The sequence below is a fragment of the Amblyomma maculatum genome, chromosome 1, assembly GCF_055883805.1.
Source record: "Amblyomma maculatum isolate TAMU_Amacu chromosome 1, ASM5588380v1, whole genome shotgun sequence".
NCBI lineage: Eukaryota > Metazoa > Arthropoda > Arachnida > Ixodida > Ixodidae > Amblyomma > Amblyomma maculatum.
This window is the reverse complement of record NC_139344.1, coordinates 45,184,284-45,256,372: the sequence shown is the minus strand read 5'-3', so window position 1 is coordinate 45,256,372 and position 72,089 is coordinate 45,184,284. Positions and strand designations below refer to the sequence as shown.

The window sequence follows — 72,089 nt, the reverse complement described above, 5'->3', positions numbered from 1 at the left end:
CACTCAGCCGTACATCTTCGTACACACAGGGCATTATAGAGCTATCCGTGAAATGGACACCGTCATGTCGGAAACCGAAAATGTGATCTACATTCTGATGGGGATCGCGAACTGTACATTTAATCTTCTACCCTACAATGTTTGCTGTCCAACCGTCGACTCCGTCCGTCAGGCTTGCAAACAGTTCCACAAACCCGAACGCTACGTTATTGCTACCCATTTTGACAGCCTTTACAACATCGTTGCTACGTCCTTGTACCAAGACGCGCCAGCAATCCACTAACCATCGCATCGAGTGAATTCCACCCGGATAGTACGCAGAGAACTGTGCCTTCTCATTCTGAACATCAGCCTCTCGATCCGAATTCTACACCACGGCATCGCACATGCGGGCCCATTTCCTCTGCTCGAATGCACACGTTCTGCTGTCACACCTCAGCCCCATCTTGGTAACTCTGCTGTCCCGCTCTCGGCTACTTCACATCCGGACGCTACTTTTGAAGCTTCTGAAATGACCGCGGCAAATCTGCCACCCGACCACACCAGGGCCCTCCTCGCTCTTTAGGTTTTCTACAACAATATATTCTACCTCGGTGCACGTCCCTTGGGTCCACCTTGAGCTGTGACCCATCGTATCAATACAGGCGAAGGCAGGTCTATTCACCTAAGGCCCCATTGGGTCTCTCTTCCAGAGCTCCAGCTAGATAGACAGATATACTGACCAACAGTATTATCGAGACCCGTTTAGCGCCCCGTAACAATACGGTCAAATAATTTTTGTATTTATAATATTTGACCACCACCCTCATATTATGTTTCAGTTGTCTTGCCACCAACTGATTTCACTTGCAATTGGTCCTAGGCCACCATCCAAGCCTCGCCTTCTCGTCCTATTTCAAGTGACTTTGGTTAAGCCCCTAACTCAAGGCTCTAACAGGATTGTGTAGGTATCTAGTTGTCGCTATATGAAGGCTCTCTTTTGTTGCGATTGCGAGAGCACCATTCCGGAAGTTCACAGCATGGCGAGACGCCTGATATTTGTCCCGCCCCCTCCCCCCCCCCCCCCCTCCACACACACACTCTGTGCCCCGGAAATACTATGCCTAGCAAGCTCGTAGGTCACTTGTATGCCTGCTTGTCCCCCTTCGCCCCCTTCCACGTATGTTATGTCCGCTTGTACCCCCCCCCCCCCCCCTACCCATCGCCGTTCTGGAGGTTTAGAGACGAGAAAAATCTTAACACGGCTCTCGAATGGCCTCTCGCCGGACACTACGTTGGTTGTCGGAGCCAATGCGTACATCTCTCTCTTTTTTTTTTATAACTCGAATCCACTTAAACGCGAACTGAAAAAAAAAAACGCAAATGTTTGTTACCCGCACGAACCATAGCGCTATCCAACGTGCTATATCATATGCGTTATAATTTAGTTACAGAAACTCAACACCACAATTTAGTGGCAAAAACCTTGAAATAATTTAATCGATACCAATGTGTAAACTATGGGTTTCGGCCTTTTCGATGTGAAGCTTTGTATTTTAAGCAAGTTTTGTTCAAAGACTTATTTCGATAGTTGTTTTTGATATTTGTTCATGAAAATAATGCTTTAAAATTATTATGTCCAGAATGCAGCAGAAAGTCAGTTATAATATTTTGGTGTGAGCAATCGGGGGTCCTGCTGCGTTTCCACACAAGTAAGTAAAGGTGTGGAGTAGGCTTCTGCCGCAAGCACCTATAGACTGTCTTTCAATTGCTTATACTTCGGCAGTGCAGATGTAAACTAGCAAGGACGTATGAAATCTAGAATTTATCCCCCCTCGCTGCAGTAATCTGAATTAATGAGTGGTAGCGAAATGGTACGTGTGCATATAGACTCAAAATTGCATATAACAGCTGGTATTGTGGTTTCTTCTCCACCTATTATACTATTTCGCTTGTAATTATTAATTGAGAAAACTACTTCCAACTAGCCTATCTTAATGCTGTAACATTAATTGTAGCGAACCGTATTTGCTTTATCGGCTACGGGACTAATGATCTCATCGTTATCGTCCTCTTCTGGGTTCAGACCTTCCGCCATTGTCGGCATGTCCTTCGCAATCGGCGAGAAATTCGAGCTGGGATAGATAGAAAAAGAAACAATAGCCCGCTCGAAAGAGAAACTTATGAGTTTCAAACCGACAAATTAGTAAGACTCCCACGAATGTATCTCATCCATTCTTATCCCTACATAAGCGGGATCTGGCTCGTTCTTTATGTGACATAGAACTTGGCGCAGGTTTTCCAGGAGTTACTGGGCACCTTTCGTCTAGATAGCTTTTGCACTAGAAGAGCATTGCATTAGCTATTCCTAACAGCCAAAGTTCTGCATAGTTTAAGGTTCTTGATTTGGTGCATTTTCAAGAGACCCACCTCGTATCATGGCTTCATTCATGCTGTTGCTCGCCGTTTATCAGAATCAATTCCAAGTGCTCGGATACTTTTTTTCGTCATGCTACGTTCTCGTCCAGTTCCGACAGGTGCTTGTTTTCATTTATTTATATTTTGCCAATGCCGCAGGTTTTCTGCGACTTCCCGCGAAAAGGCGATGCAGATTGAGACGGAGGCCGCCAAGCATGGGAAGAACTGATGCTCTGTGGGAGAGTGCCGAAGTAAAACTGCTCCGCCGGCATCACTGCTGCGACTGTAGATACAAAGATAGCCAACCGCCCCTGACACCAAGAAAATCATAAAGATTTTTGTCGTGGTGATCAATATGAAATAGTAATGTAATCATGGAGATAATCGATTACAAACCAAAAGAGAAAAACGTCACTTGCGCCTATGGGACCTGAACGGTAGGGTATTAGTCACTTTCGCACTGTGGTATGCCGTTGACTCTAGATACCTGTAGCAGCCAGAAATGTGTCTATGACGTCTTTATTGGAAGTGTCACACTTAGGTTTGGCATAATCGTTCGGTGGTTTGTACGAAAGATCGTATTCCATTGTGAACCCTGTTCATTTCCTGGCCCATACAATAAGGCGGTAGGAATTGCGCGTCGTGTTGAGTGTAGTGGGAGAGAATAACCACGATAAACCTTTGCCTTCATGCTGACGCAAAACCACAAGTATTTCGCACATGGCACAGCTTTAACGTCTGAAATACGATGCACAACAGATCTTGCTTGATATGGCACTTTAGCTATTTGAAGTGTTCATATTCATTATATCTCTCTAGCGCCTCATCTCTCTGCATTGTTTGCTGAAATTACACAACGGGGGTTGCAATTCTGACAGTATTGATGTCATAGTTAACATAAGAGGGCTTTCACACATCTGTAATACTCACACGCAGATTTCACATAAGACGCATGCAGTATGACGAGACTCATCATGTTCATCGCTGGAGTCTAGGGCGATGCTGGTGAGCATTATCAATGTTGGCTACGCGTAACACCTTCGAAAGCAGGAGGGGAGACAGCCTCTGCCGTATGTCCGCCGCATTCGGCTTTGCCACAATGGCTTTCAGAAGAAAGCATTGTGGCTTTCTTCTAACGAGTGTATATTTTATTTCTCTGGCGTTTCGCTAACACTGGCTTATTATCAAAACGCTTTTTTGAAGTTTCCTTCTCCAGATGCCTGCCTAAATGACAATTTTCTTAAAGCTTCTTTGAAGCCCCTGAATATGAAGCACGTAAAAAAAAAAAAAAAAAAAAAGCAACCTTCTTTTCCCGTTTTAATAAAAAAAAACACTATATTTATGATAAACGTCTGCCCTATACCAGCGTATGCCATCTAGTCAAATACTTTAAACCTAACAGTAGCATTTCCCCTCTGATTTAAGTCAGAATGTTGGATAGCTTTCTTTCTCACCAGAGGTACCTCTTACCTTTAATACAGTATTTATTTTCGTGTACATTTTCTTCTCGGGTATCCGGTTAGTTTTGCAAGTTAATTGTTCAGGCAGTGTTTCCCACCCACCTACATATACGAACGGCCTTTCAATTTAACAATTCCGCCTGCCATATGCCAGTAAAATGGATGACAATGAAATATTCAACAAAATCGTCCCCTAAAGTTAGTAATAATTTCAGCAACGAGGGCTCAATTACTTGGTTCATGTTCGCCTGAGCGAACGTTCAGTCATTATTTCCGGCTCCGGTACTGTCGCCATAAAATATACACAGTGCAGTGAGCCCGCTTGCTCATACTTTGCGTTCCAGGCGAATACACAACACTGCGAGGAGGTTATTGAACATTGTTGCCAAGAATATATCAAATTTTGTGTCCAGAGCCACAAATAAAGAGAAGCTTCATTAAAAAGCACCGCAGTGGGGGCCCTGTGCAAATTTATCACCCCATCTATGCTATTCGCGACAGCGCGCGTTCTCCGTGGGTCACAGCGGGTAAGCTTCACCCATCACGTCCTTTGGCTGCGGCGCATATTGTCGTTGAGCGTAGACAGACGCACAAACTCACCGGATGGGGACCACCCCGCCGGCCGCCAACTCCCGCTGCGCCTTTTGTGCTCCAGCCATACTCACCCTGCACAGCCTGCCCCCTCTCCCTCGCTCGTTAATGCTTGAGTGCCGTCGAGGCCTCTTCCAAAGCGTCAATTCAACACGTGAAACCCGAAAACTGAAGTGGGGCGTTCGTTCTGCAATCATGCACCACTTGTAATGGGACCCTCGAGGCTGTGCGTATTTAGTCTCCGTTATTGCTGGTGGCTCAGCGTTTGTGAGTGCGATTTGGGTGCGTGCGTTACTGGCACTTCTGCATTCATCTATTATTGCTCTGCCTTGAATATTTTTCGTCTCAGGATCTCTTTGTCAGCTAGAATGGCTGAGGCTTATTTTAGGCTCCCCCGGATTGATTGATTGATTGATTGATTGATTGATTGATTGATTGATTGATTGATTGATTGATTGATTGATTGATTGATTGATTGATTGATTGATTGATTGATTGATTGATTGATTGATTGATTGATTGATTGATTGATTGATTGATTGATTGATTGATTGATTGACAGATACCGTGCATAGCGAGAAGCATACAACGTTACTGTGAAACGAGGTGCGTTCACCAGTGGAGGTTTCCGCTGCGTGTCGAACAAGTGAAGTGCTCTGTCATGAAATTTTCGGAAAAGCTGCAATATTTAATAATCGCCTTCCCAGAAGCAGTCTTTTCCAGCACAAGTGTCGTCGAAGGCATGTGTACTGGAGAGGCGTATAAGGTGTAGCGAAGCAATGCCTCACATCACACGACTGCGACAATAAATCCAACATTATACAACCTTAGGATAAGGTTCTCGGCTTCTGTACACGGTTAATCTCAATCTTTGACTGAGTATAATTACGATCCAGAAGCCCAGAAAGCTGTGGCGTACACGTCATGAATACTGGCCTTTCTTGCTGAAAAACAAATTACAGAAATTTAATTCGGGTTTCTTTAATCGTTTTTCTTTCTTTTTTTTTTTTTTTGCTTACCTACAGCAAGAACATTACTACGCCACTGCACGTGTCTATGTCGTTAATATCAGTGACTTAACGCTCTACCGTGTAGCACCACCGCCAGTTCTTTTGCAGGGGGAAGCACATCGACACGACAGCCGGTCGGTGCCTTTGTTCTCACTTCTTGGACCAAGGCTTGGGTTTGATGAATCCATCTGGCCACTGCGGTTGCGTGGGCGAGTTATTATGATCGCGTGATTGAGAACGACTAACCGAAATCCGAACGCGAAATTCGACACGCGCTCTCTCTCAAGCCAAGGTGGCATTCTGCCTCCCGGGCTCCGCGGCATGGACCAAGGCCATGGGACTGGTGAAACCGTCGCGCGTAGCTGGTGGCAGTGCAGTGAGAATTCTGGCTCGTGATTGCAAGAAGCCGTAACATCCTCTATCCGAGCTCAACGATCTGGTCTGGGGAGGTCTACATTCTGCACCGATCCAGTGCGAGGATGTGCCCGAAGGAGCCCACGGGCGGCTTTCAGAATGCTCTAAATTAAGCTCCCAATATGCATGCCTCTGAATTCTCTTCCCAGTACTCACGTAATTATGCACATAACTTTCTTTGAAGTCTTCCCTTTCGTAAACTTCTACCGGTTCTTCCAAGCATGCTACTTCTCCACGTAATCTGTTTGGAGCGAGACCTGAGGTGGTCGACCGGAGAGAGGGGCAAGACCAGAGCTCCACATCTATCAGTGTGATGAAGTGTTTACATCGCACTCATCGGAAATTTCACGATTACATAGCAAAAAAAAAAAAGAACAATCCATAATATAGGAATTAAAAGCGTCTGTTCTTTCTCTCTGTGACGCCATTCCAGTAAACCATAATAAACAGGTACTTCGGCAGTTAGTTTATTACTGCCGTCTTATTGCAGGGGCGCTTAAACTGAGTGCGTTGATTTTATTTAGTCTTTATGGCGTCAATATTAAGATTCAACTAACTCTTACATCTGTAGTTTCTTCAGAGCGAGATCAACTGTATACCCCTCATCTGGTTTCTGGCACACACCTCCGCCGCGAGAATTGTTTTATGCGGAGTAGCGTTCCAACAAGCTAATGGGGTATTAAAATACTTTATTTTCGTAGTTACGGATTTTAAATTACCTCACCTCTTCAATAATTATGAGTCGCCCGAGAAAAGCATTGCTCTAGGCTAGCTGGTATGGTCTCATCTCGAACATACTGCAATGCCGAGTATTCACAGACTGGACTCAAGTGTGACTGTCAAGTTCTAATTCTTCCACACAGTCTTGTAATGTCTATACAATGTGCATTTCTATGGTAAAGTGGCTGAGAGCACGTGGGTGGAGCGTGGGACTCCGGCTGAAATAACTATACACACATGTCCTTCAGATTTTTTTCTTTGCGATCTTTCAAATGAAATTATATCTATTACCGATACAAATAACTTTCGCAAATCTTTAGCTTGCATTGTATAAGGACAACTAGTTTCGCGTTTACTAATACAATTATTGTTGATTTCATAGCTAATATTGTATATATAGGATCTATTATTTATGTACCCGCGTTTTACATTGTTTTCTCTGTATTTCTTTTTGCCCACTCCACTCTGAAATGCCTGTACGGCCCTGAGGGTATGAGGGTAAAGACAAATAAATAAATAAATAAATAAATAAATAAATAAATAAATAAATAAATAAATAAACTTTTTCCAAAATTTTCGCACAAACTTATGCGCGGATTGTAATCCGACGCACCACGCGCTTCGTGCACTTCGCGTGAAAAACCTCTTCGCAACCGCCTACTGTGAAGGCACGAAGCGGAGCGGCTGAAAAGAAAGGCCTTCACTGAGGCGGCGTTGGGGCCGAGGGAACAAAATATAGGTATAATTTTAGGTACTATCCAGGCAGGCAGGCAGCGGGGACCGCGGTAGGCGTTTTGTTCGCTCTCCAACGGCGTTCCGGGCTAGCGCCTGCTCCCCCCTTTTCTGCCTATGCGTCCCCGCTCTGTAGGGAGCCGCGAGCTGCGTCCGGTCACTGCTGATCTGGCTCATACCGCTCGAACGGCGTCCATTCGCTTGAGCTCGCATGTTTGTGCTCTGCGGTCGTGCGCAAACGCGCTTTAATGGGCTGATTCAGCGAAAACGCGGCAACGCGTGCGCGCTCGCTCTCCTGCCTTCAGCGCCGCGTGATGACTGGCGATTGAGTTATGTCTATCCCCTTCGCAGTCAGCGTCCAGGTCCGTGGCGTCAGAGAAACAATCGTGTCATGGCTGAGTGAGTAGTCATTGTAGACTTGTTTCGTATCGGAATTAGAACTTCGAATTTGTGCTCAACTGTTGGGCGTTCCTTCTGTGTTAAAGAAGTGACAGCTGCAAGACTTACAGACCAACACCGATCTGTGACGTAAGCGCGATGCGGTGGCGCTTCTGTCGCCAGGCTGGGCGGTTGGGGGTGAAAACTAGGCTTAGCGCCCGTAGGAATACATGGACCCGATACATTTCGAAGCAATTTTCTAATTTCACGGTGCACCTATGATCTCGTTATTCGGTACAAAGCAACCACGAACATCCTAGAATAGATAACGAAAATATGAAATCTCATTAACGAGGCGAAGTATTTTTTAAACACCGCGAAACGTATGAAGGTGCGAGTTGGGATGGCGACCCATAGAAACACATGTAAACTCAACTTACCGCTACATTTTGTTTGAACATACTGTTGGTCCCCTCTTGGGACCGTTACAGGAGTGGATTTATAGACAAGGATGCAAGTTAACAACACAACAATACAAAAGCCAGCAATCAGGTTTAAAAACGAGAAATCAGCATTCATATGCAGAAACATTGAGTGAATAACAGAAGATGGAAGATAGCCAACTCTGGTGTTCAAAGCATTAGTTTAAACACGTCTCAAAGTATTCCTTAATACAATCATATGGGTACATGATCGAGTGCGAAAAAACATAAGACCATACAGACTGTGGATGGTCATCAAGTCTGGCTTGATGACAGAACTGACGAGGCTGCAAGCTCTATTAATTTTTCTAAAGAATTCTGCGCAGTTACAGATTTATCTAAGGCGTTTCATTCCCTTACTGCTCGGGAAAAATAATATGTGTTGTTAGCACAAGCGTATTCATTAAACGTAAACTCATGCTTGTGACGTGTTTCTCTATATAGAACGGTTGAAACTAATGTAAGTAGCAGGATCCATGTTGAATGCGTTATGAATTAATTGATATAAAAACTTCAGTCTATGGACTGTTACGCGACATGATAATGTGTCTAGGCCTACGCAGGAAAGCAGCTGCGTGGGAGAGTCAGTGCGCCGGTATCTGTGGTAGATAAAGCAAACCGCTTTTCGTTGAACTGATTCGAGCATGTGTACATTTTTTGCATATACGGAAACCAGACGACATTTGCATATTCTAAGCTTGGACGGATAAGGACCTTGTACGCGAGTAACTTGGTATATCTGAGGTTGCAAAGCGCAAGGCGCGTTTAAGGAAGTGTAAACTACTCATGGCTTTTTTGGTAATGTTTTGCACTTGGGGTTTGGAGCTGAGATCATCAGAAATAATCACACCAAGGTATTTCTTTTCAGTTACTATTTTAAGAACTTCGTTGCGTTGCCTGTGCCATAAGGGAAGCTAAGTATTGTTTTCTTATTTGTGACTGACATCACTACCGTCTTTTCCATATTGATGACCATTTGCCTGTATTACACCACTGTATGACGTTGCTTATAGCTGTGTTTAGCCTTTCTAGGTCTGCTTGAGTGACTCGGTTCAGCAGCGTTGAACCCTTGTCATTTTTTGGTGAACTTCTTGTATCACGCCCCGACATCATGTTGCATGGCGCACTACCTTTCCTTGCAAATACTGCAAGTCTGACGACTTGCGCGACCATTCACAGCACGATAAACTGACCGCGCACAGTTGCAGACGGCAATGCACCACCGGCGCTGTCGCTAGCAGACGCTCCAGAGCTGGAGGTGGCCGCGGTGGGTATCGCCAACTGCGCGGTCGTCTGCTGCAATGCGCGGCTCTCGTTCGGTCCGTATTGTCGTACGGCGTTTGACAACTGCCTTTTAAATGTAATTCTGTATAGGATGTATCACTTGAAGGACAGTATTATCAAGCTAATTTACTCCATGCGGCAGCATATCAGACTGTAAACAAAACTATGTGATTCGCTATGAGCATTTTGAGGGTGTCTGAATTCACAACATAGATTATTCGGGAAGTTTTAAAACTAGACGCCTCCGCAATGACGCAGCATACTTATTCAAAGCGCTGGCCAAAGTTTAACGACTGGCCACCACTTCTGGTGCTCTGCGAACCGAGAAAAATGTTGCAGTAAGTTACGCACCCCCATACGTTTCGCGGTGTTTTAAAAATACTTCGCCTCGGCCATGAGATTTCATAATTTCACGATCTCTTCTAGGATGTTCACGGCTACTCTGCACCGAATAAGGACATCATAGGTGTCTCATGGAATTAAAAAGCCGCTTAGAAATATTTCGGTCCCATGTATTTCTATGGGTACTAACCCTATTTTTCACCCCCAGCCGGCTGCGACGCCGCGAGCGCCCCCTTTGTTTGTAAACACGGTGTTGGTCTATTGCTGACAAGAGTGAGGCGGCTTTTACGCATCTTTTGTAAAATATGGAGGCGAAAAATTCGAAACTATACAGATATGTTTCAAGTTCCGCGAACGAAATGGCAGTCTGTATGCCGAATGTTCCAGCTAAATGTAAGCAACTTTTATGGAAGGCTGAGATCTAACAAATGGAAATCAACTGGCTGACATTCAGGGTCGTATCTTTACCTCGCAACAAAGTTACCCTTACCTAATTAGCACACCCTAATTCATGATGTTTTTAACTACTTGCTTTGCAAAAAAAATATATTAACGTCGGAGGTTACAGATCATGTTTAAAAATAGCAGATTAGATTGTTTACAACAAGCTGCCTCTCTTGTGACTTTTTTTTACTGGCCCGAAAAGCAAGCATGCCTCTGCTTTAGTGCCACTACACAACCTGTGGCCACTGCAAATGTGAAGCCGTGTCGAAAAAACCGTTCGTACTTCGTAAAATTTCGTACTGCGTAGGTTTCTCTTTTTTGGCCGATAAAAAACTAACCATATGGTATCTTACTACGAGCAATATATTGTTTTTTTGTGTGTGTGTGTGTGTGTTTTTTTTTCTCAACGCAAGCCACAACTTCCAAGCCGACACTTATAAAAGGCGTTTGCTAGTTATGCTTGAATAATTAGGTCACCTTTCACATAAAAGAATGCTGCACCAGGCCACACGGCGGCCAGCAGTAATCAGTAGGTTTCGCTCGCCTAGGAGAAGGTCTACATTAAAGGAAAAAAAATGACGCTACATTTAGCTAGAACTCGTACCACACACTACAAAGACAGCAGCACCAGGCCTCTGATTTATAAGTGGACTAGAGCAATGAGTGGAACTTTACTCTCCATCACTGTTCTCCCAATCGCCCGACAAATTAATAAGACGGCTAAAAACAATACATTTGAACGGGCCTAAGCTGTAGGCATCGGCTGTGAGACACGTCCCAGTGGACCGTTCCAAGTTAATTTTAGAGACTTGAAATTCTTATTTTTTGTGGCACCACAGGGACGAGGACATACCTCGTCCCTCGTCCCTGTGGTGTCACAAAAAGATGAATCTCAACTTACCCAGTTTTCTACTCTCGTTGAAATTCTTATATATATATATATATATATATATATATATATATATATATATATATATATATATATACTCCACCAAACAGCAGGGCATGCCATCCGCCAGCCCTTTTATCTTCGTTCTCAGTTCCGAACTTAATCTAATATTACTACACATCTAACTCGGCACACGGGTATGTGCTTACATAGTCTCCGTGTAAATGTGTCTAACGTATTATATCAGACAGGCCAACTCGTGTATAAGAGCAGAAACTTGTGCCGCTGATCCACCGTGGCGAGCGGAGGGTGACATTCAAAATACATTCTGTAAGGGTAATGCTCTAGTAGTCTGTAACTAGCCTGTGATGCCTCGACGTCTTGTTAATATCCCGATGAAATAATACCTACTACTACTGACAGGGAATTAGGTAGAGCAACGGCTGTAATATATAGACATATTTCTTTTAAGCGTATACTGTAAGTATGCTTTATTCCATCACGTGTCTGTGAAACAACGTTGAAGGTTCAGTGCATGTTAAAACACAGTCTCAATTTTTCGCAGCCATTACAAAAGTTTAGTTGGACTTCTACAATACTGTCTTTTTTTCCGACTTTTCACGTTGGTGTTGCGATACTAGCATTTGCACCTTTGGAAGATGCAACACTGTAACTCGAACTGAACAGTCCGGAAATATTGCCTTCAAGAGAATCCATGCAGAGTTATCCAGCAGCACTATTCCACTTTTCTCAACCCGGAAAAACGACAACACAATCACTAAGAAGCATGCACCAGTTTCCCTTCATCACAGTCGATTTCTTGGCAGCGCAGTTTTCACTTAGGCTTAATTGGAACTAGTTGCAAAATTTTGTTAATGTGGTTTGGCGACCACGAAAAACGCCCTCTCCTCCGGCAGTAGTTTCAAGAGTGCGCACTCGGTAACAACGCGTTTCCTTGTGGTTAAGCAAGAAATTCAGGACGGTGGCAGCCAAGTAGATTTCAATTATCTGCTCCGTGAAAAAATTGTTACGTTCGAACAAGCAAGAGGCTATGTTTTTATGTCATCTAGAATTTTTTTCTTTCCATTTTTTTCTGTAGTGGGCGTTTATTCTGAAACTGTGCTAAAATTAATCGATTAATGATGAGAAATATATTTGCTTTTTGCTCACTGCCTTAGTGTGAAACAGTGTGCACTCAGCGAAGAGTTCGTGATATGCGTGCAAGAAAGGAGTGACTAAACGCATTACTGATTCGTTTTCGAAGCAATTTATTTTGCCATTTCTATACAATACAACGTAAAACGATGCCAAGGAAAAGAACATTGCTGCGTCGCAGGAAGTCGCGTTTCGCAGGTTTGTATATACATAGTTCGAAGGGGCACTGGGAATAGGGCGAAGGTCGAAGACATAGCGACTGAAGGCTATACATAACGGGCTCTCTAGTTTGAAATGAAATCACTACGAGCAAGCTGGAGAGATCCGGGAATGTAGGAGTGAGGCTTCCTCTGGCTCACTGGCTCACCAGCGACGCCTCGAGTTACAGCGCGCTGCTGATAAGCTGGGAAACACTGCGCACGATTCCTTGGAGAGAGGCAGGAGGAGCAAGGTACAAGGTTCAAGTCTCTGCGTGCCGAGTCAGTCCCAACTCCGTACGCGTATTCACTTTGGCACTAAGCAAGCAATAAAACTGCATTTTCCCGAGAACTGAGAACTGTGAAGGGAGCCAGCTGAGTGGGTTCAAAGCAGAGATCCTTATAACATGTCGGCGGGAGCTGCGATGTAAAAAAAAGCTGCTCTTATATTTTTTTTCATATAGTTAGCAGAAATTCTAAATCTGTTAATCAGCAAAAAAAAGGAAAGTACATGTTCCCTCAGCAAGATGAGCTCAAACAATATCGTTCTTTTTATTTTTTTTTTTTTTCGGTGGCATACACTTTACTCATATTATCCTACAAGCATGCAAAATTCGTTTTATAGGCGCTTGAGCACCGCGTTAAGTTGCACTCCATGCAATCATGCACAGACCCAATGCAGACTTCGATCATGACACTGCTGCGCATAGTATTCTTTAATTGTTTGGGCTTCTTTTTTGTGTATGTGTTTCTTTTTTGACGAACAGCTGGCACAGAATGCATGCTCAACTCAGGTCGACTGCTTCTTCAAACGCGATTCGCCATTCTTCTGGCCACTTAAGGCACCACCCACGGGCCGACTGCTCCTCTCGAAGCAACCAGCCTGCTGAAATAAAAGAAGCTAACTACAGCATGAGAATACGTTCACTTTAAAAGTGAGCTGAGCGGAGCCAGATTTGCTGACCTCAAATGAAGCTAAAAACAGAGTGGAGTCAGATTTGCTGGCCTCGACCAAGATTAAAGATCAGCTACTGACCATTACGCGACGCTTCATTTGCTTAGCTTACGGCGACTTGATACTAAAGTCATATTCAGAGCCCACTTCGACACCAAAGTCGACATATTTTCGAAGAAATGCCAAGCTCTGAAATGGCGTGATGCGAAAGCCTGAGCATCAAAGCCTCGCGTCACGACCACGCAGCCGCGTGTCTCACTTGCAAAGCAACATAGAAACATTAATAGTTGGGTAACACCGTATCCATGGAGTGTCTAGTCAACAGTTTTGTAGTGTAATCTGCTGACCGGTTGCAGCGAGCACACTGATCACTAGACGCTAGATTTTATTGTACCGGCGTGCGGCTCCTGGTATCTCGAATTTTGTCTGTTCGGCAGCGGTTCTGAGTAGTACAGCCCGAATGCTGTCTGTGTCAGTAATGAAGAAGAAGATATCAAAAGCCTAACCTTTTATTCATATAAGAATCGCCCTCTAATTTATTCAATCCGCATTGCTTTCAAGAAAAAAAAAATAACCAGTGTGCCACAATCCCGCTTGCATGATGTGTCGAAAAACGAATTTTAAAACCTTCGCCACCGATTTTCCTCTAGCAAATGGAACCCATAGAACGCTGTTGTTGGCGCACCCGATCGAGCTCCAGTTGAGGTTAGAGCTTGCTTCACGTTCCTTCTATGGTTTCAAATACTGTTTCTGTAAGCAGTTCAGAAAGTTAAAAATGTTGACAAAGGGCTAAAAAATGAACGACTTCGCAACGAATTAATCAGTGCGGTTTAGAAAGTAGCTTTACTACGCTGCTGATTTCTGGTTCCTTCCGGCTGGGGCTCACAAGCGTTCGCGCGTAAAAAATAAATACGCTCAGAAATCCCCTCCCTCTTTACGCCTCCACCTAAATCAACTGGCCGTAGGGCTGGAAGAAAGTTTCAGTGCTTTTCTTTTTTTTTTTTTTTGCCATAACAGGCGCAACGGAGTAGTTTTCCGTAACCAGCATTTTTTCATAAAAATTGTGCAGAAACTTCTCGTCATATATAAAATCTAGGGTTGGGATATTTGATTTCAGATATTACAGATTTAATCCAGACATGGTTGTTCAGTAAGTGAATTTCAGAGCCACTGAACCATCAAAGCGATAATCCTCAACAGAATTACAAAATTGTTAGTCGCGTTTGGAATTGCTGCACCATAAATTGTAAAATCGCGTCGGCTACCTCGGACAGACTGCGTCAACATTTTTCCATCACTCGATACCTGAGATTGCTGCAAACGCAGACTCCTGAACACGACACAGCCTCGCTAAGAGCTCAGGGACCTGATTGAAAGAGAAGACAGCAGCGTCTGAGTATTTATTTTACGCGCGAAAATATGTTAAAACCATCTACGGCCAGAAGAAACAAGTAATCATTGCCATAGTCAGCACCACCACTTTAAGTCATTGGTGCATTCACCAACGTGCTTCATTTTGAACCCTTTGAATAATTAACAGAGCGGAATTGTCCGCTCACGGTCACATTCTTTGTCACTGAAGTGACCGTCACTTGTTTAGCGATTTAGTTTTTTTTTACTTGTGTGGTTAAAGTCATCGCCAGTGCAACTTGCATGCCTATCAGTCTGCAAAGGATCGCAAAGTTCACTCATAACGCCAGCTCAAAAAATCGGCTCATGTTGCTGTTGTCCCCCCCCCCCCCCCCCCCCCTTGTCTTCGTAAAACTTAAATCAAACTACGTTCTCCCTGTTCTCTTGCGTCTCATTTTCTGCTTCTTTCTCTTAAATAAGAGGAGGTAGTGTGGATGTTCCGACATGTCCGAGTGGTTGACCCGACCATGGAACCTATGCGAGTCCGCGTGAATGCGTGTTGTTCCGCTTCGGAGCTTGTTCACAAATTCTTCGTGAATTCCATTTTGGAGTGTTGTTCTCGTGCACATCGCGTAAAGTAGTCGCGGCAGCACAGTCTTCCAGTTACGCCCCCAGAACATGCAAGTGCACAAATCATATTTTTCCGCTGCCCAACTTTCACACACGGCTTTCTTTCTATTGTAGGAAACAATTCAACAACGAAGCTGCAGATGCCTCTCAATTGAGGCTTTCAAAGCCAATAGCATTGGCAGTTTCTGATGACGTCGTGATGAAGCTCCTTGCAATTGCTAGCACGGCATCGTATCGTAGGACGTTGAATATTACGTCACGATTAGAGAGCCTCCTTTGCGATGCATCTGCAACATCGTTTCTGAGCTGTATTAGAAACCCGAAAACCGTTCACACTTGCTCGACACTATTGCCTATCGTACCGACCGAAAATGATGCTCACCGCATGCCGCAGCTTCTAGCATTCCACCCACATATCCAAGTTGTATACAATCTACAGCACGCTACACGTTCAGAGCGCGTGCCGATGCGTGTCTACTGGTGCGCTGCGCTGCGTCGATGATGCCTAAGCGCTTTCCGAGGCCGTGACTGTTGGTGACGGCTTCAGCATGGCCGCTGACTGGAGCATGACCGCCTGCGAGTGCTCGCGGGCCTTGCGCCGCAGCTCAGACACGCTGCTCGTCGTGGTGACTTCGTCCGAGCCGCCGTTGCCGCTGGAGGCGCCACTGGCGCTCCGGCCTGCGGCGCCAGAGAGCGCCGGCGCGCCTGAAGGGATGATGGCGTTGCTGCCGCCGCCGTTGGCGCCGGCGGCCGCTGCGCTGGCGGCGGCCCCCAATTGGCTGAGGGCCGCTGCAGCGTGGTGACTGTCGGCGGAAGCTGAGTGATGGGGCGGTGCCGCCGCGTGCGAGGGCGCCTGGTGCGGCGAAGTGCCATGGCTCTTGGCGACGCAGCAGGCGCATAGGGGGTGCATGCCTGCGCGACAAAGAGGCGGCGGGTTGACGACAAGGACGTTTCACAGCACGTGCTGCAGGAACGTAATACTTGAACACTCTGCAGATTGATGGCAAATGCACATCCAGTACAGACTAAGGGTAAGACTTGTTTGGAAGTAATTCTACTGTCACGCGTTTTCTCACAGTACTTCAAAGAAATAAAAGATGCAAAATCATCAGGATGTTGTACTTTTGTTCGAACGCACTATGCCAAAAATTGAAGCAGCACTCTCGTCTTCTCTGCTGGATATTCTTCCCCCTGGCGTGGCGGGAGGTCTGCACCACGCGGACTCTCAAAGAGCCAGCACTACAGGCGAGGGTTACTCACACATTTGAACCGAGTCGGTGACAAAATGATGCCGAATACCATTCTGAATGTGCCTACACATCCACTTACAACAACTTCGGAATCCGCAGGAATTATACTGTCTGCCGCTTCAGTGAACAAACAGATCATCAGAATAGTGAATAGGTATTAGCGGAAACGTGCACCAGACCAGCTCGATTATATCTGTGCATGAGCCGTGGCCATGACATACGTCAGTGCTAGTACGTCCCCGCCGGGGTGGCGCAGTGGTTACGGCGCTCGGCTACTGTTTCCAAAGATACGGGAACGAATCCCGGCCTCGGCGGCCGCTTTTCGATGGAGGCGAAAAGCAAGGCGCCCGTGCTGTGTGATGTCAGTGCACGTTAAAGAACCCCAGGTGGCCGACATTTCCGGGGCCCTCCACTACGGCGTCTCTCATAGTCTGAGTCGCTTTGGGACGTTAAGCCCCACAAACCAACCAACCAACCAACCAACCAATCTTCGTGGTGTTAAAGCTTCCTCATGATTTTTTACCCGTCAAAGTTGCAATGTGGTCTATAGAGAAATCCATAGTTTCGAGCCATTAAGGATTTTTTACGAGCCGTGGTATCGCTGTACAAGAGTGTTTTTGCATTTGTCATATTCTTCTGGTTCCTCTAGAGCCTCTGGTTCAAGCCCAGATGCTCCAGGCACCGTTCTTAGAAGCATAACTGCGCAGTCACTGAGCCAACGTGGTGGGTTTGTATCGTGTTTAACTGGGTAGGCCCTCCAAGAACCTTGAGAAACAAGCGGTCGTGTTTTGCGGCGATTCTTTTACCAAATTCGTTATTCTTCTCCAGACCTGGTCACTGCAAACAGTGACGTGGGGTGGTAGCTAGTCAACATGCATGATCAATCTCAAGCCTTTTTGTCAAAGGCGGAGCGAACTAATGAGAACGAGGCAAAATGAACCAATTGTTAAAGAAGTTACAAAATATTGCCCCGTGTCCCTATATATATAGGATCGGCCGAAGCGGTAACAAGGGGCGCACATGGGGCCTTTGCCACGTGACGCTGCTGTCTCTGGACGCCGCCCCATGTGTAGCGAACTGTCAGGCACTCAGCTGTTCATCCCGCCTGGTCCGCAGTTTTGGTAAAAGGAAAAATTATATCCGCAAAAACTTGCTCTCTCATACGATTGAAACAGATGCAATCAAACGCTGTTTTCTTCAGAGTGCAAATCTGGGCTCAAGCACGCGTTTGAATGTTCTGCTCCTTTGGCAATACACAGTTTTCGCCATTAACACGGTTAATATAACACAAACGCGAGAACTATAATGCTAATCGAATAGTGTTCCCGAAGCGTTCATACCATGCTTGTCTACTACATGCAAAATTCTACAGTGGCCAAGGATGCGCGAGCGAATCCCGGCCGCGGCGGCCGCTTTTCGATGGAGGCGAAAAGCAAGGCGCTCGTGTGCGATGTCAGTGCACGTTAAAAAACCCCAGGTGGTCGAAATTTCTGGGGCCCTCCACTACGGCGTCTCTCATAGCCTGAGGCACTTTGAGACGTTAAACCCCACAAATCAAACCAAACCAAACACAGAAAAGCCTAATTTTGTGTCAGTGCGATCTTTAACGTTGACTGACCTTAACAGGCCAGCATAGCAACAGAATCACCTTCTAACGCTTCACCTTTCGGGGTAACCGTGACCGATGACACTTTTTAATCGCGTCTTCGCGGTTTTCGTACTTTTCACTTGGCATGGAAGCGGTGCTTGCGCTCGGGCACCGAATGCATTATACCCTTTTTTCCCACATTCTCATAGGTAACCACGGTTGTCTTGCGCAAGCTGCAAGTGTTCAGACAGTATGACCGATAATTTTCAGTGCAGTTAAATGGGTGGAGGGAATATACGTTGTTGAAGCAGCTTATGCCGCAGCAGCTCGGCATCCTCGAATGAGTTCGACATTTTAGCGCGGCGTATAAGATCGTGAACAATGTGCGGACTGCTGATATCTAAAAGAAAAAGACACGACGACACGTCAAATGTGCCCTCAATAAAATGCGGTGATACCGTTATATTTCTTCTAGCCTCTCAGTTAGCGCGGTCGCACCATTCTACTTGGAGAATGCGACATAAGAGTGAACTACTCGGGAACTGAACAGGCATTTTAATGAGGGCGTCAGTTACATGGGCACCGCTATTTAACTGAGTCTTTTGGTTAACAAGAGTAATACTACACAAGCAAGAATTTCCATAAGCAAGTACAGCAAGAAAGACACACTTATACCTCATTTTAAGTGGCATACTGAACCTCCTGAAATCGTCGTAATATTCCACTTACGCAGTAATTAAAAAAAAAAAACAGAAAATTCTTTGATCAGCGCTAGTCTTTCTAATGCCGGAACTTCCGACATACAAAGTCCTATAGCTTGTATATTCATGCCAGATCCCGAATTTGTCAACGAGCACGTTTATTGTCGGTGAGGCGTTTCAGAGTGAAATAATGCATTCAACGCCCACACGCACACGCAGGCATAACAAAAATAAACGACTCGATTCGCGCTTGCGTTACGCCGCATAGATTCTGATTTGCGCCAGATATTGGAGTGCCGACGGCCGCTTACCTTTAAAGGGGAAGGATGCCGCGGCAGCGGCTGCAGCGGCAGCGTGTCCCGCGGCGAACTGCGCCGACAGGTGCGACGGGAAGTACATGGGAGGCAGGGGAAAGCGCGGGTGCGGGCCCAGCAGCGAGTCCGAGGCTGAACAGCCACCGGCAGCTCCTCCTCCAGCTCCCGTGCCGTTGCCGGCGCCCACGCCGACGTTAGGAGGCCCGCCACCATGCCCGCCTAATCCACTGCGGAGACCACCGCGTACCTCTTCAATCAAATGGCAAAGAGCGCACACACTACGTATGTATACAGCTCAGGTGTTGCATACTACGCCTCACGTGTGGCCCCTCTGTGTAAGGTAGTCTAGTGGAAACGCACATTCATTTTCAGTATAGTGGTACTCGAATAACATATTCGAAGTCGGCGCAAATTGCAGCAAATGACAATTACGGCAAAGCTCCGCACTCAGCGGCGTGGGTGACGTTTCGACCTGCTACTTTTGAAATTTCATCTTTTTTTTTCTTCTTCTTTTCGTTCCAATTGAGATTGATTGTAATTTTCAGTTAGGAAAATGACACAGTTCTGATAAATTGTAGCTCTGTCGATTGTCGCCATCTTGATCTGATTTCTTCACCAGGCCTTCACTGCCGAATTGCGCTGCGAGCAGATCAATAAGTGAGATATTTCATTGGCTCTTCGTTCATTTTTTTTTTCATTGTAATTCAGTTTATTGCCTCCTTAATATCACGCTCTGAAATATTTCGATAAGCCCTATTAAGAAAGTTTTGAGTTTTATAAGCATGTAGTCCTCGTTATTCAATTTCAACAGTGAATTCGAATATTTCAATTCCTTCTCCAAGTACGTCTGTTTCTTCCGGCCTGTGATCTTACAGACGTTTGTGCAATTACGGAAAAAAAAATATTATTTTGTTAGTTCAGAAATCGCTGTGTGCATATACTCCGCACAAATGAAAACCTGGGAGGACGCGACCAAAACTCACTTTTGACACCCACGTGAAGAACTGTATAAGTGTGTCCAGAAGAACTACCGACCAGCCAAATAGCTAAGATGCCGGCACTCCGCCGATAGCATAGTTTCCTCAACACTTATCAGCATTGCTGTCTGCGTGCTGTGCCCTTTCACAGCCGAAGCGACTTTCGCGACCCAGGAGAGCGGACACTCACGAGTCAGCGGCGAAAGCCGAGAAGAGCGGGTGCTGGTGCATGCCTCGCAAGGGTAGCGACGCAGCGGCTGCCGCCGCGAACGATGAGAGGGCGTCCTTGAAGAACGGGTGCTGGTGGTGCTGCTGGTGGTCCATGACGGAGGAAGCCGACGAGACCACCACACCCAATGCAGCTGCCCTCGAGGCCGCGCTCAGAGGCGGAGGAAGCAGCGATAGTGGAGACCTGCCTGCAGCAGCTGCGGCAGCCAGGAGCGGCGAGCCCATGGCCTCGTGCGCCTTGGCCAGCGCCTCGAGCCGCGACTGGTCTGTCAGTCGCGACGGATCTAGCAGGGAGGGTGTCCCGCTGGTCATGGCGCCGACGCCGCCGGTCGTGGAGGAGGCTGCCGCCGCGCTGCCTGCAGAGTCGGACTGCGCCGACGCCTGCGACTCGTCGTCGTCCTCGTCGTGCACGGTCAAGGAGCCGCTGTTAACGAGAGATGGCGCATCGTTAGGCGCAGGCTATCTTTGACTACAGCTCTGAAGAGCAAAATGACACTTTTCTCCAAGAATAACTGAGTCCTGAAGGCGATATTGATGTGGCATAACGTGCCCGAGAACCTAAAAGGAGCTCACTCGCTAACCGCATGTTATGCTCTCTTGACCAGAAAGGTTTTATTGTTTACGTGCGTGCGCGTGTTACGCTTTTCAAAACACATGCGGAAACCTGTTGTCTTGTGGGCGTCCTTCTTCGTGAGATGCGCATCATCTATGTGCATGCATATCAGTACACCCATTGTCGTCGTCATTTCAAGTAGGCCGGCTGGTATAGCTTCTCTAGAACGCCATGAATGAAAGAGTGCCTTACTTTCGGCGCTTAGACTTCCTATGTTGCTTTCGCTCAATTTTCCAAAGGCACATCGTCTTTTCAGCTCTCTTCCTCGCCCTGCAGCTAAAGCTAATATATCACTGTGATTTGAAACCTCTCATCTCTTTGAAATAACCCTTAATTGTTTCGCTTTCTCTCTTTTTTTTTTTTTAGTCTCTCTCTTTCTTCCTCTGCATGCTTGACAATCAGCGGTGGAAAAGGGCAGGACAAAACATCTCCAGTTCCCACCTGCTGTGCACGCCCTGCTTCTCTGTCCGCTCTCCCGGCGAGAGGGGGCTTGGGGGCCCGTTGTCGGCCCCCGTGGCCATGTCGCTGCCTCCGCCGGCGTCCGCGGCTGCCGCAGAGCCCGAAGCAGTGCCGTCCGGACCGGTGGCAGAGCGGTCTTTCTCCTCGCGCTCCTTGCGCAGCCGCTCTGCCTTGCGCCACTTGGCTCGACGGTTCTGGAACCACACCTGCAAGAAAGCGTTTACTGCACTCGTGATGCCGGTGGTCACGCGAAGAAAGTACTTCGTTATGCTCTTTCCATAGCACCTGCTGCTATCCCCAACTAAGATTTGATTCATTTTTTTGGGGGGGTGCTTTCTCAGCGCGATTCTTCCCTAATATCCGTCCTTTTTTGGTATCTCTAATGTAGAAGGGAAGACATTTCTATGTAGATCTCGACCAGGTTCGTAGTCGCTCGTTGCATCGCACACTGTGCATCAATTGTATAGCGTAATGTTTCTAACATGACGCTTAATATTGAATTTGTGGAGATGAACAACAGACACACTCGTCATCGGGTCTCCACAAATAGATTTTGGCAGGACCCGTTGTGCCAGGTGGGAACGGGAAAGCGGACCGCCGGCATTCAATCCTGCTGCCACGTAGAACTAACTGCGCGTGCTTGGCAGGTGTGCTGAGTCTGTCGTCTTCTTCTTCGCCGAGACGACGATTCGCATGCCACAAATTCATGCTTGCCCCACCATCACTGAATCATTAGAACCGTATATTCGAGATCCCTGCTTCTTTGTGCCTAAGTGCGAATCTACACCAGCGTATGTAACAATATCAGAGATTTTATCCGAATATTCTTTAACACATCCCGATGAAATCCGTGCCGCAGATACTGAAATTTCACTCCATCAGTGGCCCATGCATGACCCTATGATGTGTACTTTAAGAATGCAATGGAATCGAGTAGATTGGACCGGTACTTTCGTTTCCTAACACTATCCAAAAACAATTTTGGATTGCGAGCGCGTCTTACCAGGCCTGATTGTGCTTTCAAAGCCATATCATAGGTACAGTGTGTTTAAAGAATTGTCAGTGGCGAAATTGGCAGGGGTTGCAATGGTTCCGCGTAGAGGCTTGTTCACTTTCCTCTGAACGCCAGCGAGCAAATTCACGCCCTATGCAGCGGTGTTTGAACCAAGCAGTGTAAGGCGTGCAGTCGCCACAAAGGCTATTTTTGCCTTTTTTTTTTTCCCCCTGACCCAACACCTTGATAATGGCGCTTCTGCACCAACTCTCAACCTCATTCACATAATCTGACTGTGTCCAGATAACCCACCCCTTACTCTGAAACTTAATGCCTCTTCTCGAATCCGGTCTAGCCAACCAAAATCTCTCTCTCTCTCTCTCTCTCTCTCTCTCTCTCTCTCTCTCTCTCTCTCTCTCTCTCTCTCTCTCTCTCTCTCTCCACTCTGGCTAGCAGATGAGGTTATCGCATGTATATATGGCCTCGGACTAACTGCTCCATGCTGATTTCGATGCTTTTGCTTCCTTCTACACTTTTACCCAATATAATCTCCTGCTGTTGACACTGGTACTATTCATAATTCCTCCCATTTATTGTCTCACTTCACGACTTTGGATGTGCTCTGCTCGCAAGCAGTAACTCTGAAACACTTCGTCGCTCGTCTCCTCCGTTGTTGGGACGTTCGGCAGAGACACGCCGCAGGCTAGACTTGTGTCCTCTCGGTTTCTCCTGACCCTTTCATTTCCTATTGTGCTCACGGGGGGGTGTACTCGGCATCAGCAGCAGCAGAAGCAGCAGTGTCTGCAGCCGAGCCTAGTCCAGTGTGCGGCATCCCCCGCAAGCCACGGCTTCAGCTGCGGCTTCGGGGCGGGCGGTTCGCGGCGGCGTGTGATTTACGCGCGCGTCGGTCGCGGGGGCTAAGTGAAACAAATGAGGCGGATTTTCTCGAGTGCGGCTTCTCTTTGCGACCGCGCCAAAACCCGGGTGGCGCGCGGCTTTCCCGCCATTGGACGGCCGACTCAATTAGCCCTCGCGTCGGCCGACCGAAGCGCCGGGCCCGAGCGCGCCAGGCTATGACCGTGCCGTCGCTCTGGACGGCTCCCGGGTCTATTATAAAGGAGAGCGCCCACTCCCTCCTTCCTCGCGCCTTTCTTCGCAGCTCCAAGGGAGGGAAGGGACGCGGGGAACGCCCGCTTTGTTTAGCCAAATGCTCGCTTCGCTGGATCTTCGTCCTGTCAGTTCTTTGTTGTTGTTTTTTTCTTTTTTTTTTTTTTTTTTGTTCTCCAACCTCTGTTTACGCTCTTACGCGGCTTGGTGCTGGAGTCTATATACTCCACATCGTGGCATCTGTGGCTTGGCCACGTGGTGGTTGCCTTTCAGGGAACGCAGAGCGATATGTCCTGCCGTTGACAGCATAGTGTAGAGTTCAGTACTTGTCGCGACGATTACGAAAGAGGACAGAGAGGGGAAGTTGCTGGCGTTTCGTTTTTCTTTCTTAATTATGTTGCCGCAGTAACTCGCTCGAAATGAGGTTGTGCTTGTCAGTGGGTCTTTTATCAATATCTTGAACGGAACTCACTGTATATGAAAGCATCAGACACCCTTTGTCATGAGCCACACCTTTTTTAAGAAAAGGTCCGGTAATATCACGTTAATGTATCTCTGGAGATATAATTGCGTGAAACGGCCAAGCCTATACAAGGAGCGAAATAGAAAATGGTAATAGTGAAAATTGCCATCTTGTATGCGGCTTAATGTGGTACACCGGGTTAAGTGGAGAAATATAGGAGAGGCCTTCGCCCTGCAGTGGGTATAATCAGGCTGATTATTATTATTATTATTATTATTATTATTATTATTATTATTATTATTATTATTATTATTATTATTATTATTATTATTATTATTATTATTATTATTATTATTATTATGTGGTACAAAAGTACTGCTCGCTCACGACAGCCAGTCTCCATCGTATTCTTGTCCAGGTTTAGTAGTTTATTACAGGTATGTGCAGATTTCTCTCTCTCACTCTTTCTCTCTCTCTCTCTTTCTTTGTTTCCTTTTTTTCTTTTTCTTTTTTTTTTTCTGAAGGGCAGCGGAGACGCTGCATTTTTTCGCTGTCTGAAGGTGTAGCCTGAAAGGGAGAATACACTAGCAAACCATTATGGTTTTTATGGCATTTTTCCGCAATTCACTTTCTCTAACATAATAAAGGGGACAAATTGGACTTTCAAGGTTCGCAGGCGTCATCTCAAATTCGAGGCTGCATAACCTAGCATAATATCGCTCAGCTGTCTGACCATATTCGGTGGGGTGCTTCAGTCTCACAGAGGTGGTCATATGAGAAAGGGGCCTCCCGCCCTACTGTTTTCGAGCGACAAGATATATGCTCAAAATTGAACAAGAACGTTGCGCGCCTCTCTGCGTAGGCTACTCTCTCGATCGGCTGCGGAAGGAAATGATTACCTATGGCTTATATTTGAAGCCTAGAAGCGAAACACTTAGATCTGCAGCGTTCTTTTTAACAGAAATCTCGACACGTCGATATTGTCAGGAATGCTCGAGCGTCGTGGCAGTTCTTGGGCCCTATAGCAAATTTGCGCAGTATGAGTCCCTTTCTAGTACAAAATTAATAACTACGGACTTTGAACGTCATTAAATAAATGAATGATCTCGTGCATTGTTTTGATTCTGTGCAACCGAATCTACGGCGGCCCTTCTCTCGGCGTTCATATATTGCGCCTTCTGTGAGCACTGTTCGCGCGTTGTCTGTTTCGACCATCTACTCTGCCTTTTTACTTGTGGAATCTAATCTAGTATCAACATAAGTGAGATTGCTGGTATCAATTCAGTCGATGCCAACCTGGCCACATTTCTTTTTTCCCCGCCTTCTCATATATTGCCGAGAACTGGGGCAGCCGCTAGAATAATTACATGATTATTATTGTCGTCATTATTGCAGCAATCGCAGCGACCGTACTACATATAGTAAAGGACAAATGTCGAACCATTATGTGAGCTTGCACACTAAAATCACCAGTGATGAAAATCTAGCATCCGCCATCCTAATGTGGAATTGACGGGCGTGCATCCGGCCTGCATATGGTGGGTTACAGTTAACGCTTGGTGCGGACGCTGCGCCGCGGCACTTTCTACTGGCATTGCATTCGGTGATGCAGCAGTTCCGTACCTGGACTCTGGCCTCAGTGAGGTTGATCTTCATGGCGAGGTCCTCTCTCGTGAACACGTCCGGATAGTGGGTCTGAGCAAACGCCTTCTCCAGCTCCTCCAGCTGCGAAGTTAGAAGGAGCAATGTGCAAGACACGTGGGTCACAACAGTTTGCAGGCATATTCTTGCGCGCGAGCAAAGCTGCATCCTCCAATGGCTACGCGCTGTACCCTAAACATTTAGTTCTGCGCCGTTAAAATGTGATTCCACTAGAGAAGTGACATACAGCGAGCTCGTTAAGACTTAAGAAATAACACTGTTCGAATACGAGCGCCACGAACAATGACGTGGTTGACACTCGAGAGTCCGACCAGGTGTTTATTGTGCGAGGAACGCCCGTTTGAACACAACGCGCTCCGCTGCGATGCAGACGCGGAATGAGGTAGAGATGCCCACCTGTTGGACGGTAAACGTCGTCCTGTTCCTTCGCTGCTTTCTCCGCACGAAGGCATCTTCGTGAAGCTCCGACTGGTATCCATAGCTACCATCTGAGAAGAAAAAAAAAAAAGCATAACAGGGTGAACAAAGCATAATCTAGAATTTTCAGTCTCAGTATGCGCAAAACTGCATAATTAGTTTGAAACTTAAGCTTCATTGCATGTTTACCCCGTGTGTTGTTTCATATGGCTGTCCTTTTCTTTCCAAAACTTCTGAAGCATCACTTATATTCTCAATGTGTACAACGAGATTTGTGCTAAGAACAACTGCGCGGCTCTACGCCCAGCAGAATTGTTCAGGTGCAACCGATTTAGCTTACTCTTTGTTTAGCACTAAATCCTTAAATGACATTAAACTGTTGTCGATTTACGTGACGTAATTTATTTTAGGAAGCAATAAACAACTCGTCATGAGAGGGGAAGAGATCGAAAACACTTGTTGTGCCCCGTTTTGTCCGTTGTCCATAAAACTACAGACGGAGGAACTCTCTGCTTACATCGGCCTTTGGTTCCTCCCCCCTCCTCTTGTTTTTGCGGTCCCGTCGCCGTGAAGAGCCGCTGCCGGCCATAAACAAGTGAAAGGTACGCAGAAAAATAATACACAGGCTAAAGATGGGACGAAATGTAGCTTTCAATGCTGCCTCGCCTAATGAGCTTGCTCATCCTATATTTTCGGAGGGCGCAGTAGCTGAACAGGGCGTCACAATGTCTTTCCCTGCGGCATCCTTACCTCCCCAGAAAATATTCCAGCGATGATTCCACTTTTCCAGAGCAATCGCAGTTGATTCTTGCGGACCAAGACAGCCTCTCTGACTAGAAGAGTCGCGCATTTGGGTTATTTAGAGGTATTAGCCGAGTGCAGCTATCCCACGTACTCTCGCTGCTATGTCTGCCAGAAAGCATATAGCATTCACCATCTTCTCTCCCAAATCGCCCGGAACGAAGCGTCTTCCCGTTAGGAAACTTGACGGCATGTGTGCAACGCCGTCATAGGGACCTCTTAAAGGTCAACTCTGGTGGTTTTTCCATCATTCTGTGCTTTTGGTTGAAATACATTCCTCGGCACGTCCTGACTCGAACACAAAAAAACGTTTTTCGAAATTCCAATTAGCAGTATTTTTAAAAAGAAAAAACAGAAAATCGAAACCGAAACTGATTTCAAGGCCAGAAACGACGTCCCAGGTGACGAAATGGTGACGTCACACTCAGTATTAGAGAAACACTCGTACGTGCGTTGGATAGCGAAAATAAAATATGTCAATCATGAAGCATTGCATAAAATGTCTGAGGTAGTTCAATATAAGCCTCACAATTTCATACTCATGCGACAAGGGGACAGTAACGCGGGTATACTGTTTGTGACGTCAGAAACTCAGTGTTGCCGGCAGAAATAGTCTCAACTTAAGCCATGAAAACAGCATATTTTAAAGTCGTGCTGCGCGCAAACGGATTATCGTACGGCGCCCAAATTTTGTAGAATGCGTCAGGCTGGAGAGGAGAATCTGCAGTAAAACTTTTATTAGAATATTTGAATGTCAAAAAACCCCCCGGAGTTGCCCTTTAAGTGTACATAAGGGGCTTGGATTTTCCATGGCTTCTGCCTCAGCCAGTATTATTGTCAGCTTAATAGCATCTCGGTATGGCAGTCTCATCTATCTTCTCAGCTTATGCCCTTTGAGCATCGTGGAGCAGCCTTTTCTATAGAATCCGCCTCACCACGGTGCGCGTTTGGCTATTAATTTCCGCTCTGTGCCTTAATTGGCGAAATGGTTCTGAGCGTCGGGTGCCGCAGTAAGTTCAAGATACATGACCCGCGTTGCAGCGCATATAAGCATTTACAATATATCATTTCAGCGCTTGACTGTTCTCTTTCACCATATGAGGGGGACAGCGAAGTCGAGGCCCGCGACCTGGAACGCTTCCACTTGGGACGTCCGGTCAGGCGAAAGGATCCCATTTAGTGCATCGAAATGCGAGACGCTATGTCGCTTACAGATGCACCACACGTAGTCTCACCTCACCCTAAATCAGATTACGCTTGCATATAAACCAGTATTTATCTGGAATTTGCACAAGCGTGTACCTCGCACCTCCGTATAGAGCAGCAATGCAGGCTTTGTGCACCAGCAGAATTGCGTATCGCTGTGACTTTGGAAGCACAATCGGGTATTCTTCCAGCTTCATGTCTAACTTAACGACTTCCAAGGCTTGGGAGTCTGAATTTGTTGTCGCTGTGTCCGACTACATGCCGACATTTTCCAACTGCCAGGACATCTTCAGAATCGCAACAGTTTCTCCATCAGCCACTGTCGTTCTCGTGATAATAACGTGGCTGCAGATTGTCTCTCGCAACACTCGCCTCTACACTAGCAGCCCACGCATCCAAGTACCTTCTCGACAGCAGTGATCTTGTTGAGCAGCTTTCTGATATTTTCAGTCACCCAATATTGATCTGAGCCAATGAACACATCCGTTCGTGGGCAGCCAGTAAGACCCGCATTATCACTCAAAGGAAGCATCAGCTCTCATTGTATTTCTCTGATTTTTTTCGTTGGGGAAGGGGTAACGTGTTCGTATATAAAGGTGTCAGTTTTGTGCTGTGCTTTTGGATAGCCCCGATAGCGCAGGAAGTATTAAACTCACCTGAAAGGCTTCTCATGATTCTTCCTCCAAATACTTTCACTGACAGTAACTCTGTTCCAACTTCCGAGCAATTTGCGCTCAATGCTTCTGCAGTAGTCTTCTGTAACGAATGGTATTTTACTACCGCTATTAGAGCTCAAGAAGCATTTCTTTTTTTACTTTGTTTAGGGCTGTCACGTTAAGCATTAAGGGGAAGGTTTTTTCCTGCTACTGATGCACGCAGGCTTGCTGGCCGCACCCTTTAGTTGGTCCACCGTGAGTTCTTGGGCTTCGATGACAGCAAGGTCGCATAACGCTGTCGCACGTCTGCGGTCTTTTTTTTTTTTTTTTTTTTTTTTGCAATTGATATGAACCCTGCACTGTTTCGAGCGATGTCCATGCTGTAGTCCATGATCCGCGCGATATTCATGCTTCACAGCGAAAGCATCCGCCTTTCGCTGCGAGGATTGCGTTTCTCTCCCTTACTGACATCTTCTACCAGTATTCTTGGCTGCTATTTCCTTTCGAGTCGCAGGAGACGCATTCCATGCAGGGCTGAGGCCGAATAAATGTGAGCGTTCTCATGAAAATGAGAAGGTTTACCATGTGCGTCATCGGGGCTTTCTTCCAGCATCCTCTCGCGGCTCTCTAAACCGAAGCGGAAGAATTTCAGCAGAGATTGAAGCGGCGTCACCTCTGCGATATCTGATGACGAGCAAGGGTTTTTTATTATTTATTTATTCACCCTGAAGACCCAAGTGAACATAAAGAAAACAATGAACAGAATAGAAGAACGTTGACACTAAGTCATCGTCCACTATTGGCTTTCTTCCATTTCGAAGCTCCGCATATGTGCGGTGGTAATCCGGGATCAGCTCTTTCGGTAAAGCGTGAAGGACGGGATGCAGCATGGCCTGGTAGGCAACTGCCCCTTTATGTGCAACGCTTTCAGTGTTCGCATCTACTCGGAATGCTTTTAACACTTATTTGGCTGCATCTGTATTGCTTAACAAGCCCCTCTGGAATGACATCCTTTTTTCAAGAAACACCTTCCAGCGTCGAACCATGCTTTAGATGCTGACTCATCATTCCCTTCGAATTGTAGTGTTTCCTGCTGCTGCCGCATTTTTCTTTTCTTTTTCAGGTGACGCGACCAACGGTTCCACGTTCATAGAAACTCGTATTCAAGAAAACATTCCTTCACTTCTTGCCCTGCCGTGAAAGTGGTGCTAATGAGAGCTTGATTCCGGGTTTTCTAAAGACTGCTTGCTTGTTCGCTCATATCGCTATTGAAGTTTGGACGGCAGATGCCGGTAGCGATTGTGTCGCTGTACACGGTGACCTGATCGAGTTCAGCGTCCACTTCATCTTGTTCGATATAGGGTTCTAAGCTTTTTTTTTTTTTTTTGCCAATTGTAAACATTAACGAGCACGCTCATCCTTTCGATGGTGGGGCTCCTTCGACGTTCAAAATGTCACCCGTTTTATTAGTCAGCCACGTTTCTCGGCTTCTTAAACTTTTCTCTTTTTCTTTAGAACATCCATATCGTTGCAGTCATTGGTATCTGGTAATGCAGAGTAGTCGAGTCTGCTCGATTACTTTAAATATTCTGTTCCCGTGGATTTCGACAGCAACATTTATTTCTGTTGCAACTGATTTAGTTTATTTTTCGCGTAATACTAAATCTTTGAAACACAGCAGGCAGTTGTTGGTTTGCCTAACTTGGTTAGCGTAACCTGGTTCATTGCAAGAAACAATCTAACTGTTTGTTAAGGGACAACAGATTGCATTATGTCGCGAAATCAGACATCGTCCACATCGAAGATCCAACCTCTTAAAATTTCCCAATCGATAACATGGTTCAAGTGTCAAATTAATCATTTCAAAGCAGAGTTGGATTTACCACATTACATGTTTTTAAGATACATTCGATCGCATTTTTTTTTTTTTTGTAAATCAGATACAGGCAATGTTTGGGCATTGGATGATGTAAAAGAATTTAACATAATTTTTGCTAGGATACCACGCGCGGCGATGCCATTTTATACATATTCAATGTTGGAGGGTATTCAGTGAGCTTCGTATTTTTGGCTTTCGATATTCCGAAATAAGGTGCCAAATTTAAAAACTGCGATAACCTTCAATGGTGACGATTTCGCGACATACTATGCCCCTAAAAACAAAAATAAAATGCTGATTAGGAAACTCAGTGAATTAATTATCCAATAATTAGCCTCTGTCACAGGCATAATTTCCTCCCCGCTATACAGATTTCACTTTAACAGACTGTGTCCCGTATCACTCGTAGGTTCGAAAATATATATCTGTAAACTGTAAAAAAAAAAAAAAAAAAAAAAAAAAAAAAAAAAAGAAACACCCATTATTTTGAATGATGCTGTGACGCAGAGGTCTCAGCTAGGTGACATCGTTTTATTGGACGCAGCAGGCTGGTCATCAAAGTAGGAAATATTTTAACAGCATCGACAAAGCTCAATGTGTTACACTTGATGGAAAGTGTCGAAAGTATTCATCAGCTAGCTTGGTGTTCTAACCTCCATTACCGGGGCGCGTTCCGTATATCTCTATCTCTCCTTTTTTTTTCCTATGGTGGCTTCGCCCGAGACGCTCCCATGCGCCTTGATATTTTTAGCTACATCACACAGCGCTTCTTGAAGGCATTAATGGAGCTAAAAAAATCATCAATCAGTAACTTCAAACTTGGCCGAAAATACGCGCATAAAACATCAAGCAAGACGCTAAGATGTCGTGCAGGACGTTCCCGCGCTATCCACAAATATAAACTGTGGGGCGATACTCGAGTCTCCGAGGAAGCGAATCTAAAAAAGGAAGAAGAAAAGAAGAAAATGAGGCGCTGAAACAGGTTAAAAGTGAATTTGATAAACCCATGAAAATTGAAACACTATAACGAAGCCTTTCTCTATCATATCTTGATTTAACTTGTCTTTCTCTTGCTTTAACTCAGCGATCTCGGCTTCGACGTGATTTGTGCGTCACAGCGTGGTTCTCACTTACGCGCCTGTGGACGGGTCAAAAGTAACGCGAACCGCCAAATAAATAGAATCTTCAACGAACCTTTGCAAACATCTTAGTTGTTGCTATTTTCAATATTCTTGCCTTCTGCGTTTCGAAAGTAATTCAATATCGAGTCAGGCGTGCGCTTTGTACAGAGGTGCGTTCCTTGTAGCTACACACAAAAAAAAAAAAAAAAAAAGCCTCCCCGAGCGAGAGGTGACAGAAGAAAAGAAAGGGAAAGAAAATGAGAACGAGAGCGGCAGTGAAAGACGTGACGGCGAGGGTATGACATTACTTAAGTCTTTAAAGCGTCGCGTCGAACAAATTGGCTTTCCCAGTTATAGCGCCTTTCGGCGCGCCTGGTGCGGAGCAAAAGTAACCGAATGCGCGGGAGGCGGCGCAGCATTTTGGGAACAGTGAGCGCTTGCAGCAGGCCTCTCCTCTTCTTTGAATGCGGCGAGGGCGAAAGGATAAAAAAAAAAAAAAAAAGGCAAAGCGAGACCAATCAGCAAACTAACCTAAAAACAAGAAACCATGGGAAAATGAAAAGAAAGAAGAAAAAAGAAAAACTGGCGAGCGGGCTGGACGGGAGGGGGAAGTGTGGCAGGCGGAAGTGGTAACGGGAGAGGCGAGAGACCGTGTGTTGGCGGCAGTGCTAAAGAAGACGCGCTCAGGAGCTTGTCAATAAAATATCGCAAAGTGCGTTGTTTCTCTTGCCTTGCTGTCGAGCCCTTTGTTTCTACTTTTCCATTTCTTATCCATCGCACGCCACCTCGCCTCTCCCCGCCCCCCCCCCCCCCTTCCCACACAACTGCCACGCCAACACCACCATAGTGCCGCTGGTTACAACTTCGTCGCGCCGCCTCAATTTGCCGCGCTTGCTTTTAGGTTCCATCCTCGGCGGGTTTTTTCTCTCCATTTTATTTTTCGCGTTATTCCTCCCTTCGCCGTCCGCACGCGTTCCCCTTTTGATTGCCTTAAATTGATAGAGCCGCCGTGCTAGATAGAGAGACGCGTATTATGATGCATATTGCAGGGCAGGCGCGCGCTCGCGCGCTCGGCCCTCTGCGCCCATCAATATATACATGCAACGCCCAACGCGGTCTGCGCTCGGGGGCGGGGAGTGCGCTACTGAGTTTGGCTAATGCGCCTAACGGCCCGGCGCACTTTGATGTCGTCGCGGCGGCGAATACGCAGTACGTTTGTGTGCGAGCGCGCGCGGAACAAGTTGAGTGGGTTTGCGCTGAAAACTCGATGAAGTTTCGCCGAGTGTACAAGCATACAGCTCGGCGGGCGGCGCGCGCGCGCTGCGTGCTCACTTGCTGTGTACGCCGGTGTGAGCTATACCGACGGCACGAGCCCGCTCGGTCCCGCTATCGAGAATTGATGCGCTCTTGAGTGCTGGCGAGTGTGTAGGCGGTGAAGAGGACGTCGCGGATCTGATTCGATAACCAGTGCGATACGGTGTCGTCAGGTGCCCTTGTCGACAATCGGCGGCTCGATTCTCAAATAGGCTTGGCTCGTTAAATGACTGCTTGGGATTGAATTCTGGCAGTGTGTGTACTCTAGCAAATAACGCTCGTCTTTTAGCAACGACTCCGCACAGCGTACCACGCATACAGAAATCACGTGTTCACTGTTCGCACGCTTTCGTTTCTGGCCAATGTTGTCACGAACACGAATTACCGCGTTAAATAAGATGTCCAGAAGCATTGGTACAATGGCTGAGTTCAACATGAGCTCACCAAGCGCATTAAGTACTCGATGCGAAGGAGAAGGTGGAAAAGCTCTATTGAACGACGGTTGATTTTGTAGTGACTCGGGGGGGGGATCAAGGAGCCATCTGTACCGCTGTTCTTGCTTGGCCCTGTCAACCAACGTTCGGGTTCGCGGCTGCGAGAGTTCCCTAGCAGCGAGAAGAGTGGGATTTATGTATACGGTTGTTGCACCTCGGCGCAAAACATTCGCAGCAGGAATACTGCGCTCTTGCACGCCGGATTGTCCGCCATCTTGAAATGACGGCGAAAAAAAAAAGAAAGAAATCAAATCAAAGAAAGGTCCATGTGGCTTATGCGACAGATACGCGTGAGTGCTATTTTTCAATAAAATTCTGCACGCGCATAAACACACACACACACACACACACAACACACACACACACACACACACACACACACACACACACACACACACACACACACACACACACACACACACACACACACACACACACACACACACACACACACATATATATATATATATATATATATATATATATATATATATATATATATATATATATATATATATATATATATATATATATATATATATATAAGTCAGACGTTGTGAAGAAAAGAATGTATTGACGTTTCGGCCGCGGGACCGGCCTTCGTCGGAAGGCCGGTCCCGCGGCCGAAACGTCAATACATTCTTTTCTTCACAACGTCTGACTTATTTTTGAACGTGTTCTCCACCAAGCTCAGAGTCCCCCTTTTTTTCACACACATTATATATATAAATATATATATATATATATATATATATATATATATATATATATATATATATATATATATATATATATATATATATATATATATATATATAATGAGACAATTGAGAGGGAAATGAGGGGCTCGTTATTATAGAGTTTAAAGGAGCTGACAGTCTACGAGTCCAAAGCAAACGTTGTGTTTTTTATGAATGTTTTGTAGTTGGTATTTGACAAGAATTAGTCTTATGGTCATTATCATGATCAAGAATATTAAATGCGAAGCAGAAGGAAAAACATCGGCGCATTGTTTTCTCTTCCGCTTTGCATTTAATATTTTTGATCCTGATAATGACCATAAGACTAATTCTTGTCATATACCAACTACAAAACATCAAAAAAATAATCCCAACGTTTGCTTTGGACTCGTAGACTGTCAGCTTCTTTAAACTATATATATATTCGTTTCTGAGTGATTAATTCTTCTGTATTGTCGAGTGCAGCGCCACCAATCAGTGTCCGGCCATCTGAGCTACCCCCTGCCGCAGGCATGCTTGTAACTTTTCAAGGCTGCGAGGCTTCAGAAGGTCGAAGCCAATGCCGCCGTCGCATAGTTATTTACGACGTGTCACTGCTAACGCTTTCGCGCTTGAGAAGTTGGGAACTGGTGCATATTGGCCGGGTGGTGCAGCTGTGGTAGGGATGCTTAGTATAGGTCATAAGAAGCAGGCGGGATAAGCTCTTCAGTAATTTCGTCGAGGACAGTAGCTTCGCCTGAGCCCATAACAACGCGTGTTGCGCCCCAGAGCGTAGCCTCATACACGGAAAGAAACTTTTTATCTGCTTTAGGCCTGCATTAATCTCGTTTCCTGAACAATGTATCATGTCAGCGAGCTAAAGACGCTGGCTAAAATGTAGATTTTTGATAAAAAGCTCTATATCATTTTCTGCTGAGCAATGTGTTCGTTTCAGTCCTATCTGCAGCGAGTGTGTCCATAACTTCTACGTGTCAAACCAAAACAAGCCGCTTTTTGACGCCCACAGTGCATCGCGACCAACTAACGCTTCTGTCGGTATTTTGTTTAAAAGAAATAACCTGGTTCAATTAATACAATTGGTTGGTGGGTGGAGATATAATATTCTACCGCTTAGTGGCACCCATTTTATCAATAAAAATTTTAAACATAAACATTAGATCTCCTCTTTTCCACTGCACCTACAACCGGTGTGCTCCGGTTCGCGTCGGTGCCTCGGTAGAAAAGACTGAGCCAAGAGAGTCTGCAGGGTGATCCCGCGTCGCGACCTCAGAAGAGGACGCATTTCAGTGAGGGATGCAAGCGCCGCAGGATTCCGAACGTTGCATGGTGACAGACAGCCCGAACCTCTGCAGTAGCCTATTAGCTTGAACGTAGGCCTTGAAGGTATACATAGGTTATGGGTTCTATACCCAGTGCCGCGCTATTGCGTAAACACTGGTAAAGCAGCGCGGGTACAAGCTCTCCACTGGCCTGGCGCTTAGCTTCTGCAGGGTCTAATAGAAATGGTTCTTTGACCGTATACCTTGTGTAGCAAAGAACGAACTGGTGGGCTGGAAAAACGTGGGAGTTCTCAAGGTTAAGACTGAGAAGCATTTTTAGCAACTCGGGCAGGTTAAAAAACAAAAACAATAACTTGTCCACCGTTGGCTGTGCCGCCGTGTTGACCAGCGGCATTGCTGTTCAGTGGCTGAGATCAATATCGCGTGCTTATTCATCCCAACTATGGCGGCCATGTTTGGATAGGGACAAAATGCAACAAAACACCCATACAACGATAATTCGGGACTTGTTAGCGAGGACGACGTGTTTTAAATGTGAAGCACTTCCTAGCCCGTAGACGTTGCCGCGGTGTGCAACTATCGATACACGGCTATTCCTAGCTAATAGTCCTGTTCACCGAGCTTTCGATCAAAAGTAATTTCGCATTAAAAGTTCGAAGTAACAAGCATGGTAGGCAAGTGGATAACGCGTGGTCGTGAAAACTGGCCCACATGTTCTGGTATGATGTTCGGGATCATGCCTCTCCAGTTCCCCCTGAGACAGAAACGTCCAGCGAGAAACCCGGGCTGTCCCGGATCCCCGACATTGCGCAAAGAGCACGGCCAGGTGTTCTCCGTATATGCGATTCCCTTCTTAACTTCCTACTTATCGCATCCCGGGAAGAAAGCAGCGGCTCCCTCGCTGAATGCTCAACTAGATTTCCGGACAAATCTCGTCAGGGCGACGTGGAAACGAAGCCTGGCTCCCACGGCGTCTACTCGGCGCGCCGCCGCCTTACAAGGGGGCCGCGGAGCAGACGCAGCATCGCACATGCCGAGTCGACGGCATAAACATATTTACCCCTTGCTTATACGGCGCCGTAATGGGCTTCTACCAAGCATGCGGGACGCAGCTTCGTTGCGAGAAGCCACTTTGCTCCTTTCTGTAAACCGTAAAAACGCGTTTTCTTCCCTCTTTCTCCCATGCAGTCGCTCTTCGCGCGCAGAGTTACGCGGAGGTATAAAGAGCTACACTTCTCCGACGCTTCGGAACCCTGGTTCCCTTCTCCAGGTGAATACATCGGGCTCGGGATAAAAGTGGATGAAGGAGCGGAGCGAAAATCTCGTTTTCGTCTCCGTCGTGAGCAAATAGCTCAACTCAAGAAACTTGGCGGCCCCATGTTTCGCTTGTATTGCGATCTGTTATACAATTTTTCTTCTCTGGCAAGAAAAAGGGGTGTCGAGAAGCCCGGTAAGAAAAAAAAAAGATAATACTGTGTCAGCTTTATTTACCCGTCTGACTGTTCGCTAACTTGCTCACCCATTTGCTCATTTATATATTTGGTTCGCCAAGGCTGGAGTTGTTCCGATAAGCATGGAAAAGCTGTAAACCTTTCATAATATATCAGCATCGTATATTTGACCGGTAACGGAACACTATATGTGCAGGCGTTGTACTAAGTGTTGACTGTTCCACCATTATACGCCCGAAGGCAAATTTACGAAGAGGAACTTCTCAAAGCGTTCAACCGTCTTCGAAAATATGGGGACTGCAACTAAGCGCCACACATTCGCTGCCATTGCGAATAGAGGCACGACGGCTTGAGATCGACATTTCCGAAACCGCCATTTAGTACCCCTACGACTCAGAATGGTATACCGCGAACACATGAAACACGAACGGAACGATTCACATTCAGAATGCAAGTGTTCTTATACTCGCATAGTCTTATTTTGGTGCCGTTTAACAACGGCGCGGTTAGTTATTCTTATGTTACGACATCAGCGATGACAGTAACCGGTGGTTCTTGGTAAGCAAGAACTGTCTTCAACGTTCGTTCCGCTTTCGGCAGCTTCGAAAGTGAGAACAATTGAATCCCATTCTCGGACTTCCTGAAAACATCAATAACCTTGGAATCGTTCCATGACCTAACTGATGCCTGCTGAAATTGTATACATTCCGAAGCAGTACACTGCATGTGGGCTAGGGGGTGCTTGATATTTGGGGAATGCCTGACTTTCTTTACCAGGCTCTCGAAATATCAGTGTACTTGCATCTCTCCATTTCGACTCCGTCTAAATGGGATTGCGGCGCCGGTAATCTAACTCTTGCCCTTCAGTAGAACTTCGTGGTCACTGAACCCGCCGTGTTGGCTCATGGCCTTTATCTTTCAGAAACTGATACCCATGGGTCATGACATCGACTAATGGCCTCGGCAGCCACATTTACATGTAGGTGAAGCACAAAAACGGCTGTTTCCCGCGCGATTTAACAGAAATAACCCCGAGTTGTCCAAAATTATCGTGCACGTCTTTCACTAAGGCGTCTCTTGAACCCAATGTGTCGCTTCGAGAAGTCAAAAACCCGAAAACTCTATTCCATAGCCACCGAGACGACGAGGATAATCTAAATGTGGAAGAAGAATCTCACGATGTTGTAGTCACCTAGTAAAGACTTTGTTTGCTATTTTTTATTGGGGTCCGTCAAGTGCCGACGGATAAGAAATACTCTGAAGTCTTTAGCTCCTCAAAGATCGCAAACTCTTTTTCTCTTCGGATAATATACCCAAGCAGAGAATCGCATTGGTCACTGCACAGATTATTAATGGCAAAGCTTTTCCCACCGATGCTTTTATATTTCATTTCATGGCGGCTGTAGAAGGATTTGTATTTGTTAAAGATTATAAGAATACAAATACAGTAACTGTAGATATGATGGTTCCCGATTTCTGTCAATTAGTATCTTGAGTTTTATTGCCTGAAAAAAAAAAGGGGGGGGGGGGGGTTACTTCCGAAGACACCTCATGTCACCACTGACATTTATGAAGGATTACCATAATTCACAAGAATATTTACTTCACAGCACCTCGTTTTCAGTTGAAATGATTATGATCGCACAAGCAGTACTTTTTTTTTTCTGTTGTTGAGCCGGGTGTGTGTGCGAGGAGGAAGGGGGGGGGGGGGGCGGGGGGGGGAGTGTGGAGTATTTATTTATTTATTTATTTATTTATTTATTTATTTATTTATTTATTTATTTATTTATTTATTTATTTATTTATTTATTTATTTATTTATTTATTTATTTATTTATTTATTTATTTATTTATTTATTTATTATACCTTCAAGGTACATGGTACATTATAGAAGGGAAGGGCAAAAAACAAGACAAAAATTCACAAAAGCTAGAATACAAATATAAAACACACAAAAACAGCCAAAAAGGCGAACAGAAATACTTACAATACTATATTATTATTATCCCGAGTTATGGTATCACGAGCAAAATTGTACAATATGCAATGTAAGTGAGCAAACATTATTACTACACACAGTAAATGATTTGTTATATTCGTTTACAAAATAAAACCTTGGACGGCAGTTTTAAAGTTATCAGTCCTGGTAATGCTTGTAAGTGACGCAGTTGAGTTGTTCCAATCATTGCTAGATTGGAGAAGAGACGAATACGAATAGCTTACGGTGTTACTGTGAAGAATATTCATTTATTGGCGGAGGTCCTAAACCACCGCCAATAAATGAATATTCTTGATGAAATTCTGAGAATATTCTGAGATGAAATTATGATGGTGGCTGAACCCAAAGAAGATGTAAGTATGAATTGTGATAACATATTTTATGAAAAAGACATAGGCGAGATATTTTTCTGCGGATCAATAACGGCGAGAGGTGTAAGAATTATTTCATATTAGTAACACTGGAAGTCCTGTGGCAATTGTTTAGGAGGAAACAAGCGACTCCGAAGCGACTCCTGCTATTAGAGACACGGTAGTGGAGGATTCCGCAAATTAACGCAGTCAACGTACATTAATTGACGTGGCACAGTCCACGGGCGCCTTCATTTTTCCCTCCACCGAAAAGCAGCCGACGCGGTGGGGTCGATCCGCTTACTTTAGATCCTAACCGCTGAGCCATTGCGGCGTGTATAGGCATTGCGATGCTTTTACAAAGCGCCCATCCTGGAAAGTATAAATAACAGCGAAGTTTTTAGCCATAAGCAAACGTCTCAGCCGACGCAATAACCTAAATTTTTGTTTCTCCGCGTCAGACTACATATTGTTTTTATGTGAAAAAAGAAACGTCATTCCCCAAGTCGAGAGGTGTTCGGGACATTCTGATGCTATCTCAGTGAACAGCAGCTTTTGTATTCGCCTACGCTATATTTTGTGCTGGCGAAGAAAGGGAATGGTTTCAGGAAAAGCGTCCTTTTAAAAGCGCTTTTAATTTTCTTTCTCATAAAAAGAAAAAAAACAATCAGGGACTACTCTGAATGATAGGCTTATTATAGAGCTGTGTGTATTTTTGTTCGTTTCTTTCACATTCTCCTTCGGCAGGCTAGGTTTTTCTCGGTAGGCACGCTAAGAAGCCAGCGAGACCTTCCCAATAAAGGAAGGCTTTTCATGAAGTGTAGCAAGTAAATTTTAGAATTTCAGTCTTTCTTCGGGTGCATGTTTCAGAACCAAATTCAAATCTGCTGTCTGAGCGTGATAGAAGACACTTGTTTGAATATTCGGCGTAGTGGATCCCTTTAGGAAAGAGTAAAGACTTCAGAACTCCGCGAGAGTCAACTCATATCACTTTTACGTCGCTGCAGCCCATGTCTGTCATCAATCGCAGTCCGAATTAATTTCTTTCTTAGAAATCGGTGCACATATCAGCGAGTGATTTCAGTTCCATACAGGAGGCGCTAGAATAGACGAATGATATGGGTGAGAAAACATTGTTCTGCGAGTCACATGTTTCTATGCCCAATGTGACATCTCACCACAAGAAAAAGACGAACATAGCTGCTATTCAGACTTTTTGTTCCTTCTCGTCATTCTCAGATCAAAACGAACAAAAATAAAATTGTCAACATTCTAAGATTCGAAAAAAAAAAAAAAATACTGGTCATTAACTCCGCACGTGGGCGGCCCTAGATGAATTCAGAACGGAGAGATCCATTGTGCGCTGGGAACGATATGGGCACAGAAAAATCATTCCTTTGTGATTTCGCGCTGATTCACGCGCGGCAAATTATTCTTTCTCAGACCTATATATCGCAGATTCTGAATAGAGCTTGAAAAAAAAAAAATAGAAAGAGAGAGAAAGGACGAGATCGTGTGTTGACGTACGTGCCGTCGGCAAAGTCTTGGCGAAGAACTCTTCATTCTTTTATATACTGCGGTGGCCACTAGTACTACAATCGCTCGAATTCTTTTAGAGGAAGTGTGTGTCATTACTGTATGACACGTTCTGCTGATCGGTCTCGTCATAACTCGCAGCGAATTTGGCCAAATAAAAGTGAGGCAAAAACGAGATCAGCTCCTCTCCCCGCGAGAAGCCGAAACGACATCGTCCCAATTTTTTTTCTTATCCCACTCGTCACACAATTTGTGCTTGCATTCTGCATGCATCTTCTTTGTTCCTTTCTTCTTTTTCATTTCTCACTGCACACTCGTTTGGGCGTTTTGTCTCTTAAGCTTCGCTGAAATCTAAAAATGCAGCCCTCTTATACGACTAGTACAATGCAGTATTGTCTTACGGAAAATAAAAGTGCGTTACATTTCGCAGAAGAATATAGCGGAAACATAAACAAAATTGTCAGAGTGCTAACTGGTTGATGCGTCAGGTTCACGCGCTTCCATAACACTTTGCTCTCGCAGCGAAAAAAAAAAAAAAAATTCAGAGAACACTGTGGAACCTTCGCTGCAGAAATGCTAAAGACGGAGCGTTTCTGCTGCACCCGGTGCATCGCGTTTGTTCTCATTATCATTATCAAGTAAATGCACCGTCATTATCATTGCTACTGTCATCATTGTCATTATCACTAACTGCAGTGTCACTCTCACCGCTGCTCTCCTCTTCACACTAGACAAGGAGAATTATGATGCCTTTTTCACGATATCCGGTTGGTCAAAGCAATCGACTGGGGATTGAGCGATGGAGGCTCAATTCCCGGTGTAGAGATGATTTTTGTTCTTCTGATGACGTCATCAGGATTATTGGCAGGTGACACATCAGCGCACAAATCCGACGCAAAAATCCAGCGCACAATCCTCGCGCACGGGATTTCATTCCATGAGCCTTGAAGAGATTTCACCTTAAAAATAAAGCAGAGTTGCGATGTGCGTCCCACCCATGTGTTCGCATCAAACGGGACAAATATGTGTGGCATGCTCAAGGCATCAGTACGCAGGGGCATGCTGCCATCTACCTACGAAAGAAAAGCTAGTTAGCAAGGGAAGCCATGGAAACAGCTCTTTTAGTAAAAGAAAGAAACTTGCTGAAGAAGCAAATCTGTCTTAGGCCTCAACGTATAATATAGCACGATGGCGACCTCTGGGATTTTTGTTATCCCCGCCGCCTTGAAAGATGAAGCGCAGTTTGTAAGTCTTTGAGCAGCGCATCGGCTTAAAGTATTCCTAGACAGTTATGCCTCGTTGATATGGACAATTTGATTCCCCAGCAAAACTGCCAATAAAGCGAGTTGTCCATAACAATAAAGCGCATGCAAAAAAAAATTTAACTAGGCTAGTGAAATTGAAATTCGACAGTTCTTGGACATAGAGGCCTATTACCCAGGGTGCCATGCTCACATACATGACGTCAGCCCTCAGTTGGCTGAAAGCGGCTAATCTAGCTTTTACAGATCTGCACATGCTGCAGCTTTAAAGACTTTCCTTCACAGCCATTCACGTTAAGCGAAATCGTCCTTCTTCGGCCATTGAGCTTTAGGATACAGTCATTCATATTTTCCCGCTAACTCGTGCGTACGCATGCATCCCTGCTTTATTCCTAGAGGTCTATATTCTCTCCAGTAGGAAGTCATCTCTCGTTGCGGTTATCTTACGGACGGCCTACTCTCGACGTTTACTCACATGGAGATCCCGGAGAGTAAACAGAGAAAGGCAGGGGAGGAGGTCTTGGACCGAGGCTGCTGATTGGACAGTGGTAACAAAACATGGCCACCACCACGGGGACTGCGAAAGAGAAGGAGAGGAGAAAGAAGAGGAAGGTTATAAGTGAGTTGCAGATGATAGAGTCAGGAAAAAGCTGCACATTAAAGGAGGCTTACAATGGATCAGTAAACTCAGTATGCAGCATGAAGGAGCAAATGACCGAGCGCGTTCACCCCGCTCGACACTACTTCATCGAGAGCGTGGTATACTTGAGAGAAATTCTGCGTGCACAAGATAATTCTCCGGAGTGGCTACCTGTACTGGACCAGCTGGCTTCAGTGAAGCCCTTTTAAATCTAGCGCTTTAGGCAGAACGTGCCTAGTGCTTATAGCATTCCTTTTGTTTTGCTTTGTTGTTGTGTATTCGAGTGTATGCTGTGTGCTTAAAAAAAAATTGGTAATAAAGAAAAAAAAAAAAAGCTTCGCAAGAGTAACGCATTCACGCGTGAGAGGCTATAAATATCTCTCAAGGAGAAAATGTGTTGCACGATGCTAGTTCGCTGCTGTGCATTAGTTCGAGTCACTCCGACTACAAAAATTCGGTTAGTTTACATTTTTGCAGCAACCTTCGGAAATAATTAATGCAATATCATTTTGCGGACACAAGAGCTTGCCGCACTAAATGTGCATTTACTGCGCAGTACTGACACATGAACAACTCGTCAATATAAAATACCTTATTAATGGCATATATATATCATATATACTGATAGCTAGAGTCGAAGTAATTGCCAAGCCGCTGCGAGGGCCGGCAGGTTTAACCGCGATGTTACAACAAGAAGGCGCGGCAAGTTACGCCCCATGAATGTCGCTCACCGGGGTCCACTCGAGCGGAGAGGTGTCGGCACATGCATAGCTTTGTCCTCGACAACTGGACTTGACATTTGCTGCAGATCGGTGAATCACGCCGTATTAGTGTGGCTGGCTAAACGTTCAATAAAGCGTATGTTCCCCGCTTTATCCCGAAAATGCATCCCAATAAGGCGGACCTTCTTAACTTTGTAGCATCGCTAGCAGGGGAAATGAGCAAGACCACAGTGATCGGGGGCTAATAAAGCCCGTCCTCACTCGCTTCACGGGTGCTGTGTGTACTTAGGAAAATACATCAGTTACGTTGTCCGCACTCTTTACGTCGTAATAAACGCCCCAAATGCGGACAAAGCGAAAACAAAAGGAGTCTTGCGTGTTCCGTGCTTGCTGTGAGGGGACGCATGAGGAGTCCAAAAAGGCAGAACATTAGAATTTCTTTGTTCTCTTCCGAACAACAAGCGCTCTGGAAGTTCTTCCTTGCGTCCTTCCTGAAGGAGTGGAAAACTTTTGTTTATCCTTTAGCGCACTAGGTTTTTCAGGATTGGAATGAGCCGGGCTGCGGTTTTAAAGTTTTCCTTAACACAGTATCTACAACAACAAAAAAATTGTAGCTTTCTTCTTTTTGTGCAGTTGAATTAGAGAAGCTCTACTTCCTATTTCTCTGCTGCAGAAGTTGCCTACCTGTTGTGTTACGAACACTGATCGCTTATAATGGCAGCACTGAGAATCTGCTTCAAATCTTTGGCTTGTATTTGTGCTAAGTCTATTTTATTATCCAACCTTACGCGTGCAGCGTGCCATCAGGCCAACATGCCACAGAATTTCCTCGATGTATGTCTCGGGGGGCTACTCTCTTGAAGGAGCGCTGTCTTCTCTGAAAGCATCTGCTTTAGGCTTCTAGCTGCGGTACTGTGCTTTATGTAATTGCTGTTTAGAACGAAATGCTGGCTTTTGCGCATGTGTTCATCATGTTTTTGCTTTTCGTAGGTTCGTTTTGTCATTTCTTTCTATCTGGATGTGCTATTATGTATAAACCATGTTTCACTTGTTTTTTCGCTCTTGCTGCCCAGCACTTTTTCCTTTCTCTCTTTATTTTTATCCCCTCTCCTCTTTATAGCAGATAGGCGTTTTTTCCTTCCTGACAGCCGTTACCAGTCTTGTTCTTCTCCATTCATTTGTGTGTATGTTTCCCACCCACAGACAAAATAATAATATTCAGGAGCGCAAAAACTTTGCTAACGAATTTACTTTCTCCTTCCTCGGCTGCTGGCACTGTTGACTCGTTTCGCTGCTCGTTTGTTGCACCCGCTTCGACCTCCGAGTTTCCCGAATTTAGCCGGTTCTTCGCAACACTAAACAGGTATCACGGCATCCCAAATTCAATCTCACCATCGCTCACCTCACAGCAACTACTCGAACGAAATACTGTCCGAGACCCATAGGCAATTCAGCTGATCACTTTGCTCGTCGAACCCTGCAGGGGTCATGCGAGGCTTGTGACAGGTTTAGGCAAAAAGGCAAAGCAGCTAAAAACATAAAAACTGAAAAAAAAAGAAGAAGAAGGAAGAAGCCGCCAACAGGCAAAGCTCTCCACAGTCCACCAGTCTCCGTTGGGCCGAGCATCAACGTGTGGCGAAGAGCGCTGTTACAGCCTTCTCCCGAGAGCCCCTGCCGGCCCCGGATGCCACGTGCTGACCGTTCGCGGTCGCTCAGATCGTTAACGACTACTAATTGATTAATTACGCCCTGAGCCTGCCGGCTTGCAACCTCCGTGGCGCCCACTCCACACACAGACACAGAGAGCGGACCCGCTTTTCCCCAATTCCTGTGTGACCGCACACCCTCCGCCCCTCGCTCGGCAAGTTCTCTCGTCCCATCTCCCCAATTACCGGACGGCAGACCCCCGGCGGTTCCGCGTTCTGGCCGGCGGGGCTCTAACGCTGCGCTCTCCCATCCACACCCTCCTCTCTCTCGGCGTCCAAGTCCTTGTTGTGCGCCCGGCCTTTCTCCTATCTCGTACGGCTCGCACCATGTACTCGGCGCGTGGACGTGGACCCAGCCTGAAGCGCGGAGGCGAGTTGGAAAAACTATAGGAGAGGGCGAGAGCGGGATGAAATGATTAGCAAGGTGGTGGCCCCAAACTGACCCAGCGCGACGCAGCCCGAGTGGCCTCTGCCTGGAAGAGGAGCGGACGCGTCTTGATGAGTTGAATTAGGGAGCGCGGGCGGCGGCGCGCCTCCCTGCTTTCAACGCGAGGTGCTTGTGTCGCCCCTCATGCTCCCTCCCTCGCTTTCATTTGCTGCGGTTTCTCTCCAGCTAACTCGAGTCTGACCACGCCGCTGGCGCACGCCCCTTTGCGAGCCCTGGTGGGGGTGCGATCGAAGAGCAGACCAGCGAAGTCAACCAAGAAAGCTGAGGAGAACACGAAAAAGAAAAAGTAACGAAAGAAACAATGCACGCGCTCGCACGCACACACGAAGGAAGCAGGTTTGAATAAAACGTGGATGTGCTGTCTCGATCCGTGTAGGTGCAGAACAGCGGTAGGTTATGTGAGTGAATCAGAGCAGGAGGGATAGTTCACCACGAAAACTTCTAAACGGAGGACCTCGGATGGAACGCCGACACTTCATTAGGTCTAAGGCTGTATTTGGGACACTCGAGCATGGCTGCAATAATTACTTGGGCTAAGGCTTCAAAATTTGCCAAAAATAGCAAATAAAAACTTGATTTTAGTTTGTTTGTTTAAACTAGAGATATTTAGTACATGCATGTGTGATTTACTGACTAGTAACTTCCTCTACAATTGTATGAACGTCAGCGATCCCTTTGGTTATTGCTTTCGAAGCTGCTACTGCCCCTCTAGGTCGACTTACTTTTTTTTGTTTTTCAAATAGGTATGAAGGTATAGATGCATTTTTACTTGGGGAAAGTTTCAACTTTTTAAATGCCCTCTCGTAGCGCACATCACCAAACGCAAACTTCCGGTGCCGATCATAAATTTATGGTCTCCCATAGCTACCGCACGACAGGCGGGACAAGCGAGCTAAGGGCGCAACAAATCGCTGACAGGTCCCATTCCTGCCGGAACATGTGCTATATGTATGCTCATGTGTGAGTCTTGACATATGGCCTCATTCTTGCCAAAACGAAAACTTCCGGGGCTCTCAATGCCACCAATAATGCAGAGTTATTTTGTCTGTCTTGCTTGAGTCTACAAGTTTTCTTTGCAGTGTCGCTTTCGTTGATGCGACAACCTCATATACCCGGCGATGTTTCATCTAAAAGCAGCCAAGCTTTTTTTTTTTTTTTCTTAAAGACGGAGTAAGAGAAATCACTTTTTGTCCAGTGGAGTTTCATGGACAGTCTGTGCTTCGTTTTCTTTTCATTCAGTAAAGTTGTGTAACTGCTCGCGACTAACTAGCTAAATTTTAAAATACTAGTGTCAGTTCGGAAGTTGTAGACCACCTCGAAAACCAGGCGGCTAAAATGATTACAGAAAGTTTCCGATAACGCAGCTTTTCTTGTCGGCCCTAAAAGAAAGCATGCAAAATTCAGAATCTATCGCTTGACCGGAGGTGTTACTTGAGTGCCCCAAGCCTGCTATCTCAGAGAGAGTGAGACAGAGGGATAGAGAGAGAGAAAGGTTTTGTTCCGTTTATGATGTTTAACATTCCAAAGCGACTCAGGCTGTGAGAGACACCGAGAGAGAGAGAGGTAAAGAGAAAGGTTTATCACATATCCTCTCTCAGTGAAAATGCGAACACTTGTCGGATACAGTTTTCCAGAGGTAAGTCGCTGTTGTTTTTTTCTCACTGACAGCGCGCTCAATTAGTACCACTTTGAAATTGCAGACTTTTAATTTCGCGCACTCTTTTTAATAGGACGTGTAAAAAACAAAAACTGCTTTAGTGGCATTTTTGTTGCAGACGTTTGAGACGGCTGTTTTTCAATGTCGTCGACAACTTGACAACTTCGGCATTTCTACATTCTTTAAGTCATCATTTCAGAGAAGTTAGCTAACTACTCTTAGCTGATGAGCTAAGTATGCAGAGGGAAGAGAATTCTGCGAATCTCGCCTCGCAACTATCCACAGCACTAAATTGATATTGATTTATTCGCCCGAGACGCTTCATGTTTGTTTGAAAACTTGGTTATATTTAGCCGGGGGCGCTCGGTATAGTGGTGCTCATAAGCTGCATCGTAGACAGTAACGATAGCATGTAGGGCTTCGAATTGATATCTGCTGCCTGACATTTATTATGCGTATCAACATATGTCAGAGCGCAAATGACCTGCGCGTCTCTGCTATCAAAATGGGGCCGCGCTCAGCAACAGTGCGCCACTGCCGTTGAAGCACTCGTGCGTTTCCACGCGCGGTCGTGCTACGTTCGGATCCCCATGTTTAGGGAGAGGCATTCCCAGCAAATAGGATGGACGAAAAGGGGGGAAACTTTTCTCCACAGGCCGCATTCGCCGATCGGCAGCAGGGGCAGCCCGCACCACCACTGGCCAATCGGGGGCGGCCGGGGTTAGTTTGATTAACAAGGCAGCGCCAAGCGCGCCGCGGGCGCCGTCGGCACAACTAATTAGAATTACTCGGTAGCGTCAGAGCTCCGCAAAAGGCCGCGAGGGCGTCGGGGTCGAAACGAGCGAGAACCGACTGTCCGAAGTGAAAGAGAGGGAGGGGCGCAGTGTTCACGCGAATGGTCGCCATGAAGCGCTGCCGGTTAGTGATGCACCGCTTTATTGCTGCTGTTGTGAACGCGTAGAGATTATATAGTGTTCGCTTTCGTGAGTCAATCGTCTTTCATCGTCACACGTGTATACGAGCATGCTTGTTGCAATTTTCGCCAGCATTCCTCTTGTTTTATGTCTACACTGTCTCCCTTGTCATTAAAAATCCAGCCCAATTGAAGTGCACCCGCACTGCGCGGTTGTACGGCGCGTTTTCATTATGCGATAACGTGACTTCACGGCTCCCATTTTTCTTCTTTGACAGTAAATGATCAATCCCGTCAAACAAGGCAGAGAATCTTACCCTGCTCCAAGTCGTGAAACATATTTCAGACACACGCAGTTAACACTGTCAAAACGGTCTCGTGAATTGGGCGCACACCGACACATTGTGTAATCTTAAACTTCCCTGGTACCTAGCTAGCGGGGTTCTAGATTTAGGAAGGACTCCAGCTTTTCATCACGCAGGCATCTAACGGCCAAATGCACTGCGACTGGATTTCCTGTCCACATGCGCTCTGCGTCATTTTACTGGAAATAAAGGGAAAGCATCAGCTTGCGTCAACAAGTCCGGGTAAATAGGTTCCGAAAGAGACTGGCCCATTAATTTTTCTAATTTATTAAATACCGACTTTAGACCAAAAATGTGAATGGGAAAGTTGGACAGCGCCTTCTGAAACCCCCATTCCAGCAATTGCGATAACAGCAGCATCACGCATATCTTTTTTTCCCGGGCTCAGAAGAAAGCCCGCGAAATACAAATAAAACCGTGTGACTAGCCCTTTCGCGCGCCACGATAGTGGTGCTCTCAGTCTTGGTTTGAGTGAACAAAATAAGCTGCGGCCGTGTCTCCTCGGCCCCGTTAAAGCGGCAGGACGATATGCCTGCGATGACTTCGTCGTCCGCTTGAGACAGCTGGCCCACGTGACAGTGCAAGTAGCAGCGAGCGCGGCGAGCCGTCACCACCGAGATTCTAACAAGGCATTTGCATCAGCTTTTCTCCCATCAGCGAACGTCACGACAAGCGGATGAGCGATAAGCTATCAGCGACTGAGTCTGTGCGTACAGGCTTGGGTAAAGAGACGAGATGACATCATGTGACCCGACTCAGATTCGCGCTCGCACCTTCATTTGCTGGTACTTTATCGTCATCCGCCTGCCGTGACATAGGCTGCTGGGGTGCGCAGGCCTTGCCACGATCACGGTGGCGACGGGCGAGCTCGAGCTCGCTCCAACCACCGCCAACATTCAGCCTGCCGCTTTAACCGGGCCAAGAAGACACGGCCGCAGCTGATTTCGTTCGCTCAAACCACGACCGAGTGCACCACAATCGTGGCTCTCAAATGCGCTAGTCACGTGGTATTATTTGTACTTCGCGGGCTTTCTTTTGAGCCTGGAAAAAGAGATTCACGTGAAACTTTCTTTATCGCAATTAATGGAATGGGGGTTTCTGAAGGTGCTCTACAACTTTCAAATTCACGTTTTTGGTCTAAGGGCAATATTTAGTAAGATAGAAAAATTAACGTAATTAGCTAATTAAGTAATTGCAAAACAAAAAGTTGCCTGTGGTGCACAAGGAGGCTGGCAGTTGTAATTGCAACTGGTTTCACTGACCTACGTACCTTTTGAGGTAACCCTTGTTCAAGTTTGTAACCCTTTATTCAAGTTAGCTGGGACACCCGATGTAGTATACAGAAAAGGAAAAGAATACTTGCAACGTAAAGCGAGCATTTCATCTATTACTAAAAAGCAGTGGTTCATTCTGTCAACGCAGATTTTTTCGTGAGATTCACTTTTGCACCTTCAAATAGTGCGCCTAACATTCCTAACATTCGTCGTCACAGTTGTAATTCCGTGGTTGCCGGCTTAGTTGCGTAACCCAAGCTCCATCATTTGTCCCCGAGTATACGCGCACACCGCCAAGTGTCCCAGGCAGACAATAAGTTAGTGCAAATTTTCAGTTTGCTCGTCGTTTTGCCTTTAATTCATTCGTTATTCGTTCACATCCATCTTTCTTACTGTAAATTTATCATTGCAGTAGCCCTATTGTCATCTGCTTCCTTCGTTGGTCGTCCGTTCGCGCTGTGCTTTCTCAAGATGGCAGATTAGCAAAAACTGAATCATCCGTTGTCTCGAATGTATCGAGAAGGCAAAGGTGACAGCTTATTTTGTTCAAGTGCTAAACCGGAATTTGGGCTTTTGGCACTGAAATATGATCTCGCTAGGCTTAATAGCACCAACTGCATTTGGAAATAAAGGGGGGGGGGGGGGGGGCATAATGCACATGAATAATGAGCGACAGTGACGGCTGCGAGCCTCAACGCAAAGGCTGTGCCACCTGCACTGCGCATCTACATACTTCTTAAACAAAAGTGGTAATTATTATTTTATCCCTGCCTCGCATGGTCCGTCTACTCATTGCCGCCATCTTTGAAGCTATATATAGCTGAGAACTCAGCAATTTCTTGTGCCCTCCGTGGAAAAGAAAAAAATGTCGATATATATATATATATATATATATATATATATATATATATATATATATATATATATATATATATATATATATATATATATATATATATATATATATATATATTCATTTAAAGGGCAGCCATGGCAGTATAGCTCCATTAAAAACCCGGCGTCAACTGCATTATTCTGATGCGTGGGAGGAGACGTCAGCGTACTTTTCTTCCAAGACCGACAAAGGGGCAAACCAGATACTCTCAGAGGTTACTTTGGCCACGCCCTTTACATTGTTGTAGCAAAAGTAGAGCCCTCCGTAAAGTTGTGCCAGCGGCAGAAGCAGCAGGAGCTAAGCAGCTGTTACACGCCTCGTGGCATGCTCAATTGAAGGCGCATCACCTGACCTTCGCCAATGTAGGGGCGCTGCTGAAAGTGAACAAGATACCGTCGCCAGCACGCCTAACACGAACGCTCTATCGGGAGACTTCGACGAAAATTCGCGCCGCTCAGCGTTGGCCGATGGGTCTGACATCATGCTAAGAAGGCTATAGGGAACGCGAAGTCACCAGCGTCCCCAAACATATTGTGCAGCACAATCTCGGAACCAGCGGGAAGCTCTGAGCGACTCTAATATTCGTCAAGCATTCGTGTTAGGCATGTTGGAGGGAGTATGTGCAGACGGCGGCCAGGGTAGTCTCGTATGAATATGTCATCTAGATTCCGCACTTGTTCTTGCCAGTCCGGCTGGTGGTGATACGGAGGGCTAATTGTGGAGGAGCGGGATAAGCGAAAGGCGGCTACTCCATGCGTTGACAGAAGCATTCGGAAGATTGCCTTTATCAACGCCCTAAAAGGTTTAATGGAGTTGCCGCCACAATGACAGTAGAGCGAACAGAAAAAAAATGAACAACGACGGAAAAACAAGCGAAGTGATAGCGTGCTCGTGGAGCCACGCAGCAGAGTACATGGGTGGAAAACCGTTACCGTCACGGCTGGGAAACCGTTACTGCCCAGTTACTTACTTTTCGTCGACAACGAAACCATTGACGACTCTAGCAAGCAAAATAGCCTATGCCGATATGTATAGTACGCATATTGCGGCGAGACTAGAAACCGCGTAAATTATAAGAGGTAAATAAGTGCATAAACGTATGTAGAATGTTACTGCCTAAAGGACCTACGAATTTCACATTAATTGCTAAAGAAAATTAGTGCGAAAAAAATAAAACTGCTTTCTTGCGTGTTTCAGGCCCATGCACACATGCAAACACTTCCGCACAGCTCCGATTAAAATTCGTGTCTCACCCACGACATATGGAAACAATAGATGACTCCTCATTACACATTGGCTTTCTAAAGCCGCAAATGTAATGAGATAAAAACTGCGGAAGTCATAGGAACTCAGTCGCTGCTAATCTCGGAAAGAAAAGAGGATCTAATGCTTGCTCGAGGACTGAGAGTGAGAAATATTACGGAGATGTTGCTTCCCTTCTCCAGCGACTCCACTCTGAAAATTTAATCGAAACATCGAGGACCTGTCCAATGAGGTCTGTTCCTTTAGTTATAGTATTTCCCATGTTGCAAGTGCAATTCTTTAGGGATATCACATTCGGAACTTCAATACTTGAATATTTTGACTGTTTTGAACTTGGGGGCAGCAGTAATGGTCCTAAAGCAAGAAAATACTGTTTAAAGACTCCAGGTAATAGAACACTCTCTGTAAAGGTAACGGTCTTCCTTACTCGAATGTCCTACTCAAATTACAAAAAAAAAAATGCTGTGATAAACGGATGCTGGAACTAGTTTAAAGTAAAAGTGATACGCGTTTATTAACCTATAGGGTTGGCGCTTATGTGATTTCATGATTACGTCCGTGTACCCTCCAAAACGTTTTCGTCGTACTTGCTTTGGCGGGATGTGGAAGGTTGAATAGCATGCGTTAATTCCACCTAATTTGGTGCAGAGAATGAAAGCAAGCAGACTCGTTAGGACACAAATGAGATCTTGATAACATCGAAACAAAAATATATAGTTGCGTCTGGGTTTATACATACATACATACATACATACATACATACATACATACATACATACATACATACATACATACATACATACATACATACATACATACATACATACATACATACATACATACATACATACATACATACATACATACATACATACATACATACATACATACATACATACATACATACATACATACATACATACGTACATACGTACATACATACGTACATACGTACGTACATACATACATACATACATACATACATACATACATACATACATACATACATACATACATACATACATACATACATACATACATACATACATACATACATACATACATACATACATACATACATACATACATACATACATACATACATACATTGCGTGCGTGTGTGTGTGTGTGCGTGCATGAGGGCGCGAGCTACGAAGAGCGGCTGGATTTCGCTACCTTTTGTAATCAAAGCGACATTCGGCCACTCTCGGCCAGCCTGAAGCTATATGTGCCTCTGAATCTGTCCGAGCTTTGTCAATACAAATAACAACAGGACGCCAACTGTTCGCCAAAGGTGACGCTGCACGAGATTTCTACTTCAATGATTATCTTCGATGCAGGAAGTATATGGAAACACGTTTTCCACTTTGGACACGTGTCGGGATGAAACCCCAAAGCGCAAATTTCTACCATGCCACTTTTGATAGCCAATGAACTGCGTGGGAGTAGCCCGCACAACGCCAACGGTCTGGCACTCGCAGAAACAGGATAAGACCCACGCATGGTGCTTGTCACTTTGAGAGAGCCGCGGTTGACATAGCGAAGGCGCTTTCGCGCATACATTAAACGGGAGGAAGGAGGGTAGGATGCGAAAAAAAGAAAGAAGCGCCTTCTGGGCTCTCTGTGCGCCAAAGAAAATAAACCAACAAAACCGTACCGAAAGCGGCTTAAAGCAGCTGACAGCTGCACCTTCCGACTCGCGTTGGCATCAAGAAGCCACCGGAAATGAGCCTAGTGTTTCGAACAGGAGGCGCGCTCTGTCACCATTGTCCTCGCCTCTGTCACAGACTCGGCGTTTTGACACCGTGACCGATGACCCGCAGCTATACATGCGCTGCCTTCCTGCCTCAGCCCACTTACTGCGGCAACAATTCCCCTTCCCCGTATTTCCGCTTTTGTGCTGGCGAACGACATGCTGATGCTCAATGCTTAGAGAAGCTCTTCCATCTGCACAATGAAATCTATCGGATCACTCCATAAAAAGTTACCCAACACTGGCGAGCAGCTCTTACCGCGCGGCATGCTCCGTAGAAGTGCGAAGGGCTCTCTCTCGCCTTCGCTCTCTTGCTATAGAGACTCGCCGTCCGGTGGGACCGTCAAGGGCATGCGCTCCTTGATTGATGCCTCTTGTGATGGATCGATTGTCCGGACGTGTCCGCACGCGTATTGCTTCGCGCGTACTTATGTCGCACACATGTACAAGCCGTCAGTATGCGCAGGTCTACGAAAGGACCTATCTGACTCCTTAAAAAGACATGAGCGAGCAAATGTGTTCTACTCTCCTCAGAACACAGGAGCAAAACAGATTATGCAAAGTTAACTTGAACTATGTGTAGTAAATTAGAAGTATTTGCAACATTCTTGCGTTATATTTTCAGGCTCTGCGCATACCACTTCGGCACTCTGCTTACCTTCATAGCAGCACAGCCCTGTCACTCTTGCAAGCCCTTGCCTGAAGTGCAGAAGGCTTGCTTTGCAAGAACTGCCCTTCGTTGAACTTTTTGTTGTAATAGGCTATGTCTCCGTATGCTTACACGATGAAAATATTTCTAGGCGCACAGGGTTGTTGGCGCCGGAATTCCTTACACTGGAATGAGAGGAAGGGGGGGGGGGGGGGTGCAGCGGCTCACTCGGAAATGAGCTCCTAACTGGACGTAGCGTCACATTTGTAGTCTGTGAACAGCTGCAGTGGTGCTTGGGTGGCTTAGGCGGCCGCTGGTGCAGAGTATGATTGGGATCGCTTTGTCGGAAAAGTAGCTGAGAGGTTAAAACTTTATTGAAATATGTGCGCTATTTTCAAACTAGAAGAAACGGACCTTTCTTGATGAGGTCAGCGGCAAAAATTGGAAGCATCGGAGGCGGACTGGATTCGCTGGTTTAGGCCAGTAAGCAGTTTTCGAGGGACTAATCCTCAGTCTACACGAGATGACTGATTCATGTCTAGAGTCAAACGAGAACAAGTTGCAGGCTTCAAGCATAATTTGTGTCTTAGTTCTGACTGTCAAGTACCGACACGTGTGCGCGCTTGTTTCAAACTTCCACATAAAACAGGAAATTTGCCCTACTGCTCCGGTCGCCACATTCGTTGCTTTCCTGGGTGTGCAACCATGATTATTTTGATTTCTTACACATGATGGTGGGAAGCATGCAGCTGTTCACAAGAAGCCTTTCGTATCAGAAACCATGTCATGAAATGTTTCCACACTCTAATTCGTTTTCATAACGCTTCCACGGGGATAGCAAAACATTATGGAAACGTTTTACCGCCGGTTGCCGTAAATTTTATTGTTTCAATTCGGTCTCGAAGTGAAATGTTCAATCTGGTGTTCGGACTGTACCCACGGTAAATAAATCCGTTCCGCTCATGCACTCTCTCCTGTATCCTGTTTCTTCGCGCACTACGTAAGGTGGCGAATAATCCGCGAATTAAATATGCGTCAGCAAATTAAACCCCGTCATTGTGGTAGGTGCCCCAATAATTCGCTAGTAGGTTTTCAAGTCCACCAAAGCCAAACGAAGGAATGCGCTCCTTGACATACAAAGTACTTAAAAATCAATTCAGACCACAGGTGGCGCGTGGCTGGGGAAGAGTAAAATGCATTGAGTTCTGCATTTTGTTCGACACCGTATTAAGTCTTGCTATATTATATCAAATATATATATATATATATATATATATATATATATATATATATATATATATATATATATACATATATATATATATATATATATATATATATATATATAGCACCGCGTCTCTCATCTCGCAAAATGCAATCTATAGCACTTACCCTTTTGCCACCCTGCTAGCAATTACCCTTCAATAGATGATAACGGAATCACTGAACACGCCTAACTTTTCGTGATTTGCGAGGAAAGCGCGTCCTATAAAGCTAAGACATCTAAAACAAAGGTGATGGGAAACGGTCTTTTTGTCAATCGCAGCTGAAATGAAAAAGAATTTCCCGGTACGCACGAATATTGCGAATCAAAAAAAAAATTTTGTCTTGAAAGCAGAAACGCTTTGGAAATCATTGATGATGTAGAACTTTAGCGCACTGCGGCGTTCTGTCGCTCGGTGACGCCTGCGCGAAGCCGGCTTCGCCGCGCGTGCAGTATTCCTGTGCACTTTACTTTTCTATTTCGTTTTTGTTGTTCGGTCATTGCGCGCTCTCAGCACAGCGAACGCAGCACATAGCAGGCAGACGAAGGCAGGCTCCCGTTGCCACCCCGCGAAATGATCGCCCCTGTGACCTCTGCGCCACATGTCGAAAGCGCATGTGCGTCACTTCGAACAGTCGGTAGACTATTCGGCATCTTGTATGCGGCGCACACAGCTCGCGGGTGACGACTGTAGGGTTGCACTTGGACCGAGGGTCGCGGTCATGACGTTTCTTATAAACCGATTGGACGCATCTTCTGGGTATAGGAACACAAAGCGTGCGTCACACGGTAACTGAAATGTAAAGCGATTGCCGTATATTGATAGGTGGCTTTCCGTCTCTCTCTCTCTCTCTCTCTCTCTCTCTCTCTCTCTCTCTCTCTCTCTCTCTCTCTCTCTCTCTCTCTCTCTCTCTCTCTCTCTCTCTCTCTATCTATCTATCTATCTATCTATCTATCTATCTATCTATCTATCTATCTATCTATCTATCTATCTATCTATCTATCTATCTATCTATCTATCTATCTATCTATCTATCTATCTATCTATCTATCTATCTATCTATCTATCTATCTATCTATCTATCTATCTATCTATCTATCTATCTCTACCTTTCTACATTTCATTCGATTATTGTTAGTAGAGAGCCGGCGTCGGCACTCCTATTGTTAACACTGGTACGCTCATGCGCAACGGCCTTTCCCCAACGTCATGTCGTCTGCCGCCTAAGAGTCGCTTGGCTTTGAAACGCTTGGCTTGGCTTGGCTTTGAAATCGCTTGGCTTTGAAATGCGGCGGATACTGCTTGGCCAGATAGGGAGGTGTTTGAATGAGCGACGGAGAAAGTATGAATGATTAATTGGGAGGGATACAGATATTATCTCCATAGCAAAAAAAAAAAAAAAAGAGCGTAAATGCATCCGTGCCTGACTTGTATGAAAAGACTGTTCTCGACAGAAGCCTAGTGTATCCCGGATAGTTTAAAAAAGCAACATCAAAAGAAAGGGCTCAGATTATATCAATGACACGTCGGAATCCATGTACGAGAGCAAACTAATTTTTTATGAACTTTTCTGTTGTTTTCTTTTTGCTGCGGAACTTTGAATGTGAGTGAGAAGTGGAAACCGCGCATGCCTCATTACCTTGGTCAGTGTTTATTTCGAATAATTATGTACTATATAGCCACACATTTTTGCAGTAGCTTATTTGTTTTAGGACATTCTTATCACTTTCCTTTGGCTCTGTACACACTTCGTCTTATAGCGCACGCTTTCACTTTTTTCAGTGTATTCTGTATGATTGATTCACCGCATCGTATGCGTCTTTTAATCGCTTTCGTGACCCTCTTCACCATGCAACGTTTGCTGCTTGTTATAGCGCAAAACGTTGTACGCCTGTATATTGTGTGCATGTGTTTTATTCAATAATCAGTCGGCAGTGGAGACTTGTCCATATGTTGCTCCCTCGTGTATGCACTGGCAATTCTTCTTTCAGTAACACACGGCGGCCCAGCAACACACGGAAACTAGCCCAGCAAAAAGTTGCACTTGAGGCTATGCTTATTGCTTTGCACTTTCAGCACCGCGCCGGATTCAACAAAAGGCTCGATGTAATGCCCTAAAGTAGGAATGATTTTAATCAAGCATTAAATCAAGCTTCTGCGGATCGTCTCTCGCCGATTCCCTTTCCTAAGCAGAGTATTAAGTCGGCGAATTGATAAATGCTCTCCAAATGCTTCATTTCTCATTAAATGGTCTCTCTCTCTCTCGATCAGTGTGCAGGGTTTTGCGAAGTAAGTGCGATTTATTTGCTCCGAAGTACGCCTTGCAACAATATAAACTGCGCGAGTGCATCTACGAGAGTGTCGGGCTAGAAAAAAAGGCATTCCGTTTTGGATCGTCATGTATATTGTACGGCGCCTCACTGGCGTCACTCAGTGGCGTGTCATGATTGTTCTTGTTTGTACCACTATCCCGTAACACTTTAGGGTGAAACCAGACAAGAAAAAATGCGTTTATCGCAAGGCCTGAACTCCTGGAGCTAGATATGCGAGGCTCGTATCTAAGAAACGTTTGATGAATATCGTATGGAGAGTTGAACAGCTCGAATGCGCCACGTAATTTCTGCTCAAAGAACTCACAAGCACAGCATGATTTTAAACCGCTCTTCCGTGATCGAGATCGAGTCCCGGCCTCGGCGGCCGGTTTTCGATAGAGGCGACAAGCAAGGCGCCCGTGTGCTGTGCGATGTCAGTGCACGTTAAAGAACCCCAGGTGGTCGAAATTTCCGGAGTCCTCAACTACGGCGTCTCTCATAGCCCGAGTTTCTTTGGGACGTTAAACCCCATAAACCAAGCTAAACTAATGATTTCAAATGCTTTCTTCCGCTCTGTTTACTTTCAACTACACTCGACAACCGTACCAGAGACTTCGCTGAACTGGAAAGAAACCGAGAACCACACAAAGAAAATCGCCGCAACTAATCACCTTCCATACTCATATCGCATTCTCGTTCATAAAAATTCTGCAGCTCATCCGTGCCTCGACTTCGTTGTGCTGACTATTTCTAAGCGGAGTTTAGTCTGATGAAACTGCGTCGGTTATCAATTCGCGATAAAATGAAGCTGCTTCTTTAAAAAAAAAGTCGGTAGCAAATAGTTTTCGGTTCTAGGCTTGTATTTTCCTTGATATTACATCTGCCATGCTTGCAAGGACTTGCCAACACGCATATAATCCCGCTCAAAAATGCAGCGGAACCTGTTTCTAATTCGAGTACTCCTTTCGAAACCTTTTCCTAGTTCCGCCGCCGTTGATGGCGCTGTGATAACTTCACTGCATCCAAAATGCGTTGTTCGGCAGCGAGGACGAGAGCGGCCGAAATGACAGCAGAAACTGACGGAAGCCGTGATTGAATCAAATAACCTGCGAATGTACGCCCACGTCATTGAAGGCAAGAGCAACGGGGAGCAACCTAATTCGTCGTGCCTAAAAAGAGAAGACAACGAGAAATGGGAGACATATTGGGTCCCGCGCAGATTAGGGCTGGAATTCCCTAATCCCTCACGTCAGCCAGCCGCTCTCACGCGTAAACACGATTAAAGCCATACGGCAGATAAGACGGGTCGGGGGTGTCGTGTTTTGGACGCCTTTTTTTTTTTTTTTTCGCTGCGTCAGCTTTTAATCCCAGCCTGGAACATCCCGTGTCTTGCTGAAATCCGCGGGAGCAAAAGGTAAATATCTGATTCCTTGAGCCGTTGATCCGATTGACACTAGCGGGGCAAAGGAAAGAAGTAGAATATACAGAAAAGACGAAGCCAGGCATGTGAGAGTTAGTTGTCCGTTCACCCCGTCTCCTTCAATGTTGTCATTTTTGCCTCCTCCCTCCCATGCAGCAGGGCACAGAGGCTCGAATCTCGCCCTCAGCGCGGTTAATGCTACGGCGCGCCGGACACGCGGTTGGCGCCGGGAGCAGAGGGCATGAGCGCGTGCGCCTGGTTCCGCAGATTGTATAACGCGAGAAACGCGGCGCGTGCACCCACGCCTGCTCCGGCCCGCGGGACGAGGGCGACCGCGGGTGTGTTTTGTAATTATCGCCGACCCCTCCTCCCCTTCTTCACCCCTCCTTGGCACCACGCTTCGCCTGTCGAGTCCCCCATGGCCTCGTGTCGCCACGTGCTGGAGCTTTGGTAGCGCGGTACTTCAACAGTGTACTTGTCCCTTCTTTTTGTTCGACCATATGCCATTAAAATTTACCTCAGCGTACCGTCGCTCGCTTTGTCTTGAGACAGAGCTAATTTAATCTCGACTAACCTATGGCAGATGACCCCATGTACCTTGTGATGTGTTTTACTTTTTTTTTTTTTATTCTTGGGGTACATTGGCAAGGTTGAGAGTGGTGACAGAAAAGATAGGCTTTCTTGGCGTAATACACGTACACCATCAGCTTGTGGTCCGTCGCAAAACGCACGGATTTTCGGGGTCGTCGGCCCGTCATCCGCGATCCCCAAAGAGTTCTGCGCCAGACGACGCCAACTGGTTTGGTTTGGTTTATGAGGCTTAAAGGCCCAAAGCTTATCAGGCTACGGGAGACCCCGTAGTGGAAGGCTCAGGAAATTTCGACTACCTGGGGTTCTTTAACATGCACTGACATCGCACAACACATGGAGGCTTTGCTTGTCGCCTCCATTTAAAAGAGGCCGCCGTGGCCGGGATTCGATCCCGCATCACTGGACACAGCAGTCGAGCGCCCTAACCACTGCACCACCGCGGCATGCGCTACGACGCTTTGGGGCGTAGAAGACCGGCCGATTACCGCTAAAGCAGCACAGCCGAAATCTGAGTGTTTTTCGCGCACAGTGTTTTTAAAAGAATAAAGGAATCTCCTAGAAACCTCTTATCCGCGGGTTTTCGAGCAGATGGTGTTGTTTAGTTGGCTGCGCTTTGCATAGTACAAACACATAATGGAAAAAAACGGCCCATAAGAAGTCATAACTGACGTGCCGTAAACTTCAGTGTTATCCTTACGTAGTGATGTAATGTAATTTGTAAATCGATAATCACAAATGGTTTATCGAATCTTATGGGCTACTAGACCGTTCCTGTAGTGAAGAGATGTTCGCTTGTGCTAGCTTTCTCCTCCTCCTCCTCTTTCCTGTCCTCCGCCTCCTGTCATTCCCTATTCAGGTATATCTCCTCACTCGAGTATCGGCGGAGAGCAGCTTAAGAAGCGCTGCTGTTTTGAGGCCACCTCCACCTTTGTTTATCTATCATCCCAACGGAACGAAATGCGTTTTGCAGAGAGCGGATTGGGTTGCATTTTTTTCGTAGTAACTGCTATAAGAAAGAAACGCATTATTATTTTTATGCTCTCTTATAATGCGAGTTATCGCGCACATTTCTTTTCGTAAAGGTTGGAAAATCCATCTCTGTGCAAATGCTACTGCTACACCTGTTGATGGCTCACACTGGTGTTCATATTTGTCAACGCGTAGAACATAAATACCTTATCACTCGTTATGCTTATACAGATGTGGATGCCTTGAGAGAGGTGATCAATTTATCAAAAATTCCATCGCATGACAGTGACACTTTTTGGGCAGCGCTGTTCCTGCCACGCACGCCATGGTTCGTTTTCAACGAACGTTCTCCGCGAGAAAAAAAGAAGGCTAAAAAAACGTGAAGTATTTTGCTGTAGATATCCATTGTGGGTACCAAAAGAAAAAAAAAATGAATATGCCGCACAGTTACTTGACCTGAGGTTTTAGGTTTATGTTCAGAAGTGACACTTTGCTGACAGGTCAACGGATAGTTCATATTAGAAGCTTCAAGGCTCTCTCAGCCCGACACCGCTAACATATAGCTAAATTAGGGATGCGGCGAACATGTGCATAAATTGGAACGATACGAGCGGGGCCGCAGGTAGGCAAGGTCTAATACTTCTGTCACACAGGCAAATCCCAACTGCTTCGAACTTCTTTTTCTTAAAGGACCACGGAGGGAGTTCAGCCCCAATGGAGTTGTCGCTGTGTCACACGGCTAAGAACGAAGTTCTCAGACGCCGTCGGGGTCCCATTAGGCGCTGTTCGTTTTGTGTATGCATATAAAATAATCAAGTTAAAAACATGTTAAATAATTTTAGCCGCTTTTTTCAACAGTTTGAATTAAATTTCAAATATAAATGTATTCTTCATTCATGTGAAAGGAATGTGCCGTTACTTATACTAGCATAGCGGGTTTTTCTGTTTTGGATACTATGCTTGAATATTTGCACGCTTACTTTTTTCCATGCTTTGCGTTGTGCTACAGTATTAAAATTAATTATAAACACAAAATTAATGCATATGTTTTTTTTTTAATTGGACTTGAGCTCCCGGAGAACCAGAGTACTCCCTTTACCTGCTCTAGGGAGAGGATCAGAACTCCTTAGGCTAGGAACTTCCTTAAGCTTCCTTTCCTAAAGAAGTGCCGTGCGACACGGCGCGTATCTCCACTGAGATAAAGACTACCTTGGTTGAAAGGAATCAAAAGCACTTTAACCGCGCCCGTGTGACAGCAGTATAATACCCCTGTCGCTCACCATACAGGAGAATTCTGGACAACTTTATTAGGCGCCATATAGTTCCAGTAAATCCAATACTAGAGCGTCTCACGGTTAAAAGCAAAATAAAAAAATTGACGGCGGCAGCTTTTATGTGTTTAGAGCATACACAAAGAATAAATTTCTTCTGTCTTTCGGCCTCAAGCTTGTGACGTTGGTATGGCGTTGGGGGCTGCGGGATAGCTTCCTTCAAAATCTGGCTTTTATTTTCTATTTCTAATAAAAAAGAATTTCTACCCACATTGTTGGATTTCGCCGGCTTCGCTGCGTAGCCTCCTTTTCGCATCCGCTCGAGAAAACAAAATGCGGAAGTTTACCCCAGTTAAACCTAGTTATTATACGAGCGGTAGCTCTGGTGACGCAATCGCACCGGTGCGCGCCTCATCATATGGTGAGACTGAAGGACCAAGCTCCAGCGAGGCGCGGCGAGGCTCCGGGCGAGTGAAGCTGCCGCGCTTCTCCAGAGTGCGACGTGGTGTCACATGACACCCCTCCCCGTCCCACCTCCTCTCCGGCGGCTGAAGGTCAAATTTCGGGCTACGAACCCACGCCGGGACAGATAGACCAGGCTGCTAACCACTTTCGTTGCTAACTGCAGCTTCCAGTCTTTCACGTACGCTGCGCTCCGTATGTCGTCGTCTTCGTCTCCTCTGACAAAGTTTCAAGAAACACTTTAATGAGGGCTTGTTCATAGTAATAAATGTCTTAAGCACCCTTTAAATACATAGCTAAACATGGCAAGACGGAAAAAGAAAAGTTACGCGAGGTAAAACTTAGCTAAATTAGAGTAAATTTTGCTTTTCACGTTTATGCGTTCTTAGGCAAGCTAAAGGGGCACTTGTTTGTTGTCTTCTCTGTGAGATGAAAATGCTGTAGCAGTCGCAGAAGAAAAAGCCGTCTCGGTAATAAGACGCAAAATCAATAGTTTACTGTCACATGATGCTATGTAAGCAGCTAAAAATGATCCTGGACGTCATCGCCGATTTATTAATAGATTATTCGGCCGTGTAGTTTACTCACATATAGCAGTAATTCATCTTTCCATATGACAGCCACAATCTGTAGTCAGTGTCCATTCCAATTATTGTTTTTTTTTTCTTCTATGGTTTTGTTTTGTACCAGTCAACTCCTGAAAAGCAGCAGAGGTGGCTTCCAAACGCCTTTTCATCATTTCCTGTCCAGCCAAGGTGGAAGACGGAGATTGCATATGTGTATGTATAGTCACAAGCATGGTTGAAACCGTGTGGTAGCCTTCGACAAAGAAATCCCCGACCGAGTTCATAACCTCACGGCCGGTTGTCACATTTATCCGCTTCCGCGTCGACGAGACGCGAAGCGTCCGGCCGGCATCGAAAGCGCGCTCAAGCGACGGGCCCTAAAGGAACGAGCGGCACATCAGGCCTAACTGCCGAAAATTCGCTTAACGGGCGCGCAATAGCAGCGCGTTCAAGCTAAATCGTCGTAAGGGAAACTTAATGTCGGGAGAAATTTTTAAAAAAGGAGGAGCGCAAGAAAGAACGAGCGTGAGGTACACGAGTTGGACTAATTGAGGCACGAGAACGACGAATTAGGGCGCCGTAAGGCGACGTGGCTGTAGGGGGGGGGGGGGGGCGCCAACGTGTGTACGCATCATGCGCATAAAAGTGCACGCGAAGCGCCAGCAGCGAGATTCGGCGTATAAACTTTAACGAGGCAGGCGGCGCACAGCAGAGCAAGATGAGTGCCCCTCGCCGGTGGCGTTGGGCGCACATTTACCTCGTCGCGTTTTAGGCTCCGTGTACAACAGCCGCACGCGAGGCGCACGCTAATTCTATTAGGAGAAACGCCGGGGTAAGGAAGCTGGGCTCACTCGCGTGCTATCCGCCGAGGAAGAAGAAAAGGGCGTCCCAAGCGGCCGCCCCAGCGTGTCGGCCAAACACCGAGCCATGCCGCCAGCAGCACCGGGCCCGTCCGGGCCGAGGCCATACTCCCTCGTTAGATATCGGCGCGCGGGCTTCCTTAACGAGTTTATGCGTCATTAAGCCCAACCGCCGCGCAGATAGTTCCGAGCTTCCTCCGATACTTGAAACCCCATCAGGAACGTTTCTTGTTTCGAACTATGGTGCTGTTCAAAAGCGACTCTTGTGTTTTTTTTTTTTTGGTGCTATTTTTCGAAGCGCTCTCTCTCTTTCTTAATTGTCGCTTTCGCCGGCTAAACTCGATTTTGTTTGATTCACCTTGAGTAGAGTGCCTCGAGAAAATTTTGAGAGCACACATATATTCCTGTGGCAAGCAGATGACGAAGTGCGAGCGCAAATGACAGCAAGAAAAATGTGGTGGAGGATTAGGAGATTGAATTGATTTATGGGCGATGTGATTTAGCTAATTTTAAGTAAAGCTGCCGCCGAAAATCGTAAGGAAAGAAGTATAGCGAGGAGGGAAAAAGAGAACAATATTTCATGTCGGTTAACTGCGGCGTCTGCTTTGCGCCTCATCATATGCGTCGCACAGTTTTCTCGCCTCGCAGGTCACAAAGCCTTATGACAGCCATTCAATGGTGGCTTTCTCTCCTAAATGTACGTAAAATGTTTTATTTCTCTGCTAGAGTGACATCGTGCACGGGTGAAGGACTCCCGGGCCGTTTTTCTGTTTTGTCATGTGTGGTTCTGTATGATGCGTTTCAAACGGACCTAATCGTTACTCCTACCGCAAGGTGAAATGAAGGAACACTGAATGATTACAAAGCAGCAGCGGTGTTCTGAACAGTGTCACTAAGTTTCCGCGTTTTCATTGTGGGACCTACAAACTCGGCAACAGATGAGGACAATATATTGTAATTACGTGCTCGGTCACCACAAATAAGTGGAAAGTAGCAAAGTGGGACATTCGCCGTTGCAGACGGTCATTTACGGAAATTCAACGAACGAGCTTTTTTTTAGGCTGAAGGGCGTGTAAAAAGTGGTGCCCTACTTTTATACAGCGACACTACGTCATTTAAAGTGGCGCTGTGAACATCAGCGCCAGCATGCAACCAACTTTAGTATAGAGAATACGGGCCTAAAACATGGAACTGCTCAAAACCTATCCACAGCGATTACCATTAGGTACATGGTGTAACCAAATAGTTTGCACGGATAGCTAGCTAAACGTGAAAGTTTCTCTCCAACGTAGACTATGTCGCTATCATAACCCCTGGCCGAAAGTTTCCGCGATAACGTTTTTCCTGACGAAACCGCTACTGAACTGAGCCTGAACGCGGCTGCTATCAGGGATACATGCAGTCCTGTCACCAATGTGTATCGAAGTTATTTCCTCCACGGAGTTGGCACTCTCTCTCTCTCTCTCTCTCTCCATACAGGGCGTGGCTTCTCTCGAGAATCTGCCACGCACATTCATGTGACCGCATGAGATGAGGGTGGTTTCGCCAAGCGGTGTAGCAGAAGAAAATGCGTTCGAACAATCAATCGTACTTCTACGGACCAAGGCTGAACGAAAGGTGCGAGAAGCTATCTGATACTTTTCGCACTTAAAATATATATTAAACGAAGCGAAGCTAAATTCTTGAGAAGCGGTCGCAAAAATCGCGAAGATGTTCATGCTTGAGTCGTAAGCTCGCTGCGCTGTCGAAATTTCGCGTGGTCGGAAAGGAAAAATGCGCAGCATGACGCGGAGTGAATGAAGCCGAATAAAAAAAAAAAAACCCGAGGCCGATGGTGCGACCCCAAAAGATAAGCGATGTTGCTGTGAGCGCCTTCTGTCTCGGGCATTTCGGGCTACTTTGTCTAGTGCGGCTCCCAGCGACTGCGACGTATATATATATATATATATATATATATATATATATATATATATATATATATATATATATATATATATATATATATATATATATATATATATATATATATATATATATATATATATATACGCGCTAATGCGCTAACCAGCTAATTTCATATTAGTCTGGATTCTTGCAAAACCATAGTTTTCCCTCAATTTTCTCCTTCACTGTGGGCCGTCTTTCCGAAGAGGATTCCCTGGTTTATTAATTATGCCCTCAAAGCTGTAATCGAATCTACGAGAAATTATTTTTCGCGACAACGTCGCATGCCTAAAAGGATGTGAAATCAAGAAAGATGCCACCGAACCAAAAACCAACTACCTCTCTCGGTCGGTAAGTGACGGCTGATTCATTGAATTCCTAATAACTTGCTTACGCCCCCCGTGCACACAACCACACCCCGCTGTATCGCGCCGTCCTCATTCTTCCCCAATTTGCTCGTCAAGTGGCAACTTAGGCGATAAATATTTTCGGCGGGCCCCTTTTCGATATGGTCTCCGGGAAGAGAAAAGGGCCTTGGCAGTAAGAAATAATCGCGAGAATAAAAATAAGGAAGCGGCTACTCATGGACTGAACGAGCGAAGGGGACCGCGGAGGAGAGGGCTCCCTCTCGCCGCTTGACAAGGGCGGGAGGGGGGCGGTTTGTGCTGCCAAGGCATATGCTGCTGCCGCCGAGCAAACCACGGGGGACGTGCATAATGAACGACTTTAAACGACGGGCCGATCATTACTCGACTCGAGCGGCGTAATTGCGTTAGGTGGCCGCCTTGCGAGTCGCTCGCGCAGCGGCAGCCCGGGGACCCCGGCGCGACAACGACGCGACAAATTTGCCAAACGCGATTAGCCGTGTAGTGCGCCGCGTGCGTGCGCGTTATGTCGGAAGTCTGTGCGTCTATGTTCCCTCGCGGAGCGTCCGCGACCTCTTCTGCTCGATGTACCCGAGCAATGTCGGGCTTCTTACGTAACCATGAGCATTGTCGCGCGGTCCCGACAAATGTTGTTTTCCTCGATTGTCCTGCTCGGCCTCCTGATGTCATTATGTGCCACTCTGATGTGCGTGAGTGCACGCGTTTGTCCCAGATGGTGCAGGTTGTCGCATGGCCGGGAGGGTTGCACTCATGCAGCTCACATTTGGTACCAGATGAATAGTTGTGATGGGCAATTTTTCTGTTCGCTAAACATGGCGCCTTTAGGCCTCTACACCAGTTGCAACGCCTTGAGCCGGAGTCGTTAGCAAGCAAAAAAAAAAAAAAAAGAAAGAAATTGAGCACGAACCTATTCCGCTATACACCCTGCAAGCAACCTGCTCGGTAGGGATAAAACTACTATTGTTCGACGTCCTGCCCAAAGCTGTCGGTGACAACCGCTTGGAATGTGATGAAGAGGAGAACATTCCATGCGGACGATAGACACTTGCCTGAATCACAGACGGTTCTATGTCGTGGTGTGTTCAGCGTAGCTTGGACATTTTTACCAAGATACACGAATGACAGGATCATGGCGCGGAAAAATTCCTGCGCGTTCTCTCAATAGCTATTTTTACGCTCATCTAATATACCAGTGTATCGGGAAAGACGTATCCAAAGTAAAGTATACCGAGCACCTTCTGCTGGACATGTACCCTGCTGTTCCTCTGACTATTGGAACAAAATTTCAGCTCACACTGCAGAATTATCAGCGCTGCTTCCCGATGGCAAAAGTTTTCCAAACTGCTTCTCCGTTTAGTTTCTACGAATTTTGCCGTTCTGTTAATTCAAGGGTCATTGGTCGGTAAGTGCCACTCTTTCCTGAACCATATACTTGTCGTACAGGGAACAGGGCGAGAGAAACTGCTTTTCGGCGGGGCGTGATTACTCGTACCTTATTTCACTGTAAATACTTTTGCACCTCGTTACAGTTCCGTGCCTTCCCTTAGACTGGAAGCGTGCACTCAGACGGGCGGATGGTAAGACCGGAGCTGAATTGGACGAAAAAACTGGATCGTTGTGGCTTCAAATTCATCATATATCTGCCAATCCCTGTTTACAAACAAAGAGGGAGCGCAATGCGCGGAGTGTCCTGTCTAGAAGGTAGTACGATCATAAATTGCTCTTGCTACCGATCTGTAATGCACTGTTAAATGTATATAATGGCTTTTAGGGTCGCGCGTTGACAATAATATTTATTGACAGCAAATAACACAAAACGGGGGGAGCTGTAGCAGTTAGAACTCACGACAGATTGGGAGTGTTTTAGCTTGCTTTTCATGAAAGCCGCTAACCAGCCGGGTAATTTTATAACCTGAAGTTCTAAATTAAAAAAAAAAATCGCATCTCGTCTACTGCTCCGCGTTCACACCAGCCGTTTTCACTCGTGAGGCTGCAATTTCTTCCTTGCTTTTCGTTTATTCCTTCACACCGTCCGAGCCACGAAAAACCATCTCAAACGAGGTTGCTGCCATCGACCGACAAGGTCGAGCTGAACGTGAATTTTTTAAAGAAGCGCGATTCTATAGGCTGCGCCCAGAAGGAGTCCTCCCTATCCTATAGTGTGTCACCTTATTGGATGAACTCAGACGCCTTCACTATTTCGGGAAAATTGCAAATAGCAAAGCAAGATCGAAGCAGCTTCCAGTAAGTCCGGTCTCCGCTTCGATAAGCATGGGATTCCCGGAGATCAGAAAAAATTAAAGACCAGTGCAGAATCTTCATTGGAGTAATGCGAAAGCCCGGATGCTGCGGTTGGTTGCTTCTGGTTGCTTATAGTTGCTCAATTCACTTCTTGTTTACCCATTTTCGTCTTTGGTACTTCCGATTGAGAAAGGAGTGAGACAAGGCTGCATACTGTCGCCCTGCCTATATTTAACCTATATGCTGAGTGCGTCATGAGGAAGGCCGAACGGGACGAGTCTTCAGCTGGAGTGATGATTGCTGGGAAACGTATCAACGACCTTAGATATGCGGATGATACCACTTTAATGGCAGAAAGAGAAGTGGAACTCAAGAGACTTCCGATGCGCATACAAGAAGACAGTGAGAAGTTTGGGCTTAAACTGAACATTAAAAAGACAAAAGATCATGGCGTCTTGCCCTATCAAGTCCTGGAGCATCAAGGGACAAGAAGTGGAAGCTGTGACAGATTTTCTCTTCTTAGCCTCCAAGATTACCCCGGAAGGAGACTGAAGTCATGAAATTAGAAGACGCCTGCTTCTGGGAAAGGGAGGCATGGCTAGCCTTGACCGCCTAGTAAAAAGCAGAGACATTACACTGCCAACCAAGATCCGTATAACTCGTGCTATGGTCTTTCCAGTTGTGATGTATGGATGCGAGAGTTGGACTGTGAAGAATCTGACCACCGAAGAATTGACGCGTTTGAATTGTGGTGCTGGCGGAGACTCTTGGGAGTTCCTTGGAGGGCCAGAAGATCAAATCAGTCGATATTGTAGACCATAAACCCTGACTGCTCATTGGAGTGTCAAATTCTAAAGTTAAAGCTCAGCTACTTTGGTCATCTGATGAAAAGAGAGGAGTCGCTGGAGAAAGATTTGATGTTGGGAAAGGTTGAGAGTCACTGGAGAAGGGGTAGACAGCAAACGCGATGGTTAGATGGCATCCTCGAGGCGCTGCAGATGAAGTTATGTGATGTTAGGAAGATAGTGAGAGACCGGAAAGCGTGGCTTGATATGGTCCATAGGGTAACGAAAAGTCGGACACGACTGAACAACTGATCTGAACTGAACTATCAAATTACGCGACAGTCCCTTCTTATGCCCTTTTTGGCTCGACTTCAGGTTGCGTGACGTCACATCCTTGGCGTCACCTTAATTGACTGATTTAATAAACTATTTTAGTATTTGATACATTCAAATGTGGCGCCAAGCCATTGGCTACTGAGTCCATTTTCGCCTTTACTTTTAAATTGTTTGCCTGTTTTAATGACCTAATTAACTTATTGGTCTAATTTTTTTTTCAGACACAACATTGCGTCACTCTCTATCGATTGAAGCCACTCATTAACCTCTACAACTGCTCAATTACAACTGCTGCGGACACGATATTGCTGACGCGACCTGCGGACGTGGTGTGCGGACGCGGTCTGCGGAAAGAAATCTGTGAACATAGCGAAGTAATCATTTCGCATAAATAAGGAACACCCGTGTTAGCCCACGTTTTAAAATTAGAGAGGAGTCAAGCTTGGGGACAAACCATAGGCGAGATCGTCACCGTTCTGCTGGTTGCATTGTGCTTGATCTGATGCATGCTGTTACATACTGAGCTGCCGAGAGTGTGCCGCTGTCTAAATGCTCCTTACACTTTATACTGCACCGGACAACGTCGCTTACCAGTCCTAAGGTTCTGCAGTATGAAGGACGAAATACATCGACTTCTGCTCAGGTTCCTCTGGGTTATACACTTTATAAAGGCGTCGTAATTTTCATCGTTTCTTATGTGGAATAAAGTCGCGTGATCAAGCTATTTCCGACGGTCCTTCCCAATATGTCCCGTCAGAGTCATCCGCCAGGCTAGTGGCATGCCATATTATTATCGGCTTTAGTTCAATATCAACTGCTACAACTTTCATTTATGCAATGCTGCTTAATGCTTAAGGTTGACTCAGCACCTATAACACCGGAGCAGCACGATTGGTTTCTTTTGGGAGCTGTTTAATTCTCTGCCTCAGGTTTTCCAACAGAGGAAAATTAAATACTTATCTTTTCGTGTACTATGACAATCGGGTGTTTCAAGTTGTTCGGTACATATTCCTCTAGCAAAACCCATAAAAGATACGTATTTCTGTTTGTGCACGTTGATTGTACAATATGGCGGACTCTATTTGGACATTAGGATGCACTAAAAAACTATTATTCACATAAAATTAACTAACCAGCATTTTTTTTTTTTTTGTTTCCTGGCACAGCTGCATCGCGAAATTGAAAGGCTTTTATTTGGCGAACGTGGTACCTGTGTAAGCCAACTTATCAATTTTTGAAAAAAAAAAAAGTATTTTTTTATAGCTAGATGTATCTAACTGCAAATTTTGCCCGCAAGTGCAGAATTTTATAATCTAACTCGCTTGTATGAAGTTGTATGAAGTTCAGTTTCGCAGTATAATCTTTAACCTAAAAGCAAAACTTAAAGTGCATTACGTTGGGCATTGAACTATTTGAATTCTTATTACACATTGTCGAGTAAACAATGTCCAAATTTTCTTACAATCAACCCGAAAGGTCTGCACTGACGAATGTTTCACGGTTTAATGGCTGTTTAATGGCCCGTTGCATCTGCTTTGAATGCCGCGGCCACGCAGTGTGGTACACGACCATGGTTTTGTTTTTGCAGGCTTACGTGAGTACTTTATGGGGTTATAAATGGTTTACCATGCGCTTGAGCATGTTTTTGTGCAGCCCATAATGCAGGCAGCGTCCCGATAGCCTTCGTCCTCTTTTCAAACCGCCGCATGTCGATGGCTGTGGTCTCCTGCAGACGTGCAGCGTCCCGAGCACACCGTTACACCATGGCTGCGCCCAGAGCCCTCCCACATTGCGACTGTTATGCAAATCCGACTCTGGTGGCTTCACCGTTAGTTGTTACAGGAGCTATTGCACAGATGCGCTGAGTGTCCGCGCTGTGCAATAATTCCAGGATATCATCTTGAGCAGCACTTCAAGGCGTTTCGGCCGTGTCTTGCAGCGACTGCACCTCCACTTGATGAAAAATAAATATGCATCAGCCACGGGGCAGCAGGCAAATTATTTTGTATATGTGGCTGACACACGCCTCCACAATGAGAAACATAATTTGTTTGGAATTTTTAAGTTAACCTGCCTCTGTCTAGAACGACGAAAAAACAAAAA

At 45.8% G+C, this 72,089-nt stretch overlaps 1 protein-coding gene across 1 annotated transcript; it reads right to left on the bottom strand.

The window, feature by feature from the left end:
* Positions 1–15,935: 15,935 nt before the first annotated feature.
* Positions 15,936–42,853, bottom strand: LOC146202258 (uncharacterized). Its single transcript, XM_084584315.1, has 7 exons — positions 42,769–42,853; positions 26,183–26,274; positions 25,748–25,849; positions 21,543–21,766; positions 20,451–20,912; positions 19,281–19,510; positions 15,936–16,342 (listed from the first exon to the last, which is right to left on the bottom strand). Exons 1-7 carry the CDS (start codon positions 42,851–42,853, stop codon positions 15,936–15,938), a joined length of 1,602 nt encoding a protein of 533 aa, XP_084440441.1.
* Positions 42,854–72,089: the final 29,236 nt, after the last annotated feature.

Coding starts and splice junctions, on each gene's coding strand:
- LOC146202258 (XM_084584315.1), bottom strand. CDS start 42,853: ATGTTTTGTTACCACTGTCCAATCAGCAGCCTCGGTCCAAGACCTCCT. Junction 21,767..25,747: donor TCACTGAGGCCAGAGTCCAG/GTACGGAACTGC, acceptor GCTTTCTTGCAG/GTGTGGTTCCAGAACCGTCG. Junction 16,343..19,280: donor GGCATCCTTCCCCTTTAAAG/GTAAGCGGCCGT, acceptor TTTGTCGCGCAG/GCATGCACCCCCTATGCGCC.